At 56.8% G+C, this 67,862-nt stretch overlaps 9 protein-coding genes across 9 annotated transcripts in view; 6 read left to right on the forward strand and 3 right to left on the reverse strand.

Annotated features, from left to right (window-relative positions):
- Positions 1–1,366: 1,366 nt before the first annotated feature.
- Positions 1,367–13,690, forward strand: BESB_084060 (DNA polymerase; the record flags this gene model as incomplete). The annotated part of the gene is made up of 19 exons (XM_029366756.1): positions 1,367–1,622; positions 2,511–2,905; positions 3,291–3,368; positions 3,748–4,144; positions 5,354–5,649; positions 5,918–6,072; positions 6,249–6,390; positions 6,879–7,066; positions 7,630–7,705; positions 8,114–8,305; positions 8,844–9,062; positions 9,393–9,597; positions 9,852–10,015; positions 10,686–10,814; positions 11,661–11,766; positions 11,890–12,099; positions 12,546–12,694; positions 13,082–13,155; positions 13,552–13,690. 19 exons carry the CDS (start codon positions 1,367–1,369, stop codon positions 13,688–13,690), a joined length of 3,570 nt encoding a protein of 1,189 aa, XP_029217216.1.
- A 1,975-nt stretch (positions 13,691–15,665) lies between these two features.
- Positions 15,666–17,938, reverse strand: BESB_084070 (actin like protein ALP2a; the record flags this gene model as incomplete). Its single annotated transcript, XM_029366757.1, has 3 exons — positions 15,666–15,886; positions 16,061–16,259; positions 16,685–17,938. The coding sequence occupies 3 exons, from the start codon at positions 17,936–17,938 to the stop codon at positions 15,666–15,668; spliced, it is 1,674 nt and encodes a 557-aa protein (XP_029217217.1).
- Positions 17,939–20,918: 2,980 nt separating this feature from the next.
- BESB_084080 (putative myosin heavy chain) lies at positions 20,919–24,069 on the reverse strand (the record flags this gene model as incomplete). Its single annotated transcript, XM_029366758.1, has 8 exons — positions 20,919–20,969; positions 21,475–21,517; positions 21,808–21,893; positions 22,249–22,298; positions 22,581–22,644; positions 22,934–22,978; positions 23,318–23,434; positions 23,896–24,069. The coding sequence occupies 8 exons, from the start codon at positions 24,067–24,069 to the stop codon at positions 20,919–20,921; spliced, it is 630 nt and encodes a 209-aa protein (XP_029217218.1).
- Positions 24,070–25,526: 1,457 nt separating this feature from the next.
- On the forward strand, positions 25,527–32,944 carry BESB_084090 (uncharacterized protein; the record flags this gene model as incomplete). The annotated part of the gene is made up of 15 exons (XM_029366759.1): positions 25,527–25,771; positions 26,357–26,444; positions 26,880–27,742; positions 28,194–28,254; positions 28,630–28,666; positions 29,036–29,125; positions 29,530–29,615; positions 29,957–30,045; positions 30,180–30,235; positions 30,677–30,729; positions 31,051–31,107; positions 31,370–31,430; positions 31,991–32,133; positions 32,454–32,528; positions 32,840–32,944. 15 exons carry the CDS (start codon positions 25,527–25,529, stop codon positions 32,942–32,944), a joined length of 2,109 nt encoding a protein of 702 aa, XP_029217219.1.
- Positions 32,945–35,318: 2,374 nt separating this feature from the next.
- BESB_084100 (uncharacterized protein) lies at positions 35,319–37,139 on the forward strand (the record flags this gene model as incomplete). Its single annotated transcript, XM_029366760.1, has 1 exon — positions 35,319–37,139. One exon carries the CDS (start codon positions 35,319–35,321, stop codon positions 37,137–37,139), a length of 1,821 nt encoding a protein of 606 aa, XP_029217220.1.
- Positions 37,140–38,811: 1,672 nt separating this feature from the next.
- Positions 38,812–48,908, reverse strand: BESB_084110 (uncharacterized protein; the record flags this gene model as incomplete). Its single annotated transcript, XM_029366761.1, has 13 exons — positions 38,812–38,959; positions 39,520–39,576; positions 39,993–40,110; positions 40,557–40,782; positions 41,250–41,423; positions 41,671–41,796; positions 42,264–42,518; positions 42,707–42,811; positions 43,154–43,268; positions 43,803–43,912; positions 44,149–44,256; positions 44,477–44,671; positions 44,895–48,908. 13 exons carry the CDS (start codon positions 48,906–48,908, stop codon positions 38,812–38,814), a joined length of 5,751 nt encoding a protein of 1,916 aa, XP_029217221.1.
- Positions 48,909–53,649: 4,741 nt separating this feature from the next.
- BESB_084120 (uncharacterized protein) lies at positions 53,650–61,011 on the forward strand (the record flags this gene model as incomplete). Its single annotated transcript, XM_029366762.1, has 14 exons — positions 53,650–54,795; positions 55,173–55,406; positions 55,747–56,022; positions 56,422–56,570; positions 57,075–57,165; positions 57,470–57,537; positions 57,939–58,001; positions 58,145–58,269; positions 58,603–58,706; positions 59,030–59,161; positions 59,466–59,677; positions 60,120–60,276; positions 60,523–60,583; positions 60,896–61,011. The coding sequence occupies 14 exons, from the start codon at positions 53,650–53,652 to the stop codon at positions 61,009–61,011; spliced, it is 2,934 nt and encodes a 977-aa protein (XP_029217222.1).
- Positions 61,012–63,198: 2,187 nt separating this feature from the next.
- Positions 63,199–64,728, forward strand: BESB_084130 (TPR repeat region protein; the record flags this gene model as incomplete). The annotated part of the gene is made up of 3 exons (XM_029366763.1): positions 63,199–63,534; positions 64,049–64,120; positions 64,546–64,728. The coding sequence occupies 3 exons, from the start codon at positions 63,199–63,201 to the stop codon at positions 64,726–64,728; spliced, it is 591 nt and encodes a 196-aa protein (XP_029217223.1).
- Positions 64,729–66,739: 2,011 nt separating this feature from the next.
- BESB_084140 (N-acetylglucosaminylphosphatidylinositol deacetylase) overlaps positions 66,740–67,862 on the forward strand; it is a gene marked incomplete at both ends in the record, with an annotated part of 4,267 nt that continues 3,144 nt past the window's right edge. Inside the window, 2 exons of the mRNA XM_029366764.1 lie at positions 66,740–67,199; positions 67,831–67,862. The exon at positions 67,831–67,862 is cut by the window's right edge and continues 156 nt beyond it. Coding sequence (XP_029217224.1) covers positions 66,740–67,199; positions 67,831–67,862 — 492 coding nt within the window. The remainder of the gene's footprint in view (positions 67,200–67,830) is intronic.

The raw sequence follows: 67,862 nt of genomic DNA on the forward strand, positions 1-67,862 counted from the left end.
GTTGGTAAGAAACACCCCCTAAACCCTGGAAAAAACGTGTCTCAATTTCGGCTGTGCGCCGGCCTGCACGCGGGGCTTCCCCTCATCGACCTGGCGCGCCTAGACTGGCAATCGAGGCGCGTAAACCCGGCGCAGCTAACGACATGAAGATACTCCGATGGAGGGTTGAGCGGCGCCTCTGAACTGTTCCGTGTCGCGTCGCGCGGACGTGAGGAGTTGAGACTCCGTTCGCCACCGGTCATGAATTATACACTCTGCGTCTACAGTGTTTTTAGCAGCATCTAGTGCTGATGTGTAACAGACGCTCTCGTTGTTCCGAGCCTATACCCGTTGTCGTTTCTTTTCTCAACCCTGAGTGGGAGAAACTCCTTTTGAAGCAAAGTCCCTCGCGTGAGAGGACGCCACTCGCTCCAGACAAACTGGAGACACTGCGCGTTCACTGCGAGCAGCAGCGACCGACAGAGACTGGGCGAATGCAGACGCTCAGGCGGAAGGGGCAAACCCTTGAAAAGGCACGTTTAGCATTTGAAAAAGCCGCGCAACTTTGCTCCGAGTTGCACATGCAGAGACGGCCATCGTGGTACGATGTGGTGTCTTCGCAAAGTTGAAGCTCGGTGTTGCACACAGCGAGAGGGAAGCGAGAGCTACAAAGCGCAAAGCATGAAAACCCAATATGAAATCCAGCGGGAAATAACTGTTTCAGGACGACGAAAAGACTCGCATTTCCGCCGCGGCAGAAAAATGAGTGACCACGCGTTTCTTCTCAGTTGTATGTACACCCCCCTCGCCGTGTCTCCTGGTGTTTGCTTCGTGTGAGCTTGTCACTTTCCCGCTTTTGTTTTTTTTCCTCCCTTCTCGTTCGCGTTTTCCCCTCTGTTTCCGCGTCTTGTCGTTCGCTTGTTTCCCGGCCCACACTGTTGTAGTCTCACGTTTCCTCCTTCCGTCTTTGAGCGCCTTTTCTGTCTTCTGGCTTTTTCGTTAAGACTCGTCTTGCCTTCCCGTATCCGCACAGTCTCCGATACTGTCTCCGTTTCCCGACGCCTAGGCTTCTCTGTTTCTAACCTCCTAGTGGAAGCTTTCCCCCTGCTCGCCGCCACTGAGCCCACTTCAGCGGCTTGGCACACGGCCGTCTCTCCCTTCGACTCCCGGTCTCGTCGTTCCCTGCTTCACGGTCTGTGTTTTCACTTTGCCCTTCCTCTTTCCGCGTGGTCTCCCTCTCTCCGTCCTCTGTGAGTCTGACTGGGCACTCACAAAAGCGTTCTCCGCTGGAGGGCTCCGCGCTCTCTGCCGCCGCGCCGTCGTTAACCTCGTATCTCCGCTTTCGCCTGCGTGGCGATCGCCTTTTCACATCTTCACATTCTTCACGATGGCGGTTTCCCCTGCACTCAGCACGCCGAAGAAGGGCGTACGGCCCGCGCCGAGCGACTCCGTGGCGTCGCCTGCTTCGCGGCGGAGAAGCGAGGCGCTCGCCGGCGGCGCGCTCGCCCTGGATGTGCTTGGCATCCGCGCAGGAACCGAAGAAGAAAAACGTAATCAGGAGCAGCAGTGGAGGGCTCTCATGGAAGCGTGGAACCGCGACGGAACTGAGGAAGAGCGGCAACTGGCCCTGCAGCACCCGCACGGTGAGGAGAGGCAAGGAAACGGCGTTCGCTGGCTCCTACCTCACCCCAGCGCAGTGATCAGCGCTGCATCGACTTCGCGTCGCGCCTATATCGACTCCCGCGCTTAGACGTGTGTGCACGCATATTTGCAAACACAGAGACATCTAGTTTTAGGGTTTTCGGCGACACGAAACTCCCGCGAGGCTCGGCAGTCGCGCTGCAGCCGCGAGCCTCGACATGCAGAAACTTGCCTGTGCTGCTCGGGCTGCGGCCGGTGACACCTGCTTCAGCAAATAAGGAATATGTGTTCTTCTGCATGCGGCTGCTGTTCGCACTGGTGTCTGTGATGTGTGGGCACATCTCTGATGCCTGCGTGTGTACAGATGCCACGAAAGACCTCGGTAGGACGCGTGCCTTCCTTCTTCCTCAGCGCCTGCGAGATTCTTCTTCCCGGAGTTCCAAGCGTCACTCTCGCTCTCTCTTTGCAATCCGCACGCGATTGAAAACGGTGACGAGTCTCCTGCAGCCCCAGGCTCGCGATATGCGCAGAACGAAAGCCTTTTGTGACGCGGAGAAATCGCATTTGCCTACGCGCCCGCGATGCCTCGGTCGCTTCGCACACTCTCTGTGTCTTGACTTCTGTGGCTATCTGCATCCATCGATTTCAACCGAAGAGGCCCTGTCTCCTCCGCATCTCTCTGTTTTCGTTCGACGCTCGCTTTTCTCATGGCAGCAGTCCCGCTCTTGGCGCGTTGTTTCGGTGTGGCGTGGCACCTCCAGCTTTGTGTGCTTCTGCATTTTCGGCTTTGTGCGAGGCGCGGGTTGTCTGTGCGGAGGGCGAAGGCGCTTCCTCGCTTGAGTTTGCCTCTGCGCTTGGGTTTGTTCTTCGCTGCGGGTGTCTGCGTGCAGTTTTTTTTCAACTCGACATCGCGAACGCGACTGCCAACCGCAACGCCGTCCCGGTGGCGATTCGTAACCGCCACCGCTCGCTGGCGGTCTCCGCCGCGCGTTCTGCGGCACCCTGCGCCTCCTACGAGCCCAACGTGTCTCCGACGCCGCCGCCTGCAGCGGTATCGCCTGGCGCCCATGCGGCGGAGGCTGCAGGGACGGTAAACGGGCTCGCGCCGATGTTTCGCGTGTATGGCGTCACTGAGGATGGGCGTTCAGTCTGCGCAAACGTGCATGGCTTCTTCCCCTACTTCTACTGCGAAGTCCCCCCGTCGCTGCAGGAGCAGCTGCTTAAGGAGCCCGGCGGCGGCGAAGGAACGAACGCCATCACAGCCAGGTTCAAAGCCTTCCTCGACGTAAGCGTCACGCGATGCCCGTGAAGGCGTTTGCCGAGAGGACAGATCTAGAGAGCGACGGAGAACAGGCGCGAGGAGCCTCACAGGCCTCGCGACCGCTCGAAGGCCTAGACGGCGTGGAGCCCTCGGCATTAGCTTTCAAAGCGAGAGAAAGGAGGCGCCCGAAGGCCGCGAATCAGCAAAGAAAGGGCCGGAAACGCCTCAGCGTGAGGGCTGTCCTGGCCTGCCTCTCTGGTCGCGAGGCAGGACGGGAAGACCGTGCGCGGCTCGAGAAACGGCCTGCGAAAAAAGGCGGAAGAAGCCCAGCGGCCTCGATGAGGATGCATCTATCGGCTTCAGGTGTGCGCCCCTCGCGTGTGGTGTGCGCTGTTTTTTCTCTTTGCAGGAGTGGCTGCTCAAGACGCAGTCGTCGGCGAAGGCGTACGATGCGCGGTGCCTCGACGTCCGCATCGAGAAGAAAGAGGTAAGCGGCTGCGTGCGCGGCGGACGCGCGCGTTCAAGGCCTCAGGGAAACCAGTTAGCAGGCGCGATGAGCAACGAAGACTGCAAGGAATTCACTTTTTTTCATCTCTCACACGCTCTAAGACGCGTGGCGAGTCTGCTTCCTTTGCCAGCGCGCCGGCGTCTTTCTGCCTCTCCTCGCTCGCGCCTGTCGCGCAGTCTCTCTTCTTTCCTATCCGTCGCTCCTTCTCTGCGCGGTGTGACGTCTTAGACCCCGCGCGCGTCGTCGCGCCGCGCTTCTCCGCCCACGCTGTGCGGCTTTTCACTGCATTCTTTTGCTGCGGCCTGCATCCTCGCTCGGTTTCGTGTCTCTCGCGTGGCGTGCTGTCCTCTGCGTGCAGAGTCTGATGTACTTCAAGCCCTGGAAGGGCCCGTCGCTGTTTTTCCGCATCACGCTGGTGCTGCCGACCTGGATTGCGCCGACGCGCACGCTGATTGAGCGCGGCATCTCGATCGACGCCTCGCTCTCTTCCGCAGGGCCTTCTGCGCCCACGCCGGCGATCGCGCAGGCGGCGCCAGAGGCCTACACCGCAGAGGACGCCGAGGAGGATATGAACGCCGCCAGCGAGGCGCGGGACGAGGCGAGCGTCGCGCAGCAACTCGAAGCCGCCCGCGCGCTCGCCGGCGCCGGCGGAGGTGTCAGAGTCCCTCTGCCGGTAACGACCTACGAGTCAAACATCCCGTTCCTTCTGCGGTACCTCGTGGACACAAAGACAACTGGATGCTCCTGGCTCGTCGGTGAGCGCGGGCGCAACGCCGCGACGCAATGCACAGCTACAGAAAAATATATAAAAGACACTGAAAAGTATACAGAAATATATTCATGCGTATGCAAGGCATAGGAAGGTAAAGAGATGTATTCGACGAAAGATGGCGGCCTAGGCTTTTTGCGCGGAGAGCTCGCGCGAGAGACCGGAGGAGCGTCGCGTTCGGCGGCGCGTGCGGATCTTCGTAAGTGCGTCACGCGGAAAGGCCTTGTCTACGTGGATCGGCGACAAACGCTAAAAAGGATCACGAGATGGCAGGAGCTATCTTTTTGTTCATGTTCTTCAGATATATATACATATACGTACTTACAACTTTATGTATTTATACCTATATCTGTATCTATATCTATCTCTTTATATATATATATATTTCTCTCTCTCTCTCTATATATATATATATATACGCATCGGATGTGTCGTGTCTCCAGGTTCGCTTTGTTTCGTGCTGGTGTTGATTAGTTCTCATGGAGGCACGTATCGTTTCTTTTCAGGCCGCGGGAGTTCGTACGTGCTGCGGCAGCCGGCATTGCATGAGACCTCCGCGCAGCTTGAGTTCGACATCCACTACGCCGACCTGATTGCCCTCCCCCCGCGGAGCGCTGGCAGAAACTGCCGCCGCTGCGCATCCTCTCATTCGGTAAACGCGAGACCCAGGAATTTCCGGAGACGACGGTGGACGGAAATCATGCGAGCGTATTCATATATATAGATATATATCATATATGTACTTCTATAGATGGATCTATGTACATGTATATATGTGTACATGTGTTTATGTATCTGTATATGTACATGTATATGCGCACGTATGTACATATATATATATGTAATGGTATATGTATGTACCTCTATAAATATGTACTTCTACGGGTGTTTATGTATAAATGTGTACACCTGTCTACGTATATGTATATATATATGGAGAGAGAGAGATGTATATGTATGTATGTACATGTATGCGCTGGTGCGTGTCCGCGAGTCTACGCAGCGCACCGGCGAGTGTATTTATATGTCCGCATTTTCACGCAGATGTCCATTTTCACTTTGCTGTTTCTGTTTAGCGTCGTGTGCCGACGTCGGGGGGGCTGTGTCGCGGGCGATGCAGGATTTTTCTAGTTTCTCCTCGTCAGCTAAAAGAGTTTAGGGTTTAGGGCCTGTCAGCCATTTGCATGTTGTGCAGATATCGAGTGCGTGAAGCTCCAGGGTGAAGGGTTTCCCGAGCCGGAGACGGATCCTGTGATTCAGATTTCGTCGATCGTCGTCTGCCAGAGTCCGCCAGACTCGCCGATTGACGCTGAGTCGCCCCTCGCAGACCTCGAGGCGCGGCGCCGCTGCAAGCTGACCGGCGGCCTTGAGCGCCCGCTGTGCCGCGTCCTCTTCTCCCTTCGCGAGTGCTCATCCATCCCCGGCGCAGTCGTCGTCTGGTTCGACGAGGAGAAGGAGATGCTCAGCAAATGGGCAGAGTTCGTCAGAGAGGTACGCGCCACGGAGGAGGTTTTCTTTATGCCCAGACGGGCCTGTCCGTACATGCATGCACGGCAAAATGCAGTCACGCAGACAGACACCTGCATGCACATGCGCTGATTCGTGCAGGAGCGGGGGGAGACGGCGCAGGCTATATACGCGCACATCTGTCGCACTTCTGCGTAGGTGTTTCCTTCCTCTTTTTTTCAGGTGTCGCACTCGAGGTGCGTCGCTTGGATTCTGGCTGGAGAGAGTGTGGGGGTTTTCCTCTTTTCCTCAGGTCGATCCAGATTTCTTGACGGGGTACAACTGCGTGAACTTTGATTTGAACTACCTCATCACGCGCGCGGCGACGCTGAAGGTTGAGGGCTTCAACCGGCTGTCGAGGCTGAAGATGCTCGAGAGCAAGATTCGCGACAGCAGCTTCAGCTCACGGTAGGCCCGTCCTTTCGGTCTTCCCTCCGCATGCATGGATCTAGTTCGCAAGCTCCGCCGCGGCGTTCCTGTTGCGGCGTTTTGTCGTCGAGCTGCCGCTGCGCGGCGCGCTTTCTGGTGCCTTCCAGCGTCACTCCTTTTAGTTCCTTCTTTCCGCTGTCTGTTGCCGCTGGCAGCGCCCTCGGCACGCACGAAGGCAAAGAGATCCCGACGGAAGGCCGCATGCAATTCGATCTCCTCGAGCTCGTTCGCCGCGAATACAAACTGAAAAGCTACTCCCTCAACTTCGTCTCCTTCGAGTTTCTCAAGGAGCAAAAGGTGTGTGTGTGTCGACTCGCCGCAACGGCGGGCGCCCTCCGCGCAGATCTCACCGGGGAGTGGGGGAGTGACTCGGAGATGTGCATCTGATCTGAACATGCAACTTTTGTTTCACTAGCCGACGCATGTGCGCTTACTCCTTCACGCAGTCATATATATATATATATATATTCCGTAGACATATACTGGTATCCTGAAGCGCATCGACTGCTGATGTATACATCCATATATGTATGTATATACATATATATGCATATATATATATATATATATATATATATTCATATGCCTGCCTGCATATGCCTTTGGACTCAGTAAACGTTTATGTCTCGGTGCACCTTTGCCTTTTTTTTCCGAGGTCGGCTCCACGCGGTTTTTATCGCGTGCGGGGCTTCGCAGCATTTTTTTTTTCGAATCGGTTCGAGATGGAATGTCGCAGAATCTCTGAGTCCGCACTCCGTGCCGCGTCTCTCGGTTGTTGCGTTCAGGAGGACGTTCACTACAGCATGATTGGAGATCTTTTTCGCGGCTGCCCGTCCTCGCGGCGGCGCATCGGTGTCTACTGTCTGAAGGACGCGTACCTGCCGCTACGGCTTTTAAACGAATTGCTTTTCCTCTACAACTACGTCGAAATGAGTCGAGTCACGGGCACTCCCCTCAACTTCCTCCTCACCAGGTACGTCACAAAAAAGACGTAAAAAAACATAAATCTATACATACGTATACAAATACATATATCTATGTATATATAAATGTATATGTAACACGTATAGAGCCTCTTACCTAGATCCCTGTTCAGCGAGCATCTGCGTCTCAGGAGGATGGGCAGCCTCTGCGCAGCACAGCAACAAACGCGTTCTTCTTTTACATCGCTCGCTCTTGTGTAGACGGGCATGGCTCGCGTGGCGGTGGGCGCTCCAGCCACGTAGAGACGACACTACATACAATTATATATATGCAAATGCATATATATATGTGAAGAGGGGAGGTCATATATAGATATATAGATGTGTGTATATATATATATATATGAACATGTGTCTGATATAACGAAGAGACTGCGGCCTGGGCTGGAGTTTCTTCCGCGAGCGACGAATCATTTTCGAAGGTGTGCTCGCGCAGCGTGGGGAGGGCCCCAGAGAATGCTGCGGAAAAGAGAACGACATGGCAAACCTGTCGGACGCTGCGTCAGGCGGATTTTGTTTTGGAGCGATTGATGGAAATTTTGATTTTTTTCAGAGGTCAGCAAATCAAGGTCACGGCGCAGCTGCTGCGGAAGTGCAAAGAGTTGAACTACGTCGTCCCCGCTGTGAAGGTAATTCAAATCGAAATCTGCTTCCTCAACTAGCGATTTTTTCTCTGAAGCTGGTAACGTAGGCGCGGCTTTTCAGTTTTATTCTTAAATTGACTCAGTGTTCTACTACGCACGCGATCGTACCTCACCGCATTATACACATGTTCAAACATATGTATATATATATATATATATATTTGTATATGCATTTATATCTATCTGTTTATTTCTATGTATATGTATACATGTATATATTGCGTATGTGTATGTGTATACGTGTCTAGAAAGGTTCTAGCGCGTGTGTTCGCCCGTGAACCTGTTTTTGTGGCTTTTCGCGTGTGTGTCTTTCCCCTTTCCTTCTCTCGCGCGAGAGACGCTCTGCAAGCGGTTGTCTCGCAGAGGCATTTTCGACTTTTTTTCCTTTTTCAGCGGTCAGGCGGTGACAACTCTGTGCAGTACGAAGGTGCGACTGTGTTGGATCCGCGGAAGGGCTTCTACGACAAGCCGATCGCGACGCTCGATTTCGCGTCGCTATACCCCTCCATCATGATTGCCCACAACATCTGCTACAGCACGCTCGTCGCGGGTCCGGACGCACAGAGAGTGAACAACTCTGATGACGTACGCAGCGCCGCGGCGCGGCATCCCTCGCTCGACAGTTGTTCGCGCACTTGCAATCACGAGAAAAGAAGACGGGGGGCAAGGGCAAGGCGGAGGCGCTGAGAGGCTGCGCGCCAACGTCATCCTCCAGCGGAGGCCTCGTTCGGATCTGCCGTCTTCAACACGAGGAGGGAACGTCTGCGTGCAGCGCTGTCTGTGCTGCTCGTTAGCCGGCGTTGTAGCAGTTAGGGGCAGCTTGCGCATCGTCTCTGCGGCAGTTGAATGCGGAGTGCATCGCGGCTGCTGCGCACCTTGGCATGAACCGAAGCACACGCTTCGCGAGCCGCCTGGCGAAGAATGGCCGTTTGTTTTTTTCTGATTGACACGGCCCCGCGGGGAGAGCGAGGCAGTCCTGCGACGCGACGAGGCTTGATGCGCGGCTCCATGTCTGTCGCGGGGTGCGGCGGTTATTTTTTTTGTTTTTCGGGCGCGTCCTCGCGCGGTTTGCTGGGAATGACGCCCTCTCGAGTTTGCGTTTCGTCGAATCTGCGGCCTCCAGGTGACCGTCACGACGACGACGCCGGCGCACAAGTTTGTCAAGGCCCACGTGCGGCGCGGCGTGCTGCCGATGATTGTCGAGGAGCTCATCGCCGCGCGCAAAGTCGCGCGGAAGGAGATGGCTGCCGCGAAGGACGAAATGACAAAAAAAGTGCTCAACGGCAGACAACTCGCGCTGAAAATCAGCGCAAACAGTGTCTACGGGTACACGGGAACCACGGTACGCACGAAAAACACTTTCTCCAGCTTCTCACGCTTCGGCGCCTCATGTGATCACGAAAAAGGTGCATGCGTCTCTGTGTGAAGCGGCGCATCCTCTTTGCGATCTTTTTCACGGAAAAGCAGACGCGGAAGGAAGCAGGAACTAGGCGTGATCAGACTGTTTCCCAGCGAAGCGTGAACTGAGAATCGCAGCGTCTATGAATATCCACACATCTACTGTGTAGATTGACCTGACACCCTGCCTCCCGTCACTGACATCCAAATGCAGAAGTAATCATATAAGCAGTTATATGTGTATATAGTTGCATTTCTGTATTATTGTTTTTAGACTGGAGGGCAGCTTCCGTGCTTGGAGGTTGCTACGACCATCACGTGTTTTGGCAGAGATATGATTGATTTCACGCGGCGCGAAGTCGAGAAGATGTTTTGCCAGGATAAGGGCCGCGCGAACAACGCCACAGTTGTCTACGGAGACACAGACTCGGTCATGGTGCACTTTGGAGATCACACGATCGCAGAAGCCATGCAGCTCGGTGAGTTCTGCTTTCACCTATACAACATATATTTTTACATATATATTTATACATATGTCTATATTTATCAATATATATATATATAGATAGATATATTTGTACGTACTTATCTACATATGTTTATATTTATACATATCTGATTTATGAATATCTATATAAAAGTATACTGCATGCTTGCCTGTTCATGTTGGTCTTTCTCTCCCGTATCTCGCTTTCTCTTTCCTGTTCGCCGCTGTGTTTTCCTTCCTCTTTAGGCGAAGAGGCGGCGCAGGCTATTAGCGCGAAGTTTATCAAGCCGATTCGTTTGGAGTTCGAGAAGGTCTACTGTCCCTTCCTGCTGATGAACAAAAAGCGCTACGCCGGCCTGCTCTACACGCGCCCAGATAAATACGACAAAATCGACTCCAAGGGTATCGAAGTGAGTTTGTAATCTTTACCTCTCTCGCGCGCGGATCAGCCGCGCGCTTGACGCCTGTGTGCATGCCCATGAGTCCGCAGAAAGAGGCATGTAGCTAGAAAGGGATATGCAGAAAGGCAAAGAGATAGATATACAGAGATAGAAGCAGCCGCGTAGATGTGAGCGTGCCGGCGTTGATAGACAGAGACGAACAAATACATGCATGCCTACATGGATATAGACGTGCGTATATACAACGATGATCCATCGAGTTGAACATTAGAGAAAGCTTTGAAGGATAACTTGCGCCCCGAATCCAGTGACAGGAAAGGGAGCCTCGGGGCGGCTCGTCCTCCATGCCGCTCCTGTCTTTGGAGGAGCGGAGTGTGGAGCTGCCTTGACTGCAGTCATGAAGAATTTCGCTGTCTGCAATTCCCAACCGGAGTCACCTTCAGTATCCTATGAACTGTAACGTTTTTTGCTCGGGAGAGCGCATGCATGCAGTCAGCGGACAGGGATTATTTATACTCTATACCTCTGCAGTGACATTGCTATCCGCGGTCTAAGGTTGATGTGAAACGGCCGCTCTCCTTGTTCCCGTAGGTAGTCGGAATTTGTTGTTCGCGAGATTAAGGAATGTAACCAAGAGCGCGTTTCGGTAGAAAGTGAGCGTGTTTGCGTTCCTCCTTAGACGGTTCGCCGCGATTTCTCTCTTCTTGTTCAAACCATGGCCGACACGGTTCTCCGGAAGATGCTTATCGACAAAGACGTTGAGGCCGCGAAGGAATACACTCGAAAGAAGGTCGCGGAGCTTCTGCAGGTATTCAGCGCGGAAAGAAAAAACCAACAAGCATGATGAACAGACACAGAACTCCGCCAACCGGAGCAAACGGACCCGCTTGCGAAGACCAGCAAGTTTATGCATATCTATTTGTGTATTTCTATCGCTATACATCTGTATGTACGCATATTTGTTTCTTTAAAGAAGTGAATGTAGATTCATGTATATATATATATATATATATATATATATATTTGTTTAGCTGTCTGGTTGTAAATACATACACGCAATGATGGATAGATAGATCGATAGATAGATCGATAAATAAATAAATAAATAAATAAATAAATAAATAAATAAATAAATAAATAAATAAATAAATAAATAAATAAATAAATAAATAAATAAATAAATAAATAAATAAATAAATAAATAAATAAATAAATAAATAAATAAATAAATAAATAAATAAATAAATAAATAAATAAATAAATAAATAAATAAATAAATAAATAAATAAATAAATAAATAAATAAATAAATAAATAAATAAATAAATAAATAAATAAATAAATAAATAAATAAATAAATAAATAAATAAATAAATAAATAAATAAATAAATAAATAAATAAATAAATAAATAAATAAATAAATAAATAAATAAATAAATAAATAAATAAATAAATAAATAAATAAATAAATAAATAAATAAATAAATAAATAAATAAATAAATAAATAAATAAATAAATAAATAAATAAATAAATAAATAATTAATTAATTAATTAATTCAAAATAGAGATAGAGAGATAGAGACGATGAGAGTAGAAGGGTGGGCACAACGGGGAACCTCAGATTTGTTTAGTGTCTTCGTCTCTTTCTTCAGAATAAAATCGATCTCAGTCTGCTCGTGCAGACCAAGAGTCTGGGGAAGATAGACTACGACACGCGCCTGCCGCACGTCGAGCTCGCAAAGAAGCTCCGCAAGCGAGGTGGGTGGAAGAGGGAAAAGGAAACAGCCAGCGCGTGGAAAGTAGAGGGCACTATGCCTTGCGTCTGTGCTTGATGTGGTAATATTTTTCATTTTTGTCAAATTTTCCTACTTTCCTGTGCAGATCCCGGGACGGCGCCTTCGGTCGGCGACCGCGTGTCATACGTCGTCATTCAGGGCTCGAAGGGTCAGGCGCAGTACGAGCGCGCCGAAGACCCGCTGTACGTGTTGGAGCACAGCCTGCCGATCGACACGCAGCACTACCTCGAAGGCATCAAAAAGCCGCTCTGCCGCATCTTCGAAGGTGTCATGAGCAATCCTGAGAGCCTCTTCAGTACGTCGCCAATCCGCCGGCCGACCCGGGGTGCGGAGCAGTGGCAAAACTCAGCCGCAGAAAACGACGGGGAAGCGCGCGCGGCGCTTGCCTCTTGACAGAGATCCATGGCTGCTTCTAGCGTTCACGCGACGACTGCCTGCGCACAAGCACAGCGTCGTGCGACGCGATCAAAAGCCTCCACGTGCGTGCCGTTGGGGAGACAGAACTTTCCCGCTGCGCTCTGGCGGAGTGGCGTGCATCCCACGCACAAACGGGGTCTTGGGAGTAAACTGACTTCCTGCCTTAAACGACGCGTGTGGATCGCGCTTTCTCTTTTAGGCGCGCGCGGAGAGGAGGCGCACGCATGCGGCCGGTGCGGGTCGCGTTCGTCTTTTGCGTCGCTTCGCTTTTTGGAGTAGGCGTGGTGTCACGAGCGGCGCTTTGTGTTTTTTGGATTTTTTCAGCCGGCACGCATACGCTGAAGCGCACCGTGAGCATCTCCACGCAGGGCGCGCTCTCCAAGTTCATCCAGCGCGGCCTGCAGTGTGTCGGCTGCCGCTCGGTCATCCGTGAAGGCACCTTGTGCCGCCACTGCCAAAAAAACGAAGCGGAAGTGAGTTTTGTCGGCACTCTAATAGCGTCCAAAACTTGACAGTCTCACGTTTCGCTTCGGATCCGCGGTTTTCGAATTTTTTTTCATTGTTTCCGGGTGTTTATTCTGGGCTGGACAACGCCGGCTGGCAGTGCCCCGGGCGTCCCTTGCGCGTCTTCGATTTCCATCCTCCACGCGTGTCCCCCCGATCTTTGTTTTACAAGACTGCAACTAGGAGTTTCTGGAGTGATTTTCCGCTGCTCTCGTTCGCTTTTCGCCTTCGCGTTTCCCTCGTCGCTGCGCGGGCTCGGGCCTTCTCGTGCGCTTGCCTTTTTTTGCGTGGTTAGCGCCTCTGCGCGCCGGCTAGAGTCTTCGCGGCCGCCTCTATCTCTGTTTTTTTTTCTCCAGATCGTCGTCGCGAAGATGGCGGAGATGGCTGCGAAGGAGAAGGAGCATTCCGACCTGTGGACCGAGTGTCAGCGGTGGGCGTCTCTCAACCTTTTTTTCTCGAGCTTTCGTTGATGCAGCCGAGCGTTCTGAGGTTCAGCGCAAGCTTCATGCGGAGAGAGAGAGTGCCTCAGACGCAGCGGACGCGCAGAGACCTCCGCCCCGCAGAATCCGCTCAATGCTACCCCTCGATTCTGCCGTTGCAACGCCCGATTCTGAACGGTCGAAGGCTCCCTGCCTCTGTACCCTTGGCGAGTCAGCAGGGCTGACAGGCCCCTCCACCTTTACTTGTTGAGGCCCAAGCCCCCAAAACCTCGCGCTGTGATTTCTTGTGTCGAGTCTCTCTTCAGTATGCACGCATGCGCAGCAGTGTGATGTCTGCCGCGAGCAGTGACGTTTTGGCGCTTCGCATTATGTGTCTTTCCTCTCAGGTGCCAGGGCAGTTTGCACCAAGACGTCATCTGCGTGAATCGCGACTGTCCCATTTTCTATCGCCGCGTCAAAGTCAAGAAGGAGATCGGCACGCTCGAGGAACGACTTTCCAGTCTCTCGCTCACGACCGAATGGTGAGCCTCGAAACCGTCTCCGCCGAAGCGAAGAAACGAGGGCCTCATGCGGCATTTTTTGGCAGACGCACGATCGACGAGACTCGCCCGAAGCTACAGCGATGCAGACATCCTGATCAAAGACAATATATATTCACAGACATACTCAAATATATATATACTTATAGATGTCCATATATTTATGTATATTTGTATATATTTATATGTATATGTATGTGTGTGTATTGCGTGTGAGCTCTTGGGGTACTGCGGCACGTGTGTGTGGAGGCCCAGCAGCGTGCGTTTGCTCGGCGGGTTTGCGAAAGCGTTAGAAGAAATGTGGAATTTAAAGTGTATTCTTTGGAGCTCGTTTCCTCTCATGTGTCGGAATCTCCGGTGCGCGAGTGAGGATGTCGCTGCGTGTGCGTGGCAAATGTAATTCTTCGTCCACGCGTACGAGTGCATGCGGGCGGCCCAAGTGCTGGCGCCCACGAGTTTCCTTTTTCGCGGGCGTGCGGTAGATTGCTCAGTCCTTGTGACTTGTTAAATGAAGTCGAGAAGCTCCCAAGTCGCGTCACGCGCTTGCAAACTCCGCACTCGAGGTCCTCCTTCCCTCGCAGAGCCTCTCCGCACGAAGCGCAGTGCGCCGCAGCAGCAGGTCATCTATACATGATCATTGTGTAGTTTCAGGAAGATGGATATATATATGTAGAGTGGGGCGGGCAAATAGTCATGATTCGGGTTTGAGACTGGATGAAGTTTACGCGTCTGCGCCTCGCTGTGTGTATCGATGCATGCAATGCATATCCACGTGCATGCACGTACCATAGGCATCAGGGTTCGTAAATAATTTTTTCCAATTCAATAGCGCTCATGTTGGTATCGTAGCTGCGTGTGTGTATTCGCTTGGAGTTTCGTCTGGTCTGGCTGAGTTTTCTTTCTAAAAACTTGAATCTGTCCTCTTCCCTCGGAATTTCTGAAACCGGTATCTTCCGCGTGCGTGTCTTTGCCTCCATTTGATTCCCGGCGGCTCCCGGAGAGGATTCAGGCTTTCATCTTCGTTTCACTCGCTCTCCCTGCCTGGTATCTGCTGCTCTTTTAAAATTATTTCTCTCTTCTGCTGCAGAAGTCTCCAAACGCCGATTGTGCGTCTCTTCGCGCAGTCTGATGGAGTCCTGCCGCAATTGTCGCTCCACCTCTCTTTTTTCCCTATTTTCGTCCTAATCTCGGGTCGGAGATGCATCTCGCGTCACCTGACGCATTTCTTGTTTCTGCTGCTCGGTTTCTTCCGCCGCGATACCGCATCTTTTCACTCGCCAAAAACGATAGTGCCTTTCGAAAACGGTGCACGCAGTTGCATGCAAACTCGCAGGCCGGCAAAGACCAAGAGAGCACACAGAGACGCGACGCGCCGCGAACGAAGGCAAGACTCAGAATCTGCACATCGAATCTCCTCTCGCTTAAGCTGAACCCCTGCGAGAGGAAGATCTGAATTGCCACCCGCCACTGCGGCCTGCGCCATATCACACACTTCTGAAACACGTTTTCTCCCTCGAGAAAGCAAACGGCGCGTTTCGGTGCACGCGACGCCCGCCTACACACGCGCAAGCATAGCAGCGCGCATCCATGAATACAGTCGCGTAGAGATTTTCCGGTGTATACAGGAAAGAATGAGTGTTTCTGCGCGCATCCATAGATAGAAATGTCTGGAGATATTCAGGTATACACCGGAAAGAATGAATCAAGAGTCCAGCAGTCTGATGCCTCCACACGGCGCACGCATGTGCACATAACTCTCGCATATGCACGAATCATAGATACATATATATATATATATGCTTCATGTCGATGCCTACACACAGGCTCTGCGCACGTCTAGACGACACAGACACCTGCATGCACACGAATAGATATATGTACATATATGGATATATGTATGTATGTGCTTCGTGGGCGCTTTTGGAACGCGTGCGAGGGGAGATCTTTGCCATCTCGCTGGTTTAGTAGCATTTTCGTTCCACGATGGAGGCGCCATGCTCATCGTATTCTTCGCGGCTGCACCAGAGAGACTGGAAGGCGCTCATCGAGGCGAGGATGCTACCGCCGATCCACGAGGAGATGCGGCGCTCAAAAAGCGAAGGCAGCGCGAGGAGTCTCCACTTAAGTCCCATCGTAATCGACGCGTCGCGCGTCAGCTCGCGACTGAGCCGCTCGTAGAGCCCTACAAACCAAAACGCAACGCACTTGCGAGAGCACATGCGCCCGAAAGAGAGAGAAACAGTAGACAAGCACCTGCAGAGGAGCGCGGAGTAGCCTCCTGAAGGCCGCGCCCTCGGCGTCGACAGCCCGTTGCTGTCGACGGTTTTCTCTACTTTTCTGGGATTCATCGATTTACCTGGAATGCCCGAGCAGCCGCCGGCGAGAACAATGCCGTTGAAAACGTCCTTCCGCGCCTCGGCCTCCACGCGGCTGGCGACCGCGTGAATCTCCTCGGTGATGCCGCGGAAGGCCTCCACTGCAGGCTCGCAAACCCACGCTTCCTCCTCAGCGAGCGGCTGCAGGATCGCCTGCGGATGAAAAAGAACTTCTGGGATCTGAACGCACGACACGCACGCGCACATGCACACACAGCTCGATGAGATAGAAAAAAAACTGCAGGCGCATAGGACGCAAAAAACCTTTCAAGCAACGCGCCTCGGTGCACGGAGGCTCATAGACCTACACAGAACCCCGCAGTGACGCACAAGTCCGCACTCCTCCAAATAGTTATGTGTGTATATATATGCATGTTTGTATACGTACAAGTATGCAGGTGCATAAATAAATAGAAATGATTACATATATATTCATAAAGATACGTGCGGATGTGTGCACAGAAACGAAGCGCGGCACTGTTTTGCGGAGAAGAGGCAAAAGATGCCGTCTTCTTCCACGGCGCCGCGCGTGTTTCGCTCTCGCGTTCGTTAGGTCTAGAATTTCGAGCGCCGCGGCCTCGTTGAGCATGCGCTGCCGCACTCACCGTGTTGCTGAGCTCGTCGCCTTGCAGGCGCGTCCCATCGGGCAGTTCGAGGGCGTTTTGAGAGCCAAGCAGCGCGACGGAGGCGCCGTGGAGGCTGCGCACGTTGCCCCCGGGCGCGGGCAGCATCGCGAGCCAGCGCGACGGGGCGAAGGCCTTCTCACGCGCGGGCGCCGGCAGGGCGAGGGGCCGCAGGGGACACTTCTGTGGGGCTTTTTCGGGCGCGAGACCCGGGCCCCCCGTCGCAGCCGCGGGCTTGGGCTCCGCCGCGGTCGGCGCCTCGCCGAGGAAAAGACTGCAGAAGGTCTCGCGCATGTGGCGCAGCGCGGCCGCTTGACTCTGGTAAAGGAAGCTTTCTTCCACGCCTTCCCAGTCTAGCAGCTCGCGCCGGCGCGCCTGCGCCCGCGCTTTGGCGCCGGCGTCGGCGCCGACCGCCGCGCTGGAGGCGGCGTGGGGGCGGGTGGAGCCCAGCAGTGGCGCGGAGGCGGAGGCGCCTCCCCCTCCCCCCCCGGCGCCAGCCCCGTACTTCTTGTGCGTCGCGAAGAGCGGAAGCAGAGGCAGGTTGTGGCGCGTCAGCGCGCAGCTGAAGACGCGATCGAGGAAGTCGCCCGCAACAGGCCACTCGCCTGCCTCGCGGTGCAGGCAGAAGCCCTCAACAACGGGCGCGATGGAGAGCGAGGACGCGCCGACGTCGACGACGAGTCCGCCGCTGCGCCCGACCGCGAAACACGCCAGCATCGCCCGCGGCGCGAGGTAAAGCGCGGGCACGTCGAGCTTCTCGAAGGCCAACTCTACCATCTTCTCTCGGAGTGCACGACAGTGCAGATTCGGCTCAGAGAGCAGCACCGGGAAGTCCCGCAGACTCTCGCCCGCAGCGCCGAAGTCGTCAGGCGCGCAGAAGTCGCCCGCCGGTGCGCAGGCCGCAGGCGAGGGCGAGAGACAGCACGATATGGAGGAACGCAGAATGCACTCGAATGCGTCCTCGTGGAGCGAGTAGGAAGGCAGCAGCGACGCCGGAGATGACGAGGGAGAAGGGGAGAGCGAGGAGGCAGACGGGAAGGTGGGATAGAGGCACGGCTCGACGGCGAGGTGGCGACGCTTCTCGCTGAACGACAGCGGAAAGCGCAGCTCCTTCGAGGAGGCGGAGATGCCGACGAAGGACGGATGAAACTGCCATGGGCAGTCGTCGCCCGCGTAGCCCACGCGCGTCGCGAGCGAGCCGACGTCGACTACGAAGGCCGGAATGGGCACCTCCATCGTGAGAAACGAGAACGACACGAAGCGAGACGCGCGCCGGGCCCGACTGCACACTTAGCGCGCTACAGTCTATATAAATATATATATATATAAATATGTGTATATTACTAAGTATGTGTGCGTATCTGTGTGTATCGTGGGGGAGGGAGGCCGCGGCTCAAGGCGGGACGCTGGCGGATTTGCGCTCATGCCGTTGTCTCAGACATCTTCTCGCGCGGGTGAAGAGAGTAGAGGCGGGTAGGGTGTGCACAACGCGCTGTACCGGCCTATTCCAGCGCACAAGTGACTGCAAAGCGAGAAGAGAAACGAAACACAGGCGCAGAGGCAACACGTGGGCAGCCGACCATAAGGAAAGGCAGAGAGACGCGGCGAGGCAGGCGCCAATCTTCAGCCGTGGATGCGGAGGAGAGGCAGCGGACACTCTGTTAACAATGCGCAGAGGCAAACGAAAACGGGACGGGACGGGGAAGGAATCAGATCTCAGGGCTCGCGCGAAGAAATTTGACGGAAAACGAGATGCTTCAAACTTTACAAGGGAGACGAGAAAAGAAAAGGGAACGTGGTGTTGGCGAGGACGGGGCAAAGGACAGAAGACAACACGCCAGGCACGCTCTCTCATAAATCTCGCGACGTCCTCTGCAGGCCTCGGGGGACAAAAGAAAGAGGAGCGGAGGAAACGCAGACATCCTCCGCGGTTCGTCGCTTCTCTCTGTCTCTCTCGGAGTCGGGGCACGCGGCCAAGGCGAACTCAGCAGAAAGAGTCAACTCATGCGCCCGTGAGGGAAGAAGAAAAATAAGGCATGTCAGGTGTACATACACTCCATTTTAGGGTCCCCTGCGCCACTTTCTGTCGCAAGATCGGCTTCCCTTTCTCTCCTGTGAGAAGCCAGCGAGCGAGAAACGCGTTCTTTTTTCTAGAGGAAAACTGCATGCACGCTGACCCTCCACATACAAGATCGACGACGCAGCTTTTCGAGGAGTCGCACGATGTTCCTCCCGGTGTCGCATTTCTTCAGCCCTTGCTCCCTCTGTTGGCCTGCGGGTTTCTATCTCTCAAGAGGCCGGCAGGACAGAACTTCTTTCCTGTGCGGATCCCCCGAGGAAGTCTCGCACCGTCGGCTCGCACCCCGACAGGCTGTCTCGACGCCTCCTGCCTACAGTGCGATCCTTGTCGTCTCTCGTTGCCGCTCTCAGTCCAATCTTCCGCTATTTTTTATCAGGCACCGAATTCTTCGAGTCATCTGTCTCCTCAGCAGGCAGATTTCTCTTGCTATGGCCATCTCTGTAGCCTCTGCTGCTATAGCTGTCCATGCTCACTCTGTATTGCGATTCTTGATGTCGGTAGCTTGTTTGAAACCTATCCTGCGAGCTTCACTATGCCGTTTTTCTCTTCCACTAGTTTCAGGCCAAGCGCGGCTACGCATGCAGGTCACAGAACACCACTGAAAAGCACCGAGGGACACGCTGACAAGCGCCGGCGGGATGACGGCCCGCTCTTTGAAGAGAGAAAGGATATCGCGGCCATCTAGGATTTCTTGCCTTTCTAGTAGCATATCGATACGCGTACAGGTATATATATATATATATATATATGAATAGATAGATATGTGAAATGCACACGACGCGCGATACTGGCAGCCGTTTGAACGCCTCTCGACCTCGCTACACAGGTCTCCACATGTGTATCTTAGAAGAGAGTAGAACCCCAGTCACGCGCACTGCAATACCTGTCGTCACACACAATGAAAATCGACATCCGCCAGCATCCGTGCATGCATCTGGCGGGCCCTCGAGTCAAGCGGCTTCGTGACCAAGCAGAGTCGAGACCGTGGCGGACTCGAAGAGCTGTCGCTCATGCGCCAGTGTAGAGCCGATTCGGTGAGAGACACTTCGAGACGTCTTCAAATGCACAGACTCGGGAGCTCTCATCGCTAGGGTTTAGGGTTTGAATGCCGAACTACGGCCCTGTCTCACGCTTTGGCTGTGTTGTGCGGCGCGGTGCCTCCACTCTGTCGCTTCGCCTGCGTCCTCAGCCTTTACTCACTCGCAAGTTGAGCGTTCTCTCCTCTTGATGGACGACTCGCTTCATGCCACGGCTTCCCTCGATTTCGAGTTTTCGCGGCGAGTTTGCGCGAGAGTCTCTCCCCCTCCACGCAGCACGGCTCCCACGCTGCGCCCCGCGCCTCAGTTCGAGTCTTTTTTTCTCTGCAGGCGTGACATGCCACGGGAGACTGCGACAGAAGCGCCTTCGCTGAAAGGCGAGACCCAGGCAATGCACACCACCATGCCTACCTACCAATATAAATATATATACATATATAAATATATATATATATATATATATGTGGAAAGCGTCTTGCGAACGCCTTGCGTTCTTTACGGGAAAGCGGAAGACGCAGTTTTCTTCGCCGCGAGTTCTCCGCTCGGGCTCTGCGAGGGTCGCGCAGGCGCAGCACAGCACATAGTGCGTGAGGGCGCTCAGAGGGAAGCAATCGCCGCTTGGTTTTTTTTAAATGAATTACTTCCGCCGAAGCGCGATATACCGACCGCATTGCACGCGCGATCGGCGGAGCTGACGCTGCCTCGAGGGCCTTCGGTTTCCTGCAGCAGCGGAGACGCGCGCAGACACTCTTGCCTCCGCACACGGCAAACAAATGGAAAATACAGCAAAAACGATACGCACACAACCAAACACACACACACAGCAAATAGAAATACACATATATGCGCGCATTTGTGCATATCGCACTTCGAACCAACACATATACATGTACCCATAAATACATATATAAACACACAAATATATAAAAATAAATATATATAAATATAAATATATGTAAATATATTTATGGACGTGTATAGCATGTGTGTCCAGCGAGTCGCGGTGGAGGTGGGGTCGAGGCGTCATTGAGAGAGAATCGCAATCCGCGGGCGGCGTGACATGACGCTCAAAGGAGTTGGCTTTCAGTCTGCTCGTTCTTTATTTGCCCTCAAGCAGGTCGAGAAGGACCGAGCGCCGCTCGAAGAGAGCCTGAAGCCGCGCGGGACAGACAACAGACGCAGAAAAAATGCTACGCTTTCCTGCACATCTTCGCAACCTCCCCCTTACAAAGCAGGCGTGAAGAGCAGAGGATCATAGCGCGGTCATGCATTGGTGCTGTCCCTTTATAAGTATGCCAAGAAGGATATCAGACGACCAGGATTATCTTCGTTATATTCATCCCATTGCTCAATGGGGTCTATACCATCACAAGCTATCGTCTTGATCTGCAAATGCAGTTGACATTTTGCGATGAAAAGCACAAAAAAAATTAGATCTCTTAGAGACAGACGCGCCCCTCCACTCTGCGCGCGGAAAGTCTGCGGCAGCCGCCTGCGCTGGAGAGGACGTGCCTTTTGCGCGGCAACTCGAGACGCCCTCAGTGAGCGGCGTCTGCGCCGCTTCCGCCTGTTTTCCGCTTGCTCAGTGCGAGAAAACAAACCAAGTTAACCCTGAAAGCGCCCCTTTTGCCTCGCAAAGCGACGGCGCCGCATACCTTCGCGCGGATGTCCTGCAGATTCTGCCGAATCAAGCTGTTCCTGAGGAGGCACCACACGCAAGCAAAGAAAAACTTCAGCCCACTGTCTTTCGAACAATTCTAGTCGTCTGCCTTTCTTCTACAAAAGAGTCAACACAGCCAGAGGCAAGCCCTAGAGAACGCGCCGCACCGACGTTGTGAACGCGCGCGGAGCTCTCCGTGGAGACACGGTTGGTGGCGACTTTTGTGCAGTGTGAACCGAATTTTGGTTTCCTAGAGGAACGAATTCAACGCGGACGCGCCCCGGGTTCGCGCTGAATGAATCTCCCAGGAACTCCAATTTTTGCTCACTCGAGTGCAGCGGCCTGCTGCTGCATCAGACCCTTGCGGCAGGCGTCGAAGCTGCTGAACGCGTTCAGGCAGGTCGACGTGCGAACCTAAAAAAACGGAAAAGTTGCAAAAATAATCTGGCACATAAAAAACAGCTGGCACGACAGAGAGCGACACGCGAACGCGAGCAACCACCTCTGCATAAAAAACGTATATCGATAAAGACGCGTTCACCGTTGACATTCTTTTCCGCGCACGTAAGTCCCTCTCTCGTCTCTCTGTGTCTCGACATGTGCGCAAATCCGCCGGTGACTGCGGCCGTGTGGCGCGTTGCTCTGTCGCCTTTCTGCTTCATCAGCCCCGCTGCAAACTGGCAGAAGAGCTTTCGTAGTTCCGCTTGCGCATCTCCTCCGCCTCGAAACCCCCACTCCGCGAGGAAGCGGCCTTCATGTCAAAACTCACGTTCTGCGTCTCGCTGATCGTGTCGCGCAGGCAGCGCAGGTACGCGGTGCCTGCAAACGCAGACTCACCACCACACTCGACGTCTCTTTGGCCTTTTCAAGCAGAGAAATCTCGGCAAGGCGCGCACAGATACCTCCTCGGAAACACATTCTGCGCCTCTGTGCCCAGCCGCGCCAACGTGTATGTGTTTCTGTCTCTGATCATGCCTCATGGAGAGGGCGTTTGAGAACAACAGTCTAACGCCCCGTTACACCATATAGATCGCATGCCCTCTGGTGCCTTGGGATCGAGATAACGGGACGGAGGGGGGGGGATGGAGAAGGTGAACTCACCAGGAATGCGGCACGGGTTCTCGAGGTCTGCAGCCTGCCTGAAGATGCGCGTGTACATGTCCACCTGACAAGAAAACGCGCCGCAGCACAGAGTGTCGAAGTGGAGACATGGAGCGCCCGGTGCAGCGACGCATGCAGCCTCACGTGAGAAGCTCCACGGCGCAACAGAGAAACAAAAAACCAGAAAGACGAAAAATGCGCATGCCGGGGCGGCGAACGCACGCGGTGAAAGGCGCAGGACACGCTCCGACTCACTCTGCATCAAGCACTCCAGGCAAAAAGAAAAAGCGTTCACGAATTAACAAATGCGGTAAACAATTCGCCTCGTCCACGCCGCTCCTGCCCTGTCCTACCTTCATTTCGCGGGCGTCGATGCTCAGCGAGTCCTCCAAGTCCGGCTGAAAAAAAGCCAGCAAATGATGCTAGAGCGCGAGCTTTCAAATTGAGAAGGCGGTTTCACCCGTCGCGCCTCTTTGCAGATGCATCGACGTATTTTAAACTCAATTTTCGGGGTCGCAAGTCCGTGCGTTTGGACGTAGCTTCCAGACAGACTCCCGCGTCAACGCGGCGGGAAAATAAAAATGACACTACCTTCACGCATTCACCAACCCCGCGCGAGCCCAGAAGACAACGGAGGCCCATAGCACCGCAAGATTCCCGAATCACTACGTATTCAGATTACGAATTGGACGTTGAACGTTTCCCTTCAAGAGAGCAGAGAGCTCTCTGCAGCTGACCTTGCCGTTGACGAGCTCAGTCCACATGACGCGCTCGCCGTCGGAAATCTGCGCGTTGTTGATCGAGAACCCGACAAAGTTGTGGTGGCGGAAGAGGTTGAACATGCCGATGTTGCGCTGCAGAAAAAACCAAAAGGAAAGCGAACCACGGATGAAGGCATGCACGAGCGCTCCAGGCCCGAAGGAGGCGGGAGCCTCCAATTTCACGCGATTTTCCAGAATTTTCCCCCTTTTTCAATTTTTCCCTGTTCGCACACGCCCTCTCACGGTCTGTGTGTCTCTGGCGGGAGGCCTCTTCTTGAAATGTCTTCCGAAGTGCGCAGAAGGACCTATTCGAAACACTACAGAATCTGTGCAGCGATTGCAAACATCACCGCATTGCTCCTATTTACAAGATCCTGCCCCCGTTCCTTCGCGCGCGTTTCGCTGTTGGCGCTCTGCGAGACACTCTCACGCGCCAGGCCGCACTCGGACTACGACGGTGCAGTCAAAGGCCACGCCCACGCAGCTGTGCTTTCTTTACGTCTCCCCTCCCCCCCCCTGCCACCCCACCCCTCTCTGGCTAGTGAGGCGCGTACATCTCTGAGGATCTTTCTGGTCGTCCACCAGTCCTTCAACTCGCGTTCGATACTCTGCAGCTCAATCTGCAAGTTCTCGCCCTTGGCTTGGGAGCTGCTGAGCAACTCCGCGGGCGCGGCCGTGAAGGAGAGCACGACGTTCGCGGACGGCGGGTGCGGAAGCGCGGGAGCCATGGTGAAAAGCACAAGGAAACTGAGAGACAACTGCCGCGGGAGGCGCGAAACTGGAGGCGGAACCGAGCCGCGGAGAAGCGAAAGCGGAGGAGACACTGGAGCGACCGCACACGAAAGGGCGACGTGCGCGGCTGAGACGGGAGAATCCTTCGAGAGGGTTGAGCCGGGGAAGAGGCCGGAGAGCGGGAAGACCGCAGCGAGAAAGACGAGGCGACGGAGAGAGACTCGAGTCGAAATCGAGGACAAGAAACAGACGCGCGGGCAAAGCCAACAAACCTGCAGCACGTGTCTGGATCGTGTGTTCCGGCCGCAGCCGAGGTGCGGATTGTCTGCGAGGGACTGAAGCGCACGACAGCCGCCGCACACAGCGAGGGAACGAGACGAAGAGTGAAGGAACGCGAGGAGAAAACCCAGAAGACTCTCCAAGGATACGAGGAAGTGCTCGCGTCTCCGCGCAGGTGGCTGACTTTCCCTGGCGCATGCAGCATCCGCGGCGCCCGCCGCAGCGGTTCGCTCGCCGGCCGCCTCAGCAGAGGCTCGGGGCTGCGCGGAGACGGAGAGCCGAGAGAAGCGGACGGCCAGAAATCAGACGAAAATGCCGAGAGCTGGAGGGCCGAGATGTTCGCTTTTGTGGACGAAGGCCGAAGAAGTGCTGTTTTTAGTCGTTCTCGGGACTTGAGACCGACACACCGGCGGAGACGGAACTCCGGGGGCGGGGCCTCTCACAGCGCGACAAGTCGCGCGGGGGTGAGGCGCAGCCAAAGTTCCTTCGCCTTTTGTGCGAGTCGCCCGAAGCGCGTGCGCAAAGAGGGCCTCTAACACTCGAGAGCAGCGGACACGGGTCTGCTGCCAGTCTGCTGCCAGTCTGCTGCGAGGCGAGAAGGGATTACGAGCCATTTTTTCTGAAAATCGCAGCGCGAAAGGCGCCACGCCTGCCAACAGACGCACTCTGTGTGTCGTTCTCCGGTGTGAATACAGGTGGAGTCCCCGGTAGCTTCCCGCCTCCTCCTCTCGCGTAGAAGCGCAGAGAAGTTGCACTCCGTACCACATCTGCAACGGCGCGTAAACGTGTCGTTCTTTCGCTATTGTTTTGTTTTTCCCTCTCCCTCGCTCGTTCCGCGGCTTCTCGGGGTCGCTCCAGTCTGCCTTGCCTTGTCTTCCGGCGTGCCCGCCTCGCCTCTGTTCCCCAAATCGTCGGCCGTCTCCGTTCTGTTTCGCCAGTCGCCTTTCGTTTTCCTTGGCTCGTTCTCGCTCCTTCTGCGCCTCGCCGCCGTCTCTTCGTTCGGCTTCGCCGTCCTCTCTCGCGGAGCTGCAGTCTGTTGCTGCCTTCTTCACTCCCTCGCAGGGTTTACGGCCGACCTCGCTTCGGTCTCAGAACTGCCGCCGTCGCTCTCTCGCGGCCCCTGGGCGCGTTCTAGGCCGCTTTCTTCTCTGTTTCCCACTGCGGCACTCCGGCGATGGGTCAGGAACCGGAGGGCTGCGTGCAGGTCGACGAGGAGACGCTGTTTGCGTCGTTCTCGCTCCCGCTGACGCTGCAGGCGGACGAACGCAGAGAGGCGAATGGCCTCCGGCACGGAGACTTCCTGCGCTACCGACGCTATTGCACCGCGCGCCTCGATCGCCTGCGCGCGAGCTTGGACCTCCGACAGGGACGTCACCGCTACCAGGCCAAAAAACTCCCCCTGATCATCCGCGATGAACGGTGAGACATGCACGCGCCCGCGCAGAAAAGGCACTGGCGCCGCTCGCTTGCAAGGGTTTGAGAGCTGCGAGAGGGGAGAACGGGGAGCGGAGAAACCCCGGCAGCGCGGGCGACGCTAGACTTCCGGCAGAGGCTTGAAGGCTTCACGGTCGGCGGAATGCCGCAGAGGACGAGGAGAGGGCGAGGCTGAGACGGCGCGGCTGGCCTGCGAGCGTCGCGGCGGACAGGGAGACGCGCTTCGGCGGAGGCGCACCTCGAAGCACTTCGTTCTCGGTTCGACGTCTGGCTGGGCAAGCGGGAAGGGAGAGAGAAGAAGAGATCAACAGGAGAGTGAGAGCCTCGCGTGTCGGGCAGGGGGAAGAAAGACTAAGAGAAGAGTCGGGGAAGCGAGTCTCTGAGGCGGGAACAAGACGGGGTTGCAGGTTTTCAGTCCCGTCCCTGAGGCGTTTTCCGTGGCTTTCGACAACCGCGAGTCTCGTCTTCGCTGGCGATCCGCCTTGCAGTGTCACTACACCGAAACCGCCTCCCACCCTCCCACGCCCGCGTTCACTTTCGGAATTGTGCGCGTGTTTGTGGTTTTTTCAGAGTCCTCCTCCTTGTCCAGGCGCAGGCAGAGCGCGCTTGGAGCTACGGCATGCAGCTGAAAGGCGAAAACGCTGCTGCCGCTGTATCGGTGAGTGAACGATAGATCCATACTTTTCCTTGTTTTTTCTCAGTTGGGTAGCTGCTGCTAACGCATGCGTCGGGGGGCGTTATCTTCTCGCGTCTTCTGAACTCAGCCTATTTAACGCAAAAAGAGTGTTTCTGAGTAGCCAGTTGCCTGCTTGAACAGCTTGTTTGGAAATGCAGGACAAAGGAGAACTCTGAGATCGAGCGGAAATCGAGAGCACGCCGCCTATGATGAGACAGCAGACACCATCGATCGTCTTTTTTTCCACATCCCTGTCGCGCGTCTTCACGTCGCTGCGGGGCCTCTGGCAGTCGTGCGCACCTTCGCTTTTTGTCCTTTCAGCGAGCGTCGTCTCACGGTTATTCATTCTCTGTCTCTGGCCTGTCTCTTGTGAGCCGCGTGGGTGTCTGTCTGCCACTTGCGCGCGGTGTGTTTCAGAATCCGCGTGTGCGGGCGCACGCGATTCGTCGTCTGTCGAAGGCGCTGTTACACGCGGAGTTGCTGGAGGCGCTGTGCAACAGTCAGACGCCTGCGCTCTTTGCGCCTCCGCTCCCCTGCGCAGAGAAGTCAGGCAAGGCGTGCGCGGCTGCGAAGAAGGAGGGCGACGCTGCGCCGGCGAATAAGAAGGAAGAGATTCGGCACGGTCTGCTGGCGCGGCCGCACGCGCTGACGCAGGAGGAGATCGCGAGTTACTTCGCCTCGCTGCCCTGTGAGCTAGTGCCACTCTGCGACGAGAAAACCAAGATCGAGGCGCGCGCGTACCGCCTGAGCATGCGCGCGGCGCTGCTGCAGGAACAGGAGCGCTGGGATCAGGCCGCAGAGACGCTTCAGGAGCTGCAGCAGGCCTATGCGCACCTGAAGCGCGTCTCCTCCACGCAGGACAAAGAACAAGCTCTCTTCAAAAAACTCCTCAACGAGGTCGAGCCTCAACTCCGCCTCTGCGCCTTCCACGCCGGCGGCGTCGCCTCCTTCGCGCGAGCGGCGGCCGCAGCCTCAGTCTCAGCCTCTGGCGGCGGCGGCGCAGCTGCTGCAGCCGCAGGCGGCGGGGCGTGGATGGCGCGCGCAGCGAAGGCCGCGCGGAGCGAGGGGCCTTCTCTCGCAGTCTGGCGCGGCGAAGAGATCTGCGTGAGCGCGGATCGGCCGCGCGCAGGCATCCTCGGCGCGACGGCGCTGCTGGAGAGCACTCACTTCCTCAGCAACGCAGAAGTCGAGGCGCTCGCAAAGGGCGGAAAACCCGCCGCCGACGTCGAGGACAAACTGCAGAAACTCTCGCCCGACGACGAGGATCGACTCGTCGCAAAGTAAGGAAATCGACGCGAGGGAGAGGCGGAGAAGATGAAGAATGCAACGCGTGCAAGCAAGGCGGCTCACAGCGTCCACGCCGGCGGACCGCTTTCTGTCCGCTGCTGCAGCGCCTTCTGTATTGGTGCAAATATTTGTGTATCGGCATGTGTGGCTATACATGCAGACATAGATTTAGATAGGTAGATAGATAGATGTTGATGAACAGATATAGATAGATCATTGGATTTGTGTAGATAGGTAGGTAGCTAGATATAGATAGATAAACAGACATATGTAAATAGGTAAAAACTCATAGATAGTTGTAGATAAACGTAGATACGTAGATAGATAGACATTGACAGAAAGTCAGTTAAACACATAGCTATAGGATAGGCGGTGACGTGCGCGTGGCCTTCGTGGGGAGAGTATTGAAAACGAATTTGTAAGATTTTTTTTCTCTTTGTTCAGGTACGGAGAGCTGAGCAATCGTTTCCGCCTCTGTGTCGACTTGATCCACGCGGAAATGCTGGTAAGAAAAAGGACGCCTCATGCGGTGTAAACAGAGGAACCGATCGTTTTAGAGTGCCCCTGCTGAGGCCGCAGCCCAGAGAAAGAACGTGGAAAAGAGGGCAGGCAAGCTCAACCTGAAAAGGAAAAGTTGAGAGGCACTTGAGCCGGATTCGCGTCCGCTCTCCGTTTTTCGTTTGCTTTCCAAGATAAGGCTACGGAGGCATGTATAAAGTATATGCGTGGGTGCCTGCTGCCTCGCAGACGCGTTTTTGCGGCGTTTTTGATATCTACCTGTTTTCATGGAACTCGTGTTTCGTGCGTGCAAGAGAGAACAAGAGCGGTCACTTTTGTCGCTGCGCCGGTGTGTGTGTGTTTTTTTTTTTTTTTCCCGCAGAGGCAGCCGGACGCGCCCTCGTGGCTCGTTGCGGAAGGTGAGCAGCAAGGCGCGCCTGTCTGCAAAAAACCTTGCGTCAAGTCTCGCCAACGGCGGCCTTCTAGCGAAGGCGCGGTTTCTTCTTGCACGTTTTCCTTTTCACAGGTGCCACGCCTGCGAGGGAGGGAGGCTCATGCCGAGTTGCACATCAGTGCATATATACATTCATATTTGAATACATATTTATACATCTATTTATCTATATTCATCGATATATATACACGTATTTATTCGTATGTATGTGTATATCTTGGCGTAGTATTCGTGTGTATTTTGCTTTGGATGTGTGAGTGAGTGGGCAGCTTTTACGTGCTTTCTAGCGTGAAGATGTGGCCTCGGAGTGTGCTGGGGTTGCTTGCGTTTCCAGGTTTTTGTCTCGACGTCTCGCGCTGCTTGGAAGTCGAGCGCGACGTCCTGTTGCTCCTTCGCTTCTTCTTTGGGCTGCGGCGAAGCAACGGTCAGGCTCGAGAAGAGACCTGCGGCCGCACACGAGAGACCGGAGGAAAGAAGGCGTTTTTGAAAAATCAACGCAGTTCTCCGCAGAGAGATAGGCAACGCGACCGGCGTGCGGAAGAGAGCCCCGCATGCAAACTCGTTTTAATCTCACCGCGCGCCTCGTAGAGGTGAAATCGCGCCACGGATTGCCATCGTCAGCAGCTGATGAACTTTGGAGCTCAGGGCACTGCGGCGGCGCCTTGCAGCCTACCTCTCTGCGTCCGTGCCTCGGTTCTCTCTCTCACGTTTTCCTCTGCACACAGGCGCGTCCGCCGTTCAAATGGGCTCGCCTTTTGTCCGTTTTTAGGTTTCCTGGCAAGCGCGTGTGCCCCGCTGGTGTGCATTTTTTTTCCCTTTTTTTTTCAGAAAAGTCTCAGACCGCGGGGGGCTCGCGGCGCGCGCACGCCTCCCGAGGCGACGTCGGCGCCCGCTACGCGTCGCTGCTGCAGCAGGTGAGGCGGACGCGGAATTCGAGTGAAATGTGCCTGTTAAACGATCAATCTCGTCAACTCGGTTGCTGATGTGCTGCGGGAGCAGGCCCGATTTACTGCCAGCTTAAACTGATTGCTTTGTGTTTCACGCATACGTCAGGTACATATCTATTCATCGCCCCCCCGCTTCTCGCCGGCCCCCGGTGCTTTATATATATTATATATGTGTATGTATGTAAATATGCCTGTATGCTGTTATGTGTGTATGCAGAAGTATACAAATATATATGTGTATGTATCGGTAGGTGTGCGTGCATGTATGTGAAGGGAGATCCTGTGTCTGCGTGTGCTTCTCTCTTCAGGGCGTGGGGAAGATGATGGAAGAAGAGAATCTCGACGAGGCGCGGCGGCAGCGCATGCAACAGTGGACGCGATCGGCCAAGGACAGCAGGTGGGCAGGAGTCTCAGCCGGCGCGTCTGAATTGCTGCGTCGCTCTGTCTCTCACATGCGCCGCCTAGGGTTCCTGCCCGAGTGGGATTCTGAGCCTGGTTTCCTTCTTGTTTTGGGGGTGTTTTTCGCTTCAGGGCGCTCTGTCTCGCCGTCTTTGACGCCTCAATAGGAAAGGTTGCGGAGGCATACGGTGAGCTCAGCGTTTCAAGGATTTTAGTTTCTGCGGTCGCTTGGCGCGGCAAAGGAGGACGCGCCGCGCGGGGCTCAAGCCGGGAGCCCTCCCGACTTGCCGCGAGCGCTTTTCTGCGCGCGCCAGCGACCGCTGATGCATGCGGGAGACGCGCTCTGAGCAAAGGAACGCGTGTTGATTCGAGGGGATGAATAACTCGCAGAGGACGGCAGTCTTTAATTCGGTGGCGGGCTCAAGAAGCAGCTCGAAGCGCGAAGAGGCAGAGGGGGCTGTCGCAAGATGGAGTCGAAACGGAGACTAGAGGACAAGCTGCCGACATTTCTGGCGCATCTCAGGATTTCCCGCGACTCTGCTTTCGTGTCTTCACGTGGCACAGCGGCGGACGTACTCCGAGGCGCGTCGCCTGAGAGTGTCTCATTCTCTCGTGTTTTCTGTCTGCAGTGCTTTCCGCGGCCGTCGCTTCGCGGACCAAGCCTTTGGCGCCTCATTCTCAGGTGAGCGGAGAAAGCGAGGAATCGACGCGGAAGAAACTGTCTATAGGAGGACACGCACGCGATACACTCTGTACATGTGTATGTGTGTCTGTGGACATACGCTCACACTTTTGCGTACACGTTCGTTTGTGCATTCATTTCTATTGTCTAAATAAATGTATACGTGCTTTTCTTGTGTAGAAGGCTGTTTCGAGGGGGGAGGGTCACCCCAGAGGCGCAGCCGCGCAGAAATGCGCGGCTGCGCCTCTGTGAGAATCTTGAGTTGTTCGTTGCGACTTTGCCTCGCGAACTCGGGATTTTTGGTTGTGTGCGTGGCGTCAGCTCGCGTCGCTGGACGACCCTCAGGGCCGCCTCGACGTTTTCTTCGTTGCACTCGAGGTAAGGTCAGAGTTAGGGTTTGCAGGCGAACGCGAAATGTGCAAAGGCAGACTATCGACGCCAAGAGAAATCAACTGCGAACAAGAAACCGTGTCTGCGTGTTGCATGTTGTGTGTGCGAGCTTCACTTACGCGCGAGTTCGGCTCTTTCCGGGTGGCGGTGTCGCGGCGTGCGCAGTTTCACGAATCTCCGAGGCGCGGAGAAAGCGCAGGACTAAACGTGCACTTTCGGTCGAGCGTCTCCGTTTGCGGTGTACGTACAGCGGGTCGTGGCGCAGCTTGCGCATCGCTTCGAGGCGCGTTATCTCGCGGCGCTCGTCAGGGGTAAGTCGCCTGCCAGGTCGTTTTTCGTGGGAAAGGTCAGTTCAGCTGGCGCTTCGCGCAGTCTCTTGTCTTATCGCCCTCAGGCGTTTCCCGCGGGACGCGCTGAGTGGTCGGCATCAGACTCGGAGCGAAATAACCGAGCGGCAGACACCACAGTGCTGGCTGCGCTCGCGGCCAGGCGGCTGGAGTTCTGTAGGTCGTCGCGAAAACGGAGAGAAAAGAAGTGACGCTACTGGAGTGCTGTGTCTGCGTTGATGCGTTCGCATGCGCTGCCGCATGAGACAGACAGAGTCGGCGATTTTTCGTATCCTGTGCGCCTGCGTGGCCGTCTCCACTGTCAGTCTCCTGCTCTCGATCTATGCCAATTCAAGGGTTCGCCTTTAACTCTTTTTCTCGGTGCCGGCAGGTCTCACTTCCACTCAGGCTGGCGCAGATTTTTGGATCTGTCGGCTGCATGCAAGGGTGTGTGTCGGCCGTTTGCGCCACGGCGGATAGATGTCCGGCGTTGAGGGGCGCCGCGAGAGGCCGGTTGAGCGCCTGTGTCGTGTGTGTGTCTGCAGAAGACCTGAAGGCGTCGGGCGCCGAGACAGTGGAGACGGCCTCCGCGCTCGCGGTGCCTGCGTTCCCTGTAGCTACGCTGCGCAGAGAGAAGGTCGCAGACGCCCAGACGGCATCTGCGAAGAAGCTGAGCGCGCACAGCGAGGTGAGGCGGCGCTTTGCCTCCAGGCAAAATGAAGACGCACGTCACGTCGCACACACACATAAAGATGACGAGAGGGGCATGCAGTTTCGAGGTAGCTGGGTGGGGGAAGGAGACAAGGACGGGGGGGCATAGAGGGGGAGGGTAGGTCCCGTGGACGCAGCTCAGAGGGAGGCCGTGACCACAAAAAGGCCAGAGATCGGCGCCAGGGGCGGATAGGGCGAGGCGAAGGCGCGAGGTGGAAGGTTGCACGCGGTGCGCACAGGGAGGCGCGCTCGTGAGCCTGCAGAGATCCTTTTTATTCTCTCTCCTTTGCCATTCAGATGATCGCTGCGGCGACGCACTACGTCTTGCCTCGACTGGAGCCTGTGCCCTGCAAACCGCTGTTGTTTGACCTGGTAAGGCGCCGCGAAAAGGGGGGCGGGGGTGGGGAGACCTGCGAGGGGGGTTGTGTCTTTCGTTTTCTCGCAGCTGGCGTGCGTCTCTCGGGAAAGATCGCGGCCTCAGGCGTCGGTTTGCACTGCTGCGTTCATTTGATAGAGGGTTTTTAGTTTCCATCACACCGGGGAACTTGTGGGATGAAGCGTGTCTCGCCTCGCGCAGGGCGTGGAGTACGCCTCTCGCGCTCTCTACCAGCAGCGTCTCAGCAGTGGGTGCAAACGGGCGTCGCATGCATTTTCTCCGTACGGCTGTGCGTGTTTTGTCGCAGGCGATCACGGCGTATGGTCCCCCCGATCTGAAGGCGCGGAGTGAAGGCACCGGCAGCAAGCGCGCAGCTCTGCGCGGCTTCGTGAAGTCCCTGTTTGGCAGGTAGAAGTGCGAGCCCCCCCCCCCCCCCTCCCCTCCGGCGAACAGCTTCCAGTGCGTCCCCGTGAAGCAGCTCGAGACGGAGTTTTCAACTCACGCTGAGGACCGAACACCGCACCGCGCAGAAAAGGAGGCGCGCGACAGCCCGGGCGGCGCCATAAAGGAAGCGTGGATGGGAGGCGACGCGGGCGCCAGCTCGAGACGCACCACGCGGCGCGGGCAGACGCTCAAGGAGACAGATAGAGGGGGACGTGTTGCAAGCAACCGAGGCACAACTTGGATACGAAGAAAGGAAACTGAGAGAAAGGCGAAGATAGAGACGGCACTCGACGCTGGTGGGTTGGGGCAACGCGCGCGAGAGAGCTCGCTGTCTCCGCGAGCGATGAGCCCAACCAGGAGGGAGGCACGCAACCCAGTAGTCCTGCGCGTCCCCTAGGCTGTCAAGAGGGTGGCAGACGACCTGCATGCGTCGCGTATCCGACTCCTCTCGCCCCAAGCTAGCGGACATAAGAGTGGTGTCTTCTGTCTCGTCTCGTTGCGGAGTGCGTCTCCGTCGTTCTGTCTGCGCCCGTCGTTTCTCTCGCCTTTTTGCTGCCGACTGTCGACATGCGTTGGCTTTCGTTCTCCCTTTGAGGGAACTCCGAGATTGCGTGTAGTTTCCGTCCTGAGGCTTTCTGAGTAACGCCGCAGATCCTTCTGGCTTAATGCACAAAGTCTGATCACTTCCTTAATCCACGTTTGAAAGGATTTACACGTTTCACGGACACCGGTGCGACTCGGCAAACTGCGCCCTCGCGGCCTGTATGTAGAGTGTTTCAAGCTTGGAACGCGCGTTTCCGCCGTTAGCAGCGTGTCTAATCTGTAGCCGGCATATGCAAGATAAGGTGTGTTTGACGCGAGTTCGCATGCGGCAGAGCTTCTTCACGCATTTCGATCCTCGCGGCGCACCCCCCATCTCTTACGCAGGCCGCTAGCACAACGCATCTTTTGTTCTCTGCACTCTACTTTCCGCCTCACGTCGATCTATGCGCTGCCATTGCTTGTTTATCTTACTGTTTACTTCCGCTGCAGTTGCGGGTCCCGCGGGTACATTCGGCTCATCTTCTTGAGACCGGGAAAGATTTGGTGAGGGTCGCTAGGTCGCCGTTTTTGGATGAACGGCGCGTGCGCCGGGTGTAGGGCATCCGTCCTGAACGCCAAGTGCGCACTGAGACCTCCCGCCTATACTCAATCCTGAGCGAGTCGCCACGCTGCGCATTCACCATGACACAATCACGAGGTTTACGAACCGCCGCGAGCGGTGTGGGGTTGGGCGTGCGGGAGGAGTACCGGTCAGCCAGTCGATTCCCAAGAGAGAAGGTCGCTCGTGCCTCAGAGATACCTCCACGGCTAGGCGCCAGCACCCATGTAGGTCTGTTCCGCAGCAAATTATTCACCAGCACAAGTGTATCCACTTCAAAGACTTGGCTGGTGCAAGTGTTGAACGTTTCACGCCGGCGTCACCATACCCGCGCCCAGGCCCCGTTTCGAGTAGGGCGGACATTTCAGCCAGGCATCCTCGCACCTATACAAAGGCAGTTCCACGGCATTGGCCTTACGCAAGCGCTATTGCTTTATGCGAAAGCAGAAGACACGTGTATCTGGCTCGACTGGCCGTGCAACTTTACCCGCTTCGCTGCGCACGTCTTGGCTTCGGCGTCGTCTGTGGATTGCCTCAGCTCCTCTTCACCGGAAAGTCAGGGGGACGCTGTGAAGCCAGATCACCCGCTGCCCGAGGACCAGAAAACCCCAAAGAGGCACAGAGGAACACATGCATTCACTGGTCGACGCTTTTCTGGAGTCCTCAAGGTCCACAGGAATGCCTCGACAGTCATGCAGACGCCGCATTCGTGGCCTGTGTGGCGACCGCCGTGATTTCAAAGTCGGGTTTAATTGTACCACAGATACAAGCGAATGACGTACCACAACCGCTCAGACCGACGCCGCTGCCGGCCTCCCTACAGAGCGCCTGCGCCGATGCTCGGCTGCCGCCTCATTCACGGCCTGATGGCCGCCGCAGTTCGTTCCACGTGGCTACAATCTGTATGCCGGCATGCGCTACGCTAGTTCTCTCGCAGCGTCCGCAGGGCGCCGCACCAACTCAATGCGGGCAAAGCGACGCTTGCGTCAGCTCGCCATCCGTTCCAGCGTGACTGGGGCGGCGGCCGAGCAGCGGCGCCGGCGCTCTATGGGAAGGCCGGCAGCGGCGTCGGTCTGAGCGGTTGTGGGTATATCATTCACTTGTGTCTGTGTTGTACAGTTAAACCCGACTTAGAAATCGTGTGACCGCGTGTTTGCAGCAGAGACTCGTTTCGCCCGCGCAGACGTGGATGAAAGACATAATGGCGTTCACACGTGGATCTCAAACTCGAGCGTGTCTTGTGGGGCTAGCTTGGCTCTGGATTGCGGCAAGCCTGGATCTGCCACACCACGAAGTCGGCTTGGGGGGGGACGCCGCTGCAACTACCGTCGTTTGGCAAGGAGCTTTGCGCAGTGCCCCGGGAAATGACTTCAGAAATGCGGCGTCCTTGAAATCTCGTGGGCCGAGTTTCTTGGGTGTCTGGGATGAGAACGCGGAGCCACGTGAAGTGTCATGGCTCGAGACAGGCGCAGTAGGTGAAGGCCCCTCTCCGCGGCCAGAGCGTTCCACCGATATTCTCGATAGCATTCGAAAACAACTTGGTTTAAACCGGCAAGATTCACGCGCGGTACCCGAAGCTCAGTCGAAGTCTCTTTCCCCCTACGAACCGACGCTGCGGCAAGACTGGCATCTTGTTCAGCAAAGGCGGTCCCTTGGAAGAAGCGCGCCAGAGAGAGAGTCCGCCTCTCGAAAGCCGCTGCCCGCCTCAGAGATACCTTTATCAGCTGGCGAAGTGCAGCATCTCGGCAACATCGCGGGGGCTGTGTTTTCACGACCAACGCGTAGTACTGAAGCCGACGTGCATCTTCACATCCTCGGCACCGCCGCCCCCGGTGCACCTCCAGCATCTTTCGTAGCAATACCGTCACACAGAGGGAGAAGCCGATCCCAGAGTCCGCCGCGGCGATCACCCAGTCCCGGCCCTGCTTCGCAGCAAACTGATCCGGTGTGTTTCAAACCGCAGGAGCCGGGTGACGCCATTATTCGTTACGCACTGACGTCTTTGGCGACAGAGCTCGGCCGCCACATGGTTGAGATTTCACCGAACGCCCCCGCCAACAAAATCGTTGACGAAATCTGGAAAGAGAACGAGACGCTGACGTTGTCCTCGGAGAGGTCTGGGAAGGAAAGACAGCTTCTCAGGGGGCCTGTTCTTGGCGCCGGCAAGTACGGCATTGTATTTTCTGCCAGAGACGTGACGACGCAGGAAAAAGTCGTTATCAAGCTCTTCTGGTACAGGTCCAACCCGAGCTCTGTGGATCTGGAAGAAATTCGAGAAGAAGCAGAGTCTTATAATATGTTTGACAAAATCAAGGATCCACAGGCCGTTCAACTGTACCTGCGCTTCTTAGTTCCCTCGGATATGCTAGTGCTCCCTGGAAAAGGAGAATTCCTCGCTAACGACTCGGATTCATCGCAGACGCCGATCGCCAATTTGTTCATGGTGATGCCCCAGGCTCATTCTGAACTCACTTCGATCATAGAAGCCCTGGAAGAGGCGCATGTTACAAACACTGATCTTGCCTTGGATATTCGCCTGCAACTCACTTTGGCATCCATAAGGCTTGCAGCCAACTTGCAAAACCAAGGCGTCGTCCATCACGATATATATACCAGGAACGTTCTCGTCATGCATGATGGTCGCGTGCTGCTGGCGGATTTCGGCATGGCGACCAAGGCTGCTGAACGGCGAACCAGGGCGGCCGCCGCCCTAAGCCTTGAGCAGTGGCTGAGCCGACAATACGCACAAGATGCCTGCGACACTGGGCGCATGCTGTATAGAGTTTGGTGCAAGAGGTCATTGTCGTATGCAGACGAAAGCTCTCCACTGAGCTTCGAGGGTTGCTTCCGACTGCCTCAGCCTGTTGAGAAATTGATTGCAAGGCTTCTGGAGCCCTCCGTCGATGAACGCCTGCTCGCTATGGACGCCATACGAACCCCGGAATTCCAAGAGATTGAACAAACAGTATTGCAAAGGTCGCGCTTGTACGCGGCTAGGCGACAGCGCACATTCTCAGCATGAGAATGACCGTCACCTGTTGACTGGCATCGTACGTCCGTTCAGCTACAGCTGCAGCAGCATGGATGCAAACGGCGTCCTGCGCTGACCCCGCCGGCTACTCAGAGAGTGGACAAGCTTTCGTTTCTACAGACGAAAGAATGGTGTATTTATAATACAGGGTTGAACTGTGTAAAGATCATTGTGTTATGGTTCTATCGCAAACCATTGAGATTACGAAGTTATGGTTTTGGGCTTGCTATGGGCTCGGCGCGCATTTCGTGTGAAATCCAGAATCGACTCCGGTGCTTACTCAGGTCACGGCTGCTGTGCAGCGAATGCGTTTTGTGATTTGCACTATGCTCCGCCCTCTCATCGAAGATGGATCACCACTGCTTGCATTAATCATTCATTTTTCCAGGAGTGTTCCGACTCATCGTGAATACGGCACTGCGGCGTACAGCGTATCGTCGAGCCAGCAACACTTATTGGTTTTATTGTTTCTACAGTGAGTAAAGAAAGAGGCAGCAGAAAGCTTGCAAGCGCCGATAGCAGTCTTCCCTCTGCAGACGAGGGGCGCTGACCGGGTATCGGCGTCCCTGGCGTGAGGACTGTCTTTTGGCAGCGCACTGAGGGCTCACCGACACACTTGTTTGATTCGGGGTGCTGCCTGCTGATGAGTCCAGCCATGTTTACTTGGAACCTGTAGCCCTCATTGTTGGCTCAGCATAAATGGTGCCCAGGCCGGTAGGAGGACGAACGAACGTGGGTCGTAGGTACGGATAAACGTGGAAGCTTTATATAGCTCGCGACATGAGAATCTTTGAGAGTAAGCCTACGTGGAGAGTCGCCAAAGTTATAGATACGGCACATACATACTGTGACCTCTGTAGATCAGATGTCGACTTAGGTAGTCTACATTTCGATTTTATTTCTGGTTCGTGACAAGCGATGAATTTAAAGCTAGAACTTGGATCCGGTGACGACCTTCAAGATCTACACCACTAGTCCAACTCGTAGTAGATACTCCCCACAAGCTTATAAAGAATCCTGTCTCAGAGGTGATCTCCAGTTTCACGTAAGAGAGCCAGGCCAATCAGAGAGGACACGAATACTAGCAAACCGGCTCTGGGGACGGGAAAACTTTTAACCCGTTCCCTTGTCGCCGTTACCGTGCTCTCAAAGCACCAGAAGCCGTGTGACCGCTGTTGTATAAAGCGTGCGCTGAGGCTCTACACACGCGCTCCCGAACCGCATGCAGCCGGTGTGCTGCATCAGAAAATTTCATCCGTATCTCGGGTCTCTAAGCAGGCTCTCAGGGCCCGCCAAGTCAATCTCATCACAGAAGTGAACCGCCGAAAAACAACGCGCTGGCCGTCTTCAGAAAGCACTTCAGACGGTCAGTTACACCTGCTAGAAGTAGAGACGACCTCTGTACAAGTAGGCAGACTCATCGGCCGGTTCTTTTTGCCGAGTCCCCTGGGAGTTCTTTCCCCGGGGCTAGGATAGCATGTTTTTCATGCTTCGGCTACGTTTCTTGGAAATACCGCAGCTTCAAATAAGAGTAGGTCCGCAGAGGCCGCCCATCGCGCACTGCAGACTGACGACGGATAGAAACGCGTTTCACACGCGTCGAAACGTGCGGCCATTCCTGCACTCCTGCGCATGCACGCACTCGTGGCGCCCTACAGGTCTTTCAGTTTCTCAGCTCGTCGATTTGTTTCTGGAGCGCCGCGATCGTCCCTGCATAAGTATCAGCCTGCTGTCTATACATGTGAACGACTTCTTGCTGCTCCTCGAGTTCGTCCTGCAGCTCGCCTATCAACTCCGCCGCCGCAGTCAATCTGAAGGCGCGCCGCCCAGACACACGCACACCGAGCGTGACTGCGCTGCGCAGACCTGCGAATCCTGCGCAGGCAACTGACTGCATCGCCCGTCTCTCCACAGCCTGCGCGCAACCAACTCTTGCATCAGAAGGAGTCAAGAAGCACTGAAGACAGCAACGCAGAAGCACCTGCTTGCGGAGTTCGCGCCACAAGCGGCCACGCCGAGAGACAGGAAGAAGCACAAGAGGCAAACACCGCCGCAGCGCGCGCAGACTGACGTCACGCGATCGAGACGCTGCGGAGTTCACAAAGTGAACGGATGTGCGTAGAGCAACTTCCGCCAGCGCACACACACATCTGCATGCGAAGACCGCAGCACGCTAAATACACAAAATGCCACAGACTAGAAGACAGACGCGCAAGGAGTTGAAACCCAGCGCGCTGCGCAGAGCGGCTGCAACCGCTTCGCCGCGTCATACTCTAAACGCAGCATCACAAAGAACGCAACGAAATCTCAAACACGAGAGACTGCGCAGACGACCGAAAGAGACACCGGAAATCTCTGATGTGCGGCCTACTTTTCTTCCTCCGTGCCAGGGCCTCCGCGCTCGCTCTGGAGCTCCTCGATCCGCGCGCTGCGCCGCATGTAAAAAAGTATGGAAAGGCAATCGACTCAACCGGGAGCCAGGGCGGCAGCATACAGGTAGCTGGGCTGCCAGTCTCGCAGAAAAGGCATTATTTATTTATTTATTCATGGATATATAGGGACAGCAAAGCTCGAGCACAGAAGCACCCGCGGCGATACATTCAGTGAAGACATCTAACTCTGCGCAAAGCGAACGCGAAAGAAAGCTGCGAAAAGATACACGTCGAGGGCCTACGCACGCGTCGGGCGAGAAAGCGACCAGAGCGCATTGGTGCGACGCCGCAAATCCGAAAAAACACTCTTGATCAGTCAGAAAAACCCGCAACGCGACAAGAGACAAAACAGGCAAGCAAGCTAGAGACAAGCGAGGCATGAAGCCAGAAGGCGAGAGCGGAAGCTGCTTACTTGAGCCTCTCTTTCTCAGCTGCGAGCTGCACACACTGCGCTTCGAACGCGTCGCGCTGCGCGACAACTACGCGGAGCTCTGCCTGGATGGCGGCGACCTGGCGCTGCGACTGAGCCCCTGCAAGGAGACGCGCGAAAGGTTCAAAGAAAGTTCAAAGTCTTCTTCCAAGCCTGGGGAGCACACTGTTAGTATCACACTATAAGTAGGTATCGCATCTCTCTGCATGCCTAGGGACTTGCTGAAATCCCCAGAGCTGTGTAACTCAAGTTGACTAAACAAAGACACTAACTTCTCCATATATGTGCATATTATTTGCTAACATCACATCCCCTCGCGTAAACTTTTGCTGCTGACAACCAAACACGCACGATTGTCGTCCTTTTTTACGCTCGCAGCCAACAACCAGAGGCAAGCGCGTGGAATGAGCGCCTTCTGGCGCGACCCGACCAAAAAAAGCACCATTTCTACGCGAGACAGCGCCAGTTGTTGAGAAAGCTTTCGTGCAGCCGTGGGGAAGACACAGCGGCCATTAACTCCCTCGAAATGACAATGTGGGCACGAACCTCGGGCAGCGTTTTGCAGCGCAGCGAGCACCGGGGTGTTGAGCATGCGCCGAGACGCGGCTGACGGACTCCAAGCCGCGACCGCGCCGCTCGGCGTCTCTGAGGCGGCTCGCGGGGGACCGGCGACAGGCGGAGCGACTCCAGGCTCTGCGCCGAGCTCCTTCTCGTCATCACCCTGCAGGGGAGGCGGCGGCGCGGGGAGGGCGACCGGCGCGTCGGGTGCGCCCTGAGAAAAGCCAAGAAAACCAGAGATCCTGCCGTCATCAGCACTGGCTCACGAAAACGCAGGTAAAGCGAACCCTAGACGACATGAGACAACCGCGGCGGAAAATGGGCGCCGAGAGGACGCAGCGTACTCCTTTCTCATCGAGGGTTTAGGGTTCCAAAGACCCAGCCTCCACGGCTCAGTGAGTCGGCGCCCAGTGCCCAGCAACCGAAGAGACGCGACACTCTGACGGCAAGCCGCATGCATCCGGTCATCCGGAGCGACATGCAAGTCGCACGCGATGCAAAAAACGCGAGAAGAAGGCATCGTGAGAGAAACAAACACCAGAAAGTGCGCTGAGCGCGAGCATGCAGACACACGTGCACGCGCAGAGGCGGCAAAACGCATCTCCTGTCTCAAGTTTCACAGCAGAGGCCAAGCGAGGAGCCGCCCGCGCGCCTCCTGTAGTCGCTCACACCAGCGCCTACCTGCGGTTGCCGCTGAGGGCGCACGTCATCAGACGCACCTTCTCCGCTCTCCTCGCCCTCCATGCCGCTTCGCGTCCTTCGCGCGCCCTGGCTGCGCATCGCGCCTTCTACCTCCGCCTGGCGACCCCAGGCCACCTCCCGCAGCACCGCGACTTCAGCTTGTAGAGCCTCGATCTGTGCAGAGGCAACATGCACGCGACGGGTGAACGTTTCAGAGAACCCCTTGACTGATAACGACTGGAGCAAGAAGGCTCCCCGTTGCACTTCCTAAAACCGGGCTTCTGCTCACGGCGTCTGATATCGGGCGCGAGAAAGAGACTGCGAAGGCGGAGACCGCGACGCACCGCAAGCGTAAATCGACGCACGATTGACACGCTTGGGTGGAAAGACACAAGGAGAGGCCAAAAAAGAGTAGATCTACCTGGCTCTGACGCGTCTGTAGGAGGGCGCGGGCGTCGCCCAGCTGCACAGCCAGCTCCATCTCCGCGGCCCTGAGAGCCGCCATCCGCTCCTCGTGTGCCGCCGCGCTTGCGCCTTCCTGCTCTCTCTGCGGCAAGCCGACAAACAAAACACGGAAAGGAAAGACGCTGCGCATGCACAGCCCGCGGCGCGAGCGACCAGACATGCGTGAGGCGCGCGCGGAGAATCCAAAGAGATAGACTTGCGAGATAGATGATTGGTTTCAAGACAGCTAAAAGAGTTGGATTTCAAAATCCTACATCACTAAGATTATTCCACATCGGTTATGCTCTAGGCGTAATAAATATATTTATTCCGGTTCTCACTCACCTTAACAGCGAGAGAAAACTACTACTCAGATGCTAGTCTAAACAGCCATTAGAGTTTGTTGTCTCCTCGCGGGACGCGAGACAGGGCCGTCCACAGTTAACGATAGGAACAGCATGCAAACAAACAAGTCTTATGTGATTATCTCCATGAGAAAGCTCTTTTCTGATGGTCTGCAGGAGTGCCTCTTCTCCCCGCTCAACGTTGGAGACTCCGCTGTCTGCTTACCAGGCTCTCGAGCTCGCGTTGCAGGTTGTCACGCTCCGCAGTTCGCAGACTCAGTTCGGCCGCCTGCAGGCTGAGTCGTTCTTTCGCAGTCGCCGCCTCTGCCTCCGCCTTCTTCTCTACCTCCTCGATCTGCGCCTCCATTCGCGCGCGCGCTTCCTGCCAGACGTGCGCAGCTTCCTCGCGCGCTGCAGCGGCCTGTCGCTCCGCAGAGGCTACGCGCGCGAGAAGCGGAGATGTCGAGCTGGCGAGCGCCGCCTGCAGGCGCGTACGGACAAACAGTTCCGCAGCACGACTCTATTCATCAGCATCTTCTGGGGAGCATTTACGACGAGGTGGACTAAGAACTTCCTTTCAAACAGCTCTCGGTGGGTGATTGAACAATCGCACCCAGATAGCTCCACATCAGTGACCGCTTTGCAACTCTGGCAGATCTCCGTGCTCACCTCCAGGCTCTCGACTCTGGTCGCCAATTCTGCCTTTTCTCGCTGAAGCTCTGTTTCCTTCTCCTCGTTTCGCCGCTCGCGCTCCAGCAGCTGCGACGAGCGTTCCTGAGCACCCCACGAATTAAAAAAAAACTCCGACGGCGTGGAGAGCCAAACGGCACAAGTGAGGAAGGCCGCACATCGAAATAAAAAACAACTTCCCAATATCAAAACTTATGTATATGTGTGTGCATAGATGTATAGGCATAGCGTGCATAGATATACGTATGCTTATAGTATGCATATACGGGACGACAGACGTGAAATAAAAAAAAGGATAGTATCATCGTAACTACGCGCTTCTAATGCAGTTAACGCACTGGCCATGAAACGCGCAAGAGAACTTTTATTCGGTTGACAAAGATCTTCAAGGTGGAAACCGGCAGTCCGCCGAACTCCAAGTCGCACCTCGAGCTGGGCCTGCAGCTGTGTGTTCATCGCCAGCAGCTCGCCCTGGCTTCGCGAGCTCTCCAGTGCCGCCGCGTGCTTCTCCACCAAGTCCCTCTCGCGCGTCTGCGCCTCGCTGAAGAGAAGAAAGGAAAATGAAAACTGCGAACTTCAGCGTTATCCACCGACCTCATCCGCGCTACGCCTGAGGAGGCGCAGAACGTGCGCGCTACAATTTTTCCCAGACGCTGGCGGTTGCGTTTATATGCATACATACACATATACATACATACGTTCATGCATGCATACATACATGCATACATACATATATAGACATATACATATAGACATACTACACACATACATACGTACATATATGCATACATACATGCATGCATATATGCATACATACACGCATACATATACGCCTACATACAGGTACATGCCTACATCCATTTATGCATATACACATATATATACACACATGCATATTGTACAGGGCAGCACACACGCGTGCATCGCAGACAAATGAAAGTGCATACATCGAACCGGAGGAAACGCAGGGACGAGGAGGCACCCCCGCCGCTCCGAAAGTTTCGGGCCCCCGGCCCCACTATGGCCGCGCCCCACTAAGGGGCGTGTAGTCGCATCGCAACACGAAAACGCGTACCTGAGCTGGCTGTGGAGCGCGTCCACATCCTGCTGCAGCCTCTGGCGCTCAGATTGGAGCGACGTCACCTGGGCGGTCAGCGCGTCGTTCCCTTGGCGGAGATCTGTGAACTGCGAGGCAGGAAATAGGCGCAGAACGAGCGAAGAAACATGCAGAAAGAGTCCCTTTCAGGCCGCCGCGATTCCAGATCGAAAAGACGCGCGCCAGATTCGAAAGCGACATCCGTCGCAACGCACACAGACAGACCGGGAATCGCATGCGCACCTATGAGCAACGCATGCAGGGACCTCTCCAGAATGTGGAGTAGATTCTACGAAAGCGAGCACGAAGAAGCAGCCTGCCTCACCTGCGCCTCCACCTCTTTCGCCCTCGACGCCAGAGACTGGAGCTGCGCAGTTTTTTTCGAAAGTGCCCCGTTGCTCTCCACCAACGCATCTCTTTCTTCGCGCGCCGTCTGAAAGTCACGCAAAAAAACTGGAAAAAAGTTTCGCCTCCTCAGAGCTGCGCCGCGGCGTGGCCAGGCAGGCGCCGGTCACTCCGCTCCGTATAAATGGACTACGCACGCCACCCGCGCGAGCAGGGCGCGACTGGGTCCTTCGACTGAACTTCTCGTGGCAACAGCGCTCTGTTTTCAAGAAAAAAGCTTTCCTGGCGTTCGTGTCTGCGCGGCCCACCTGAAGCTCGCTTCGGAGCTTCCGAGTGGACTGCTCCAGCTGACCGACGCGGTGTGAGAGGCGGTGCGCCTCTTGCTCGAGTTCTTGCTTCTCAGCTCGCACGGCGTCGGTGTGCTCTTTCTGCTGCCGCAGCGCTGCGTTGAGCGTGTCCACCGTCTGCAGCAGACGCTCCGTCTGCTGTTCCAGCTCTTCGACCTGAAACAAAGCGGGCGACAGCGACCCACGACGAAGACTTGTGCAGGCGGAGCGAGGTGCAGCCTCACAGGCCACCCACCAGGAATACTTCGAAGGCAGCGATGCCCATAACGTTCAGGGTTTGCTCCGCAGGCATGCACTGCGCGGATGCGCAAGAAGGCCTGCAGAGATAGATACGCCTTATGCACTGAACCGTGCAGGCGACGACGGGCGAGCGCCTTACTTGTTGCTTGAAGTGGCGTTCAGCGGATGACCGTTCTCCAGTCTCCTCGTGGCCATTCATCAGGCTAGCCAGTTGCGTCGCCTTCTGCTCAAGTTGCTCTTCTCGAAGCCGCAGGGCCTTCTCCAGCTCGCGCTCGCGCTCCTGCGTCCGCGCTTCCAGCCTGCGGTAGCGCTGCTCCCAGCTGTCTCCGTCGGTCGAGCCCGCCGAGGCAGCCGCGCCGCTCGGCCCCGCGAGCGGCCCGCCAGGCCCGCGTACGGAGACAGCAGGCCCCCTAGAGACGGGCGCCCACCCCAGCGGCCACGCGACGGTCGCGGCTGTCTCCGCGGTCGCGGCGGTGTCCGCGCCAGTCGACTCCTCCGAGGGCGAGCCAGGCCGAGGAGAACTCTCGCCGCCTTCTTCGCTCTCTGGAGGAGCCGAGGCTGTCGGCGACGGCGAGGCGGAGGAGGGAGAGGGGCCTGCGGGTTCGCCCTCGTCGCGGCGCGGAGACTCTGCAGAGCTCGCGATATCTGGAAGGAGCGGAAAAGCCGCAGCAGGCGTGGAAGATCCTCGAATGTCTGCAGCATCTGCGGACGCGAAAGGAGATGCTGTCTCCACCATCCCAGCCGCAGGAAGGGGGGTCCGCTCCCCGCCCTCGTCGCCCTCTGGTCTCGCGTCATCGTTGCATGCAGTGCCCTCGGAAACCATCTCCTCTAACTGCCGCCCCTCCGCGTCTCCCGCGGCGCCGTTGTGTGCCTGCGCGACCGGGCCGCTCTCGCCTTCGCCATCCAGGAAAGTCGAACCCAAGCCTTGCGCGCCGTCGGCGAGATTTAGGACTCCTGCGTCGATTTGTTCGCCCTCGCGTCGCGCGGCGCTGGCTCCGCCTTCGGGTTTCTCGCTCCAGACGCGCATGCCCTCCTCTCCGTGGCGGCACTCTTGGCTGGCTGGCCGCGAGGCGTCGGCGCCGCCTTGGGACGCGTCCCCTCGATGTGGGTTTTCTTCTGCGGGCTCTCCGCCCGCAGCGACCGGGTCGGCGGGGCCTGGGCGCTCTTCGCGGCCGCCGAGAACGCTCTCGGCTGAGTCCTGTTCGATGCCCGAGGACACCAAGAAGGGCGCGGCTCCTCCTCCATCTGGCAGTGGGCGCTCTGGCGCCGTAGCTGGCGCCGCTGGGTGCGGCGCGCGAGCGGCTTCGGTGCTCCATAAGTTGCGGCTGCCTGCGGAGACCCTACCGAGGCCGCAGAAGCTCGGCTGGGTGCCCTCTCGATGCCAGGGTCGCACGCCGTCGCAACCGCCCCCGCACGCGTTTAGAGGCCGCGCCGCCGCGGGGGCCCCTCCAGCGCCCGCGTGCGAGAAGTACCCGTCGCTGTTCCTGCGGCACCGCTGGAGATCCGCTCGCCCCGCAGCTGCGCCTGCGCGCGAGGCGGCCAAGCTGGAGGCCACGCCGGCCGAGCGACTCCTCTGTCGCGGCGGCGCAGGCGGCGGGGCCCGCGGGCGGATCATGATGATGGGGGAGACGAGGACGCCGACGTCTGTCGCCTCGTAGGCCATCTTGGCGGCGTAGAACGCCGCGCGGCCTGCGCCGTTCTCCGCCTTTCTGGCGGCGTCTGCCTCCTTCCGCGCCTCCGCCGCCGCGTCTTCGGCCGCCTTCGCCGCCTCCGCCGCGACCTCCACCAAGTCCCACAGCTCGCCACTGGTGCGCCGGCCCTCCTCCGCCTCGTGGCGCAGCGCGGCCGCGCGCGCGCGACTCTGCACGACTTCCGCCCGGATCGTCTGCAGAAAATTGTCCGAACTGCCGGTCTGCGCGCGGTGGATGCGACTCTCCACGAGCCCTGCGCAGCCGCCCTTGGTCGGCATGCCTCCGCCGTCGCCCTGAAAGGAGCGCTCGAGCTGCTCCAGGTACCGCTCATTCACTCGCGCGACGTGCTCCGCTTCGTGCGCCTGGTTCGCGTCGAGATCCACGACGGCCTTCATCGCCGAAGCCTCAATCAGCGCGTTGCCCGCCTCCCGCACAGCCAGCTGCGCCGCCGTCTCCGCGGCCGCCGCCGCCCTCTGCGCGGCCTGCGTCCCTACGACCGCGCCGACCTCCTGCGCGGCCGCCAGCGCCGCTGCGGCGGATGCAGCCCCTGCGGCGAGTGCCGCGACCGCTGGCGAGCCGCCTCGCGCAGCTGTCGAGGCCATCTCCATGTCCGCCGCTGTCGTGCCCGCCGCCGAAGTCGCCGCGACATCCGCTTCCTGAGCCTCTCGCGCCGCGCGCGACGCCTCCTCAGCCCGCGCCCGCGCAACTTCCGCCGCCTTCTTGGCCACAAACGTCGCCTCCGCCGCGCGGCTCGCAGGGCCCACGTGCTTCGCCAGGATTCGTCGCGCGTCGGGGCGCGGAGACTCGCCCGCCGCGCCGTCGGCGAGGATCTGGGTGGGCGTGAAGTTCAGTGACGACGCCAGAGAGGACTCCGAGGCCGACGGCGAGGGGGGCGAGTCGTCTCCCCACGGACCCGCGCCGTGAGCCTCCATGGCGCTGACAAGCGCGAAGGGATCCTGTAGTTCGCGCGAGGCTGGCGGGGACTGGCTCGCGAAGGCGTCGATCTCCAATAGCGCCTGAGCTGAGGGAGAGAGCTTGGAGGTCGACGGCAGCCTCACGCCGCCGAACGGAAGCGAAGGCAGCGGCGACGCCGCTGGAAAGGGGGGCGGAGGCGGGGAAAAAGCAGCCAGCCCATCTTCGGGCCTCCTCCCCCCTGCGTCTGCTTGAAACGCAAGACGCGTGGGGGGGGAAGGCACAGGCGTGTGCGGCGGCTGCACGCCACAGGCTTCCGGAGCGTCTTCCGCCGCGATCGGCGAGGCGAACTCGCCAACCGCCGCTGCTGCGCCGGCCTCCCCGATCGAGTCTCTGCGCAGCAGCCCCGATGGAGGCCCGCCAGTCGCGCCTGACGCGCCAGAGTTCCTGCGGCTCGTGCGCTGCAGGCGCTCGCCCTCGAGATCTGCATGTGGCGGCTGCACGCGTGGAGCTCCGCGAAGCGGCGGAGGCGGTGGCGGAGGCGGAGGTGGAGGCGGCGGCGGCGAAGGCGACGAGGAAGTGATTTCTTCCGCTGTTTGTTCGCGTGGCTCGGATGTGCGCTCTTCTTGCCACGCCGGCGCGGCCTTTGGGTGTCTGAACTCGAAACCGGGCGGCCCCCAGGGGTACTGAAGCATCGCTGCGTCGCGTCGCAGCGCATGCTCCTTTGTTTGTGAGTTTGCGAGTCCCTGGTCTTCCGCGCGAGCCTTGTTCCGCGCGTCCGCTGGCTGGTGGAATTGAGTCTCCTGACCTTGTTGCTGTTGGTCCTGCTGCTGCTTCAGCAGCCGCTCGCGTCGGCGCTGCTGGCGGACGGCCTCGCGCCGGCGCTCCTGGTCTTCCTCCTCGGCGGAGACACCGGCGCCCGCGCCCAGCTGCGCCGCCGCTTGAGCGGCCGCAGTCGCGTCTTCGCGCATGCGGCTCCAAAAGCGGGCGACGCCCTCTAGCGCCTGACCCCCCAGTTCGCGCGCCCGCGCCCGCAGGTCTTCAGGCGACGCCACTTCGCCGCCAGGCGACCCTCTGGGCAGGCCGAACCCGCCTCCGCCGAAAGAGGCACGCATCGTGCCTGAAGAAGACGACGCTTGTTTCGGTGATGAAGGTGATGAAGACGATGAAGATGAAAAGAATGCAGAGGATGAAGAGGATGAGCTGGAAGCGCTTCTGCCTAGGGGCGTGTCGCGGTGCCGCGAGAGAGTTCGAGATGCGTTCGAAGATTCGCGATACGGCTCTCCAGACGAGAGGCGTCCCAGGGCCTCTCGACGCGCGCCGCCAGCGAGCGAACGCGACCCCGCGAAACTCTCGCAGTCGCGCGGTTTTTTAGCAGTTCGAGACGCGCGCGCACCTAGCTCTGCACGGCCAGAGGAGCCTGCAAAGTCAGACGCGGCAGAAGCAGACGGCCGCTCGCCCATGTCGCGAATAGCGTCCTCGAACGTTTTGTCGAGCTGCGTCGACACAGAGCGCGCTGCGTCCAGCGCAGACTTGAAGAGGGAATGCATGCTGGCGACAAGGTCGGCAGTTACACATCACAGCGAAGAAGCGCCGCCAGGCATCCAGCCGCGCAAGGTGCTTCAGAGACCAAGCAGTCCCTGCCGCAAACAACGCGCTCCTTCAACGAACGCTCGTTGACGAAGACGCACGTGTGGTCGCAGCGCGGCTCGCGTGACAGACGAGAAGCAGCCGGGGCAAGGCGCAGGCACAGGACGCGATACGCAGAGAGGCCGTCACAGACTGATGAACACCAATCGCGAAGGACTGTAACTGCAGCGTTGCGCCACGGCTGGCAAGCGTGAGCGGCAGAGTGAACAGCGCCTGCGAACCGAAACGCAGCGGACCCCCCCACCCCAAGTTCAGGAAAACGCCAAACAGAATCCAGTCGCGAACACGAAAGACGAGACTCAATCCGCCCCGGAGCGTCAAAAATGCCCAAAGCTAACAAACCAGGAAGGAAATGGCAGATAGAAAAGAAGCGCGCGGTCGCGGGGCCGCATGAGAAACGCCGATGAGGACAAGGAAGAGAGGCGCGAACAAATGGCCCTGGAGGAGCGGACCTACGGAAAAAAGACGGAACTGAGCGTCACCAAGGGTAGAAAAGAAGACGAAACGAGAGAAAGGACGTCGACAGGCCGGAGAGACCAAGTCGAAAGAAGTGGTACTCTGCAAGAAGCAGATCAAACGCAAGTAGCAGTGAAGAGTTGCAACGCATGTCGTGACCCTGCAGCAGAAGCCAGCGTGTGGAGGGCGGCTGCGAGAGAGCTGAACAGCGTCGAGGCGAAAGTGACTGGATCCTGAACCAAACAAAAAGGACTCGCTGCAGACCATCATTCAAGATCGACTCCTAGAAGCTTACGTAACGGTAAGTTGCCGACAACAGCAAGTCCATAAAAGCTGCACAAGTTGCCCTGGACTCGTACATGCATTCGGCCTCTCCGCGCTCGCCTTCGTCCGCTTGCCCGCCGCGCCGCAGCTGAGCGAGACGCCAGGCAGGAAAACGCAGAGAACGCAGCCTGACTCAGGTGCGCGCACACGGCTCTCTTCAGAAGCGCAAACACCGTTCGTGAAGCTGCGACACGGGCTGATGTCTGCCAGCCAGCCGCCAGCGCGCTAGATCGATAACCTGTAGAGTGTCACCCGCCGAGTGGGCGAGATGCCGCTCGCTCGTCTGTTCTGAAAGAGTGAGAACGAGAGCTGAGTGGATCAGTGGATCGAGGGGATACGCATCTCAAGAACGAGTTGGCGCGCCGTCCGCCCATGTGTGGTCGTCCCACTCGGAGTGAAGCACAGAAAATGGGTAATCGTGAAATCGACACTGCTACAGATTCACTCAGTCATTCGCCACGCTAGACCGGGCTGGCATCACCTGCGAGACGGCGTCTCACTGCGACTTAAAAAAATACCAGCACGCGAACGGCTGTTCCGTCCTCACACAAATTAGCGCGCCGAACGGGTGCAGGATCCACATCCACGTGAATCATGGCAAAAAGCTTGCGTGCGAGATACTCAAGAGGAAAGGAAAGCTGCGGCCTCGACCAAACAGTTTGACGGCGGTCAACGCAGGCCACCCCAACTGCCCGGGTCAACGGTCTTACCTCAAATGGGAAGGAAGCTATGTAGAATAAGCTGCCTCTCTTTTTCATCGAAGTCGAGAGGCTCTCCGTGAAACCTCAAAGAAAGAATATAGTTCGCAGATGCACAGCCATTTGAGGCGAACTTGCCACGCGGCGGGGTTGGCGCGGCCCTGGCGAAGGGGTGGATCAAGCTCAGAGTGCACATCCATCCCGATCTACACTGGCGACTCACGCTTTTTCGGCCAGAGTTGCATGACTGGCAACTAGCTAGCGCGGATAAACACGGGGCTGCAGTTGCATTTCAGAGGAAGCAAGCGCCACCCAGATGGTCTGGTCCTCTGAATGGCCGTTTTGCTCCACGCCGGGACGCGACTAGCGAGTGTTTTGGTAGTGCTATAGATGATTCCAGTGGCTGACGTGCCGGCTGAGGCTGCCTGGACGCCAGCGAAAATGCCATTCTCCCTCTTCCCGTTCTCCGCGAGAGAATCCTGCCGACTACCAAGGAGTTATCCGTGGACTGCTACTCTCCGCGCAAGCACGACAGAAGCCCTGCTGTGACAATGTCATGGCAGACGTGACCTTCCGGCAGTCTGTGGACAGTATGTGCGCAGAGAACCTGGTGCTACGTGTTCGCCACCAGAAGGAACGTCATGGGAACCCAGAATCCCAGATAACCGCTTCGCGGCTTCTTGCAAGCTGCTGTGTGTTAGTCACCAGTGACGCAGAAATATATCAAGTATAGTACGGCGTTAGGGAAAGTTGACCGATCAGCGCTGACCTTTGCAGATCCCGCACGAGAGCTCTCGCCGGCTACCACTCGCATGTTGCAAACACTGTCTGCATTCTACCTCCTCTGCGCCAAGGGGGGAAGGCTCTCTTTGTTCACAGGCGTGGTACCGCTATAGCCAAGCATGAGTACGGTGTATGCTTAACGCGGCCGTTTCCACTTCTCTATTTGGGGCCGGGACCTGCATGAGTTGATACATGAGTTGATATCGACGTAGAGCCGCGCGCTGCATAGTGCTCTGCCGCCGTCGGGGTTTCAAATGATGGCTCAGTTAGCTTCACACTCGGTACACTAGGAGTTCTCTATGCTTGTTCGTACCAGACTGTTCTGCGTGACATACGTGACTTGAAGGACGCGGAGAGCGTTTTTTCGCGAAGAAGCCCTCCCTGAACGAAGCAGCCGGTCTGGCAGCATGACATGTATCTTCCATCGTGTGTTTCCTCTGGAGATCCAACTTTCTCCGTACTGCGCCTGCATTTTCAGGATGGTTACGTCTATCGGATGTTCGTCAGCATATCAAAATGACCAGTTGGGACCGTTCTGATGATTTGCCCTATGAAAACAGTTGTTGGTTATTATCTCCGTCCGCGGTAGAAGACACCCTATCGCGCGCCTTTGTAGGTTTCGTGTCATGCACATTCCAGTGTTTATGAACATACGTTTGTCGTGTACACCAGTCGCGGCACAGAACCTCCACGAGCTTTCCAGAGAATGCCAGCCGGTGACTGCCTAGCACGAAGCCTTCATACGCCCGCATACCGGCAGAGGATTTTGCCTTCCTTGCACGTGGCTGTTTGCCTTCCAACTCATCGTTGTGCCCAAGAACAGGACTGTCCGTCTCGACTGGCGGATTCAACGGGAGCGTCTGGCCCTTGTGATGGTGATTCGTTGCGCAAGAAAATCGGGTCTCACGGATCCGGCACCACGGACGGAGATGCGAACATCGAGCCAGACAAACAACAGCCGCAGTGACTGTCTGCATCTTTTTCCCCCCCAGCCCTTCTCTTAAACGTGCACCCAGTTTTGAGAAGCCGTTAGTTCGTTGCTTCGGATCTCCTAATAGTTCGTGTTTCGAGGAGGTGGCCGGTCGCTTTGGACAGAATGCCGCTGCAGCCCCCCCTTCTCCTCTTCGTTTTAGAAGCCTTTCACTTGCACGCCCGGCAAAACCTATCTGAAACGGAGCGAACGGCTACCGCGTCCTTGAGCCGCGTGCCCTTTGTCAGCCATTTTGGCTTCTGGCTTTGCCCAAGCCCTACTAAAGCCTACAAAAAAGCGTTGCCCGCGCGCCGTGCGTGCACAGCCGCCCAGTCTTGCGCAGCTCGCAGAGGATTCAGGGATTTCCGCAACGTTTGCCGAACTCAAAAGCATGTCAAGTTCCGTGCCTGCGCTTAGACCTGTGACTTTTTCGCGCAGCGTTTGCGTTCCCTCGTAGCACTAGATGCTGGCGAGCAGCCACGCCGTCGCGTGCAGGACTGTTTGTCTTTGATAAGCCCAGATGTGTGAGATCCCCCCCCCCCCCTACCCCCTGCTTCGCGCCGCCATCGCGGCGTTTGAAGACACGTCCTCAGCAGGCGGAGAAGCCGTCGTGCCTCGGCCGTCGCGTGCATCCCCTCCTTTTCTTGATAGGGAGGTCTAAGTCCCCCACTGGCGGGCGCTGAAAACGTGAAAAACAGAACCGCGCCGCGCTTTGCGCTTTTTCTTAGGGATCGCCCATATGTCATAAGATTTGTCAACTAAAACAATCCGGCGGACCTTGTGCAAACGCTGCGGTCTCACGTGATTACCGCCAGCCTACCTGTCTGTTTTCCCGTGGCTAAAGCCGCCGTCCACGGCGTTTTGATCTATTGAAAAAATCCTCCCCTCGTGATCGCCTGCTCGTTCCAGTTTGTCTTCTCCTGTCTTCGCTGGTCATACCCTGCTTCGCGGATCTCTACATCTGAGCCCTCCACCCTGGTGACTCCCTCTTTTCTTTGGCGAGCCACGTCGTCCCTTCTGGCCATGAAGCCAACAGGCTCATTACTCGCGCTCGCAGCTCCTCAAAACAAATCCCCGATTTTTGTGGACCTCCAACGGGTCTTCGGTCAGCCAGGCGCATCCTATAAACCCTAAAACGGCGCGCTTGTCTGCTTACGCCCTTGCAAGGCTTGCGCCTTGTGGCTCGCTGCAATGGCACCCTGGGTTACTTCGTTAATTCCAATCTTTCTGGGGTGTCTGCCGAAGCCAACCTCTGCGTCACAGCATTCCTTCGCCACGGTGTCCGCCGCCGCGCCTGCCTCTGCTTGTCACGCGCTCGCGAGTCGCTTGGAGTGCGACACGGGCGACGACCGCTTCTGTTTCCTTCCCCTTTGCTTGCTGTAGCTCCTTGCGGTCATTTTCTTCTCTGAGATGGCTACGGAAAATCCCTTGCTTCTGGCGCGAGGCGGAAAAACTTCAGGTCTCTCTCCGCCGCGCGGCGCGCGCCCTGGGCGGGAGGCGCCGCCGCCCGCGCCCGCCGGCGGGCGCGACCTGAACAACCTCGGGTCGGAGCTCCAGGCCCTGAACATCCATCAGCAGATGCTGTTTGATCCTTCGGTCTCGCCTGACGACAAACGCCTCGACAGCTATTTTCCTGCCTTCACGCGGCGAATCGACGACGAACTGAGTCTGCCGTCGGCGACCGCTGCCGCCGCCAAGCCGGCGCCGGCGACGCCGTCGCCGTCGCCGGGCGCGGGGCCGAAGCTCCTCAGTAGCGCGCGGCAAAAGGAAGACCTGGATCGGTTTTTCGGCGAAATTGGCAAGCCGATTGACCTATCCGCGTCGGCGCCCGGCGACATTTCGTTTAGCGGGCGCCGGATGCTTGGCGCAGACTCGAGTTCCAGCCCCGCAGGCGAAGACCGCGACGGCCGCAGTCGCTTCCGCATCGACGTCCGACAGCCCGCTCGCCCGGTCGGGTACAGCGAGGTAGTGGAGCGCATCCGCCGGGACCAAGATCGGCAGGAGCGGGCGGCAGTCCGCTTCGCTGCGGCGAGCGCCGCCGCTGCCGCAGCAGCGGCGGCCATCGGCGCAGACGCAGACAAAATCGAGTGCAAAGTGACCGTCGAAGAGCAGGCCCTGCCTGTCGCGGTCTCCGACGAGCGGAGAGGCGGAAGGGAGGCCACCGCGAGCTCCATCCCGCCGGCTGCGGCGGCCTCGACGCGTGTCTCCAGCGCCGTGGAGGAACCCGCCGCGGAGTGGGGGGCGGGGGGGGATACGCTGGTGCTGCCTGAGGCGAGCGGCGGCCCTCGCAGGGGACGAAAACTGGGGACGGAGAAGGTCGACGCAGAAAACGGCACCGCGAGGGTCGACGTTGCCGATCCCGTCGTGTATAGCCGCAGCCGCTGGGTCGACGAGCGCCGCGGCGAAGGCGGCGCGCCTCCCGCCCAGTTCCCCTTCCCGAGAGGCCTCACAGAAATGCAAGAGAGGATGGAGGAGGAGTGGATCGACCGCGAAAGGCGCCTCCGGGCTGAACATAAGAGAGAACTCGAGAAAGCCCTCGCACACGAAACCGAAAAAGTGCGTGAGCCGAAAGAAAGGGGTGTGCGCTGTCTGGGCGCAGAGAGGCACCTCACACCAACGCGCGCCTTTAGCGGGGAGGAGCGGGGCGGCGTGAGTGCGACAACCATGCGTTCGTTTTCCCCTGCTCAAAGGCGTTGTGCTGAAACGATGGACATTGCATATTCAGCGAGCGTGGAATGCCCGAGGATCTCCCAGTCGCAGGCCGTCGCCATGAGCCAGCACACATCAACGTCTGCCTGTGACAGTCGTATTGTCACTCTCTTTCATAGTTTTTCAAAAGGCGTTTGGGCCGTGGGCTCTCTGAGGTTTGGCTGAGGCTTGTGCGCGCCTGCGACATTCTGTGTTCCTGCCTGTGTGCTGTCCGTCCTGCGCAGCTGTCGCGGGAGTATAGTCGGCGGCTGGTGTTTGAGCTTCAGGAGCAAGAGAAGGAGCTTCTCTCGCAGATGCATGAGCGCCAGCGCCAGGCGCTGGCTGAGATCCGCTGCATCTCCGAGTCCAAGACAGATGCCCAAGAAGAAACGCAGCGACTACAGCGGGCCGTCAGCACCAAGGAGCAACACCTGCAGAAGGTGACGCAGGACTTGCGCCTTCTTCAAAGCGAACGCGAGGTGCGGCAAGCTTTGAAAGAGAGAAGGCAGGGCAGCCTCGGGTCACATTCGCAGCGTGGTCCGCCGTTTGCAGTCGGCTCAGTTGTTTTCGCCTCGAAGGCCTCGACAGGCATAGACACGAGCTCGCCGTTGCCGTTTGAACAGCTTCTGGTTCTTCTGATGCCGCGGTTGCGCGCCTCGTGGTGCCTAGCCGCGGCGTCCTCTCGTCTCCTGCACCTTCTGCTGGGGTGCCCGTCGGGTCGCGGAGAGCGCTCCCGAGGGCCCCACAGAGTCGTTTCTGACTCTGGCGTGTGTCTGATCTCCCTGTGTGTGCTTTCTCGGCGGTCACCGTATGTTTTAGGCTCTGCTGGCGAAGGTGCAGACCTTGGAGACCGAGAACGCGAACTTGCACGCGGCGCTGACGCCTCTCGAGAAGCAGGCCTGCACGCATCGCGCGAAGGAGGAGGATCTGCAGTTGCGGCTCGACCGCGTGACGGCCACCAACGACAGACTGCAGCTGCAGCTGCAGCACGAGCAGCAGCTAGCGGCGAATTTCGCTCAGAAGCGAAGAGGACTCGAGAGAGAGATCGAGGTCTCTGAGGAGAAGCGCGCGACCGCTGAGCGCGAGTGGAAGCGAGTGAGGCGAATGGGGGAACCAGTGCCTTGTGCCGGCGGGGCTGCGGCCGCTCTCGACAGTGGTGGCGCTCCTGGCGGCTCGCCGAGTCGGCGGCGACGGTGGAAAACGCGGGGAATACGCCACACGAGTCGAGCCCTCTCACCACAGCCGGGCTCTGTCAGAGCCGTTCAGCCTCTTGAAGGCACGGGTGCGCAGAAGCCGAGCTCGTCCGCATTCTCTATCTCGGCACTCTCTCGACGAATGCCTCAGGCTGCGAGGCGACTCATGATGCCTTCCTTTCCCTTTGGCACTCCCAGATCTGTGTACCTCCGCGCCACCTTTGTCTTCCGCGCCTGGCTCATAAACATTCTCCCGCTCGCACTTGGTACATGCTGCTTGTCGCGCGTGCCCTTCGTTCAGGTCGCCGCGGAGCTTCGGGAAGTCCAGGAGCGCCAAGCGGGGCTCCACGCAGCCAACGCGCACCTGCAGAACGAGCTTGACAACGCGATTCGGCACGGGAAGAATCTAGAGCAGAAGATCGGCGCCGACAAGAACAGAGAGGAGGAACGGTCAGTCTGTGGTCGCATGCGCGTCGGGTTGAGGCCGCGCCCGCAGAGCGAGGGGGACGGCTACTGTTAAACGGGATACTGGAGCAAGCAGTAGCCTACAAAGTGCTATTGCCAGCCGGCTCGTCGCTTGTGTAGATTGCGTACGCGTTGTGAGCTCTCTGTACATTCGCGAGAGCGACTTTCCGCGTGAGTGTCTCTTCGCGTTTCCGAGTCTTTTTCTGCGAGTGGGCGGAGCCACGGCAAGAGCCGGATCACTGCTGCGTACTCGGCCGTTGAGCCGATTCTCAGCTCGCACGTCCGCCTCTATTTGATTTAAACAAATTTCCCCAAATTCTTGTTTATATAAATACTATAAATTTATTTGATATTTATGCATCAGTTCAGAAGAACTTTTGGACAGCGTCGTTTGCGCTACATGGAAAGAGCTGGAGAGCAGCTGCTGCGGTTTCGCCTAGCTCATCGCGTTGACTGGATGGGCTGGTTCGCTGGGTTTGTTTTCCTCAGACAGCAATTGTCTCAGCGCGTGGAGAGGCTCCAGGAAGAAAAGGAGGATATCGAACGCCGCGACGCCGACGAAATCACGTCTCTCCGCAATGTAAGATCATCACCGGAAGGCGGTGGTTTTCGACTGATCTGATTCTGCATCTGATATGTGCGAATCCTCAGCTCCGCCCCACCGCTCTCGCGTCGCCCCGTGGCGCAGTCACGCTGCACATGCCTCCATGGCGCTGTGAGGCGATCTTTGCGATTTCCGTCTTGGTATTCGTGCTTTCCGTCCTCGTTTTTTTCCCTGTGTGCCACCTTTTCTTCCGATTTTCTGCCTCGAGCGCCCGCGTGGGTGCGTCATGTGGCAAAAAATGTTTACAGGACTTGCTTTGTGATGCTCACGATGTGCGCAGCGCCTGAAGCACTTGGAGACTATTGAGTGGCAATACCGCACGCTGCGCCAAGACTACGAAAGCCAGAAGTCAGTCTTCTCACCCGAGTGAACTCAAGCAGATCTGGAAGCTGTTTTATCCTCATGTCTACCTAAGAGGGGAGTTTTAAGCACCATCACGCTAATTATGTATATATAGATCTTGTATGTGCATCTATTGAGATTCACTTACGGAATCTGGGAAGCGCCCAAAGCGTGCGCGACCGCGTTGCGTGTAGTGTATCATTTTCTCTCTGTGGGTGTAGACGAAGAGATTCAGTCGCCTTGGATGCCCGCAGACGTCGCCACGCGTTTTGCAGCTGCCGCTCGGCACGTTCGCCTCTGTCGGAAATGACTCACCATGTATATTCTCGAACACCCGACTCTTTTTCGGCAAGTTTGCGATTTCTCCATTTTTCAAAGCTGCCACATTTGCACTGCCACGTGTGCAGGATCGAGGTCGAGCACCTCAGAGACGAGAACGCCACACTGCTGGCGGAACTTCGCCATCAGAAGTGAGTCACCGTTTTTCCCTCTTCAGCGCCTTTCTGGCGCGTGCCTGTTGCTTTCTGGATTCGGGCGAGACGCGGGGCCTTCTACACCCAGTGCGTCCGGTTTACCGCTATGTCGGTCGCATGCCGCTGGCGTTTTGCTGCAGCAAAGAAGGGCACACCACAAGGCTGGATCAGCAGGCGCTTCACAATGACTTGATCGTCCTCAAACAGGAGAACGTGGATCTGCGCAAGGAAGTGAATCGCCTCATCAAAGAGCGCAACTCCGCAGGTAACCCTGGCGAGTCTTGAGCTGCCATTTTCCGCCCTCTCTCCTTCAGCGTCAGGCTTCCGTCCATGTCGGTTCCCACTTACGGGGCTTTCAGCGTAGATTAGTTCTCGCCGCAGGGCTCTTGTGCTCCCGCGTGGATCGGTCATTTGGCTTCGGAGTGCGGCTGCCGCTCGTGCGGCGCTCCAGCGTGATTGTCCTTCGCTCCTCCATCTGCGTCTGGGGGCCTGCGCCACGGCATTGGCTGGTCGCTCGCCCGCAGCGGGTGGGTTCCGTTGCTGCTGCATGCGGCGCTTTGAAAGGCTTCTTGCTTGACGGGCGTGTGCTTCCTGGGAGCAGCGACAGGCGCGCTGCCTCCGTACACGCCGACGAGGCCGACGACGCTCTCCACGACGCCGTCTCCCGAAAATCCTCTGGTGACGCGCAGCTACGGCCCCGAGGTAAGTGCTGTGCGTCGATTTGAGTTCTCGAAAAACCTCCGAGCCACGAATCGCTGCATGCGTGTCGGATCGGCGTGCGATTTGAGTGGCGAGCGGCCTCGAGGTCGTCACATATTCTTGAGGCCCTTGCGAATGCGGATTCGGTTTTTTTGAGGAAGGCGTAAACTGCACCTCTGTGAGACGGCCGAGAACTTTTCCATCGTCGTTTCTGTCAATCACCGCTCTTTGGCCGCGCGCGCGTCTGTCTTGTTTGGTCGCGAGTGAAGTTTAGGGGTCCTCCATCCCGGCAGGTGTCTCTCTCTGTCTCTCTGTGGGCCCTGCAGTCGCCCGCCCCTCTCGGCGCCGCCGCGCGCATCGGAACTGCGGCGGATCCCAGCTTGAACGAAAACAATGCGGCCGTATGCTCGTCGCTCACAGGCCCGATGAACCGCCGATGCTTCACGTCCGATGGACGGGTAAGCGGGGCTCTGCTCCTTCAGTCCTCTCCCTCTCCTTTGTTCCATCCTCTGCGCCTCCTAACGACTGGCGCGCCTCCGCGCGGCGTCTCCGCTCGACGCATATTTATATCTATCTGCATTCATGTATTTGCATCTCTCGTGGGGTCGGCGTGTCTCTTTTGCCACAAAACGCGCGGTCGCTCTCAGCGCTGCCGGGGGTGTCGCCTGCTGCGAGTCGCGGGCGTGCTCGGCGGCTCTAGCGCTTTCGCATTCGCACCAGGCCCCCGCGAAGCTGTGCGTGTGTGCGCCGTTTCTGCCTCAGGTGAGATGCCTCACCGAGCCGTCTATCGTCCAGCCGCAGCACGCAGGCGCCCTCGACGCGCCTGGAAGCCTCGTGCCCTACGGCGCCCTGCGATGCTCGACGACCAACAACCCGACTGGGCGGTGCACGCAGCCTTCGCCTTTCGTATCTGACGCGACCAATCCGCTTGAGCATGTGCACTACCCATCCGTCGCCTCGCGCCTTGGCCTCACGTGAGTCTCCCCGAAAGCGGAGACCCTCGCGCCGCGGCAGCGACGACGGTCTGCATGCGCAGGTCCCTCGCGCGCCCGGGGGGCGACAACCAGGCGCCCGCTGGCAGACGTATTACGCACATAGAGATTAATGATAAAGAGCGATAGAAGCGGGAGACCTGCATTTTTACTCCTAGACGGAGGCGGAGACACGCGTTGGGCGCGGGGCGACGTCGCGGCAATGCAGCGGCTTTGCTGGGGACGCGCAGATACCGAACTCCAGGAGAGACGCCGGCGCTGAAGGGAGTGAGGCGGTGCATTGACGATGGGATTGTGAGTCCGCGTCCGAGAGGTTGCTTGAGGGTGCTCGAAGGTGTTGTTTTGCGAAGTCGCTCTCATTATGGTGCGTGAAGCAGGGAATTTTACTGTCTATGGTGAGCACGCAATCTGCGTATTTCTTCAGAGGCGACCATCCGTCCTACATGTACAACGGCGCGGACAGCAAGACACCCGTCGCGTGGGCTGGGGGCCTGGAGGAGCGAGCGACTCGAGGCAACGCCAGACATCTCGAGAGAGTCCAGACGCCCGAGCAAGTTGCTTCGCTCGAACGGCAACTTCTGGTGAGGGCTTAAGCGGCATTCTCGTGTGCAGAGTCTTTTCGGCGCCGTGGAGTTGAGGGCACGTCGACAGCCGCCTGCAGGCGTCGCCCGGTGTGTCGTCACAGAAGGCTTTTTTTGGAAGTCATGTCTGATTCGCTGTTATCGGGGACGCCCTTATGCGCCGTAGAAAAGGCACATCGAAATTTCTACAGGTTTTCTGTTTCTACAGCCGAAAAATAATCGCCTGTCGCGTGCGTGTATCTGCAGCTGCTGTCCACCGAGCGCAGACGCATCGAAAGCGAGTTGAGTCGCATTCCTGCCGCGCGAGGTGAGCGAGACACGGGTCTGAAAAGCCGTCGCTCAGGGGGGCTCGCCTCCAACACCCGACGCATGCTCCTGTGTGTCCCTCGTCACGAATCTTCGGCAACAGTAGTCAGGGCTGAAGCGCCGTGCTGCGTAGGTTAACATGCTGTATATATATGGGCGTACGTACATCCACATACATATATGTATATATGTATGTGTATGTATGTATATGTGCTTGAAGTCATTGGCATGCAGTTTGGCATTTCCTGCGTGTGGTTGTAGAGGAAACGCTGGGAAGCACAGGGCGTGCGTCTGGGTTTCTCCTGTCTTGCAGGCCGAACCGTGAAGGAGCGCCAGCAGATGCAGCAGTTGGAGCAGCGCTTGGCTGAAGTGGACACGACGATGCATCGCATGAAACAGTCTCTCTTTCAGGCGCGCCGCAAAAAATAGACACACGTCTCTCTTCGCATCTCGCTAAAAAGACGAATCCGTTCCATTTTTCCTCGTGCCGCGCTCCGCGTGCGCGGCGTTGTGCGTGCGTTTCAAACTAACGCGCCAGCCGTTTATCTCATTCGAAAAAGCGCATATGTAGGCATATATATACATATATATAGTTGTATGCATGCGCACGTGTACGTTCATGAACTGTCTCTGCGATATTACCTCTTGTGCGCTTTGGAGCGCTCGCCCCGCCGGTCGTCCTGGTTTGCAACTTGTGGAGTACCCGGTGCTCGGGCGCTGCTTTCGCGTTCTCGTCTGTGAGGCAATTCTTGTTGGCTTCCAACGCAAACAGTTTTTTCTTGTTTCTCCCCTCGGGAACGGTTGAACACGCTCCGTCCGAAACCTTTGAAAAACCGCATCTTTCAACGAAGAAAGTTCTATTTCTGGAAGAGCCACCAAGCCCTGAGATGACATCTCAGACTGGCGAAAGCAAACTGCGTTGTAAAAACTGCGCAGGGTGTTCAGTTGAGTGTGCGAAATTGTCGAGCTAGCGCGCACGGGAGAAGTCACGCAACTCGCGAGTGTTCGAAGCCTTTTCCCGCTTGCGCTGCAGGGCCAAGCCTCCCTGAGAGTTATCAGCTGGTGAAAACAGCCACAGAAGCGCGAGACTCTTTTCCCCAAATCTGATCGTGAAGACACGCAAACGTGTCCGGCAGTAGTCCACCACATGGAGCCACCTGCGTCTTTCTTCCGCTGGACCGCGCTGCACCTGAACGACCTCCAAACGAACTAGCAATCCTCTGCACGTTTTATCTGCCGCGTGATCGTGCCCTATGAATTTCCATATATATACATATATGTAAATTCAAGTCCTCTTTAGGGAACCATATTTGTATGTGTGTACGTGTCTTCTGCGCAGAAAGGCGCGCCTTTTTTTCCTGCTCGATCACGGCAGAGAAAGAAGCTCGGGTGTCTACCTCTAGACCGACAGCTGCAATCGTAAGACCTTGGTCGTCTGTATCTCACATCCGAAGACGTCTTCGTAGTCTAAAAACTGCAATGTCTGTTTTTGTTCGAGTTGAGTGAACACGTAAGATCATCGGATTTAACAATACGTTCCTGGAAGTGACGGTACAAGTTGTAAACAAAGGACTTCTTAAATAAACTCAGGAGCCAAATAGGCACATATTGTGCGACCGCGTATGCCCTAGACTGGCGTCCACCTCCGCCGAATCACCATGCGCCGAATGCGAATAGAATTCCCTTCGTTTTAGACGCGTGCGCCGAATGAAACTAAGATGCAGATGTCGTTAATCGGAACTGATAATCGACAGTGTGGCTACATGCACATCCGCGTATTTATATATGCATTGCCTTGCTGTATGTGCATGCCCGCGACATGCGCATGCGGAAAAAGCGGCATCACGGGACACTCGCTTCGGTCGCGGTTCCTCTCAAAATTTCGCGAACTCGGATGCAGCCAACCGAAAAGACACACCCGTTCCTCACCTCATTGCGCCACGCTTCGCACTCGCTCGTCTTTTCTGCGTCATTTTCATACAAGAGGAGATTCATTTCGCAACTCGGCGAAGGTCTGCGCCAGCTCCCTGTGCGTCGCTTGACTGAAGAAATTTGTGCTTGGATTTGAGTGAATTTTCGATGTTTCCGCCTCGCCGCGCAAAGCGCTTGTGCCGAACTGGAAGAAGAAACGCTTTAAATCAGTTTCCTATGCGGAGCGTGGCAGACGCGGCGCGAATTGGAGGCAAACGTAGTGTGCATCGCAGAGTCTGACGGTTAGAAACCCTGAAACGAGGAAAAGTAGCTTCTTTCGTCAGGCTCTCAGCTGCACATCATCTGTATCGAGAAGTATGCTCGGAAAAAAAAGGATCCTCCGACTTCGGCAAGTTCGTTCCTGACTCTATCTCGAGTGCTGCCTGTTTTCTTCTACTCTCTTCGCCCGCTTGGTTCTCGGCATCCGCGAACCCTCCGAGATCCTAGTTCGTGTGTTTTCTTCCTTCAGCCGTCCTCTTTATCCTCTCACAAGTCGCTTTTTTGAGCGGCTTCTTCATATCGCCTCGCCTTCGGCTTTCGTCCCGCGGCCTCGCGCCCCTCCCGGTCTCCTCTCCAGCGCGGCGCGGATCCTTTTACGCCGATTTTTTACTGCGACGTTTTTTCGGTTTTCGCTGCTGCACCACAATGCCGAGTCGTGCGCAGCTTCTCTCTCCGCGTGTCCTCTCTGTATGCCTCCGCGGCGGGTCGCGGCTCAGCGCGGCGCAGCTGCGGCCTTCCTGCCGCGCTCCGGAGTTGTTCGCGGGTCGCTCGACGCGTGTTGAGGCGTTTTCCTCCGCCTCCTTTTGTCCTCTTCTCGCTTCTGCAGCATCGTCTTTTTTCTCGTGGGCGAACGAGCCTCGTGCTTGCGAGACTCGAACCTTTGCGTCGCTCTCGCTGAAGGAGGGCATCTGCGGCACCGATGCAACGAACAGCATCAGGAGCTCCGCGCGCCTCAAGCGCATCATGTACAGATCCAAGCAGGTGCGAGGCGTCAAAACGAAGGCGAGAAAGCGAAAAAAGTCTGAAACGACTCGAAATGTGACACATAAGGCGCCCCTAGCAAAGTGGGATCGCTGCGGTGCAGGCGCTGAAAGGTCTGGGCCACGCCGACATTGCTGTGTGGATTTTAGAAATTCCCGAAAAACCTTGTAGTTTGCTTCTAATCGCGCAGCTTCTACTGGAGGAAGTCTCTGCCCGCGCTGCGCCGCCTCCGCGGTTCGCGTGCCTCTCGGCTTCGCAATCTCTTTTCTTCCTCTCTCTCTTCTGTCTGTGTGCGGCTCTGTGTCTTAGCCCTGTTGCGGCCTGGTTTGAGGGAGGGAGACTGAGATATTTGAAGCATTTCCTCTCGAAAAGGAGAGCTTTTTCTTCTGAGGATCCCTTCTCCTTACTCTGACTCGCTGTGGCGTTCCTCCTTCGTGTCTTGACTTTGTAAAGTCCTTTCTTCGCAAGTTTTTTCGAAGTGTCCAGTTTGCCGTGTTGCGTTTGCTGTCCTCAGAGAGGCTGGGCTGAGATCGACCTCCTCCTCGGCGCCTACGCAGACCAAGAACTTCCGTCGATGAGTCCGCAGGTGAGAAAACAAATGCAGCAAGCAGACTCTCCAAAGGTGTCGTGAGTCATACGGGGAGTCATCTCTGCTTTCACGCTTTGCACGCCATTTCGAGCGCATGTGTCATGCGTGATAGCCGCTCTATCCGCCGTCCCTAATCTGTATATGTATATATATTCAATCGTCAAGCAGATGATCTCGTTTGCATGCGTAAGCCTGGTCGTGTTGCCTGCATATGCCGTAGACCCGGATGTGTACCCATCTTCGCGCCGCACCTCGTATGTGTGCCAGTATAGAAACATGTATATACATAATTTTCGTATGACTGTAATTCCATTGTATATATGTATGCACTAGGCAGATGGAGGGATTTGCGGAGTGCGTGTTTCGGTGCGAGCTTGAGTGCGGCGGCTCACGTGTCTTTTGCGCGTGCACTTCGCCCTCAGGACGTGGACGAATTTGAGAAGATCTTGGAAGAGGAGAACGTGGTGCTTTACGACTCTCTCATCGGGAAGGACTTCAAGCAGCGGGTGCCGGCGCCTGCACACCTGGCAGACTTAAAGCAGTGGAAGCAGCTTAGCGCATTCATCGAGGCGCGGCGAAGGTCGCAGAAGACCGAAGCGCAGTAGCGATCGAACGGGACTTCAAGGGCAAAGACGCATCCCTCGAGATTCGCGCAGCATCGCGCGGCCTTGTGTCAGCCGGGCGTTGAGCAGTAAAGCGCGCATGTGCACAGAGAGCGGAAAATCCACGCGGAGTGGAGGCATGAGCGTCCTCTGTCTTCCCGGTGGAGCGAGGCAGCGTGAGAGGAGCCCGTCCTAAGGCTGCGCAACCTCACCTCTGTGTTGCGAGTTTGTCTTTTCTCCAGTTCTTTTTTTTTCCGATTGATCTTGCATTCGTGGATCCGGGTTCTCTGGGCGAAGCGCGCCCGCCCCCTCGAGGGCAGGCCGTCGATGGTGCGATATATGCCGTCGCCTCTTGCGCTCCCTTGAACCTGCGAAAAAGGAGACGTCTTTCTGCATGCAAATGCATACATATATATTTATTTATGTGTATTTACTATGGTCCTTGGCACGTGTTCGAGAGTCAAGCATTTTCCCCAATGGTGAGGTCTCCGCTGTGTGCAGCCGGTCGCGCACAACGCGGGGCGTGAAGACTGGCGCGGCGCACGATGCTGTTCATCTCGAGTGAAACTCGCTTCAAAGTCCATAAACCTACGCTTCAAAGAGCGTCACGTATATATATACAGGCATATATATATATATATATTTGATACGTATATATGTCGGTACAGTTAGATGGCAACCTAGATCCTGCCGCTATATACATAGGTGGATGCGGCGCATCTATCTTCACAAGTAGATCCACACGCGTGAGTCTGTCGCCCTAGATGTGTTGAAACGGCAGAAAAGACTCTCAACTGGGAAGCTGTCTCTCGCTGCGTTCACCTCAGCCTTCGCGCATTCAGCTCTCGGGTCGCGCTGCGTCCGTCCGAGGCAACTGCGGTTGAGACGAAAAACGTTTTTACATGCCGGCTCGAGCTCCCTCCACGTGAGTCAAGCGATTCTAAAGCCGTTGTCGCAAACTGAGAGATGCAAACACGAAGAGTGGTGAAGCTGCAGCGCTGAGGCGCTGAGACACCGAAGAAAAGAGAGGAAGCAGTTCAGAGCAGAGAGAGATTGTGTTGCAGGTTTGAAAGATTCGGAAGATTGAAGCGCCGCGCCGGCTGGCGAGCGGGCTCCACGCGGGAGACGGGGGCGGCGGCAAAGAGCCGTGCGACTCGCGTCGTGTCTCTGAGCTTTTCTCTTCTCGAACCCTCTTTGGCGAGCTCTTCGTCGGTTTGTTTGGAAGAAATGATCGGATTTCTTCAATTTTTTCGCGATTGTTTTCGTCGCTTCTGGAAACCACGTGCGTCGGCGAGGCCCCTGCGCAAATCGCTGCGTCTCGTCGCCCGCGTATTTGAAAAAAGTTGGCATGCGCTGCGCAGCGCTTGGCAATGGATGTGGCTCGATGTCTTGCCTCTGCTGACGAGGAATTACACACAAAACTCGAACTGGTTTTTTGAGACATTCGTGTCCGTTTAGAGGCTCTGCCGCGAGCTTGCTGTGCGTGTTTTGACGCCCTTCCCGGCCTCTGCCAACAGGAAAGGGTGTTTTGGAGCTACTCGCGCGAATCTCGCTGCGATTTCTACCTTTCCTTCACTGCAGACGAGTCTCGCCGCGAGAAGAAGAAAATCCTGAAAGTGAAGAACTGAAGACCCGAAAGAGCGTTCCCCCGTGGAGGGATCTCTCCGCGTGTTATTCCGTCTGTCCTCGGCGTTTCGACTCGCTTGTCTTCTCCGCTCGCATTTTCGCGCTACCGTGGCTGTCTCCTCCTTCGTCTCGTTCTCGCCTTCCAAGTGCTGTGTTTGTTCGTTTTTCTCTCTCCCTTCCTCCGTGTCTTCGATTCTCCGTCGCCGTCTCTTGGTTGGTGAGCGGCAGCTGGCCTTGGCGTTTCCTCGCTTTGCCCGTTCGACGCCGACTTTTTCTCGCCGCTGTCGCTTCTCAGGTCAGCGTGTATCGCTCCACCCTGGCACAGATCCCCCTCTCCTCTTCTAGTCTGCCGTCTTCTTTCTCGCTTTGTCTTCTCTGCCTTTGCTTCATGGAGCGGATTCAGCGGCGTCTCGCGCGGCATTCGCGAGTCGCGGCCTCGCCTGCGTCGGGCTTTTCCGGGATGCAGAGTGTGGCAGATCTCCTTCTTGTCCTCGTGCCGCTTTTCTCTGTCGCGGTATCTCTCCTCTCTACTCTTTTGCATGCGCAGGTGTCGCACTCAAAGCGCTTTCTGCGCGTGCTCCTAAACGCTCGCGCAGAGGACGCGTCAGACGCCGCGGAAATCAAACAGCCGAAGGCGGCCGAAGGCAACAAAGAGCGAAGGGCGGGCGAAGGAGGGCGCGGCGATGTGTGCGCGGAAAAAGACGACGCGCCTGCGGAAAACGACAAACACAGAGTCGCCCTCGTTGTCGCGCATCCGGATGACGAGGTGATGTTCTACTCGCCGACGCTGTCGCTGCTTCGCGACTTCCCCGAGCGCGTCGAAGTCTTCCTCCTCTGTCTCTCCACCGGTACGATGCCCCCACCGGGCTTCCTTCATTCACTTATACATATACAGATTTATCTACGTAGCTGTATGTAAATGTAAACATAAATATATTTACGTATGTATACGATATACATATGTGTATGCGTATGCCTGAGTATTGTTGTCTCATTTGCGTCCTTCACCAACGCCAGTGCACAGGGTATCGTCTCAGCATTGATGTGAATGCCAGTTCATCTGTACTTGTGTGCCGGGGGATGCAGACTTCTGCTTGCACCTCCAGGAAAGGCGCGTGTTCTCTCCCCAGTTTTTGTGAGTCGTCTCGGCCGCCGGAGACCTGCGTTTTTCTTCCGCGCTCTCTCGAACTCCCCCGGCGGCTCACTCATTCAGGCCTCACACTCCTTCCCCTGCACGTCCGTGTGGATGGCGTGCCCTCCTTTTTTCTGCGTGTTTCTGTGCTTTTCGACTGCACTGGGTTGAATCCTCGCATCTCAACGCCCTCTTCTCTTCGCCGACGAGGGACGCGGGCGTTTTCTTGAGGCCGCGCCGCCGATGCAGGAGCTCCTCTGTCTGCCTGTCTGCCTGTGCATCTGTCTCTTCCTTCGCGAGCCGCTCCGCATGCGCGCAATTCTGCGCGAGTTTTCGGGTTTTTTCAGGGAACGCAGACGGGCGAGGACCTGTGAGGGCG

The sequence above is a fragment of the Besnoitia besnoiti genome, chromosome VIII (assembly GCF_002563875.1).
Source record: "Besnoitia besnoiti strain Bb-Ger1 chromosome VIII, whole genome shotgun sequence".
Lineage (NCBI taxonomy): Eukaryota > Apicomplexa > Conoidasida > Eucoccidiorida > Sarcocystidae > Besnoitia > Besnoitia besnoiti.